This window comes from Nicotiana tabacum, chromosome 7 (assembly GCF_000715075.1).
Source record: "Nicotiana tabacum cultivar K326 chromosome 7, ASM71507v2, whole genome shotgun sequence".
Classification (NCBI taxonomy): domain Eukaryota; kingdom Viridiplantae; phylum Streptophyta; class Magnoliopsida; order Solanales; family Solanaceae; genus Nicotiana; species Nicotiana tabacum.
Window position 1 is genome coordinate 115,919,764 of NC_134086.1, and position 72,089 is coordinate 115,991,852.

A 72,089-nucleotide genomic window follows, 5' to 3' on the forward strand; every position below is an offset into this window, starting at 1 on the left:
ATAAACAAATAAGACATTGCTAGTTTAAATAAGATAGTACTATTAGTTTAAAAACAAAAAGACTGTTAGTTTAAATAAGATAGTACCTTTTGCATATCACTAATGATTGTCAATTCTGCTCCTTCATCATTAATCTCCAAATCAGACTTCAATATCCTTATACACCAACACCATGTGTCTTTACTTTCAGTCCCAACCACAACACATGCTATTGAAAATATTTGGTTGTTTCCATACTTGTAGTTGACCCTTAGATATTCCCTTCAAGAAACAAGCATCTAACCTAATACATTTTTCTACACTCTTTAATAAATCCCCTTTTCATTGTTGCAAAGCAAATATAGAAGGAGTGAAATAATTTTTTTCCATTTCAGAATCTGTCACTTTTACCACGCATGTGCTCCCTGGATTTGATTGAAGGAGCACATCTCTATAATCATAAATCTTTCCAAACTCCTTCACATGATTACCCATTACTTCTTTCAATACTTGTTTCCTAGCCTTCAAACAAATTTTTCCCCCAACATATAAACCCAAATCCTCCCTTGCCAAATCTTGCATCTCCCAAACCTTTGTGCACAACTGTAAAATTATCCCACTTCTATAGTACTTGGCAAGATACTTAGTATTGCACATTGAATTTACGTTGGACTTGTTGCAGTTATGCCTAGGATAATAAGTTCTAATAATGAAATCAACAAATTTAGGCTATCTGCTTGCAAACAATAACCAAGGACATGCACTAGTTTTGCATTTTACCTTAACTATGTTTTTATCATTTGTAATCTTCTCTATCTCACAACCTCTTTCTATTGTATACTTGGTGACAGCTTCCCTAAACTTATATACATTTTCAAAGACCATGTTAAGTTGCTAAACCACCTTTTCCCATTTTGGATCATACATTACCCCCCTTGTTATTCTTTCTTACTTTCATGTTACCACTTTTGTTTCTTGATTCACTACCACTCCCAATATCACTGTCACTCTCAAAACTACCAGGATCTGAACTATCACGAAAATGCTTATCATCAACTAACTTACGAGAAATATTTTTCTTCCCTTTATCCATGTCTTCAAAACCTGGATCTATCCCAACTGGTCTAAGAAAATGCTTAGCAACAACTTTCTTTCTTGGTGTTCGTTTTTTCTTCTTATAAGCCCTCAAATCTGTTTTGACTATGTTCAACTCTTCATGCACATCACTACCATAATCAGGCTCATGCTATTTATCATCAGAACTGCTTGATTAATCACTATCTATAGCATCACCTACAACTTCTGTATTATCTTCCTCTAAATCTTCATCTTCTATGTCAGAATCATCCTTATCAACTAAGGAGTATCTAGGAAGTTTTTCTACAACATCTTATTGTTCATGGGGTTCTATTTGACCACTAGAATCAATATTTTCAATTTGGGGACCTAAAGGTGTATTAAAACCTTCAACAACCCTGCTGAAAGATACTTCAATGGACCCACTAGTCACATGGCTATTCTGGACCACATTATCCCCCTCGTTACATATACAAATGTCTATTGTGTCCTTATTACTTAATGATTGGAGCCAACCCTACACCACTACGGATTGGCGAGAGTGATCGAAGCAACTTTTACCCGAGATGGTCAGGATCGAATCCATAGGGAGCTAGAAGTGGGAATTGGATTCCTATCTAAACTAGAGATGCGTATTGCTCTTAATTACTCTTCCAATCATCTTTTGGTTGGATTTTACTTCTAATATTTATGCTAATGATAAGCTAAATTAAACTAAAAATGATTGCTTGTAAGGTTTTCTAAATAGTTAAATAGGCACTAGGGAAGTGACTTTCTCCTAGGTGAATACTTGACGGGATCTAAAGCCTAAGGCAAAGACGTTATGTTGGGGATTGTGATATAGCCAATGCACGAAATTACTCATTCTATACCTCTCGGTAGCTTGAGTGATTTTGCTCTAATTGACTTTATCAAGACCAATTGGGTGTGAATATTGTGCTAGCAATATAGGCTCAAGTCGGGTATTACTATCTCTAGGTTTAACCCTTTAATTGGGGCTATCAATCTCTTGATTACACTCCAATTTCTTATTGGACTGATTTTCCTAGACTCAAGTTCTCTTTCTCAAGAAGAGCCCAAGTCAAATAGACACAAATAATGTTTTCAACCACTAATTCAACATAAAAAATACAAATCAGTCCAAATATCAACTACCCATAAACATCTAAGCCTTAAATCAAAAGACCCATCAAATACCCACACTAGGGTTGAGCCACAACTCTAGCTAATGGGTCTAGCTACTCATAATAATGGAAGAAAACAAAGAAATAGATGAAGAATAACCCATAAAATTCAATTACACGCTAATAATTGAAGATTCAATGATAAACCCACTATAAAATTACTCAAAATAGTCAAAAACCACCATTCACGTGCTCAGCTGAAACTTAGATTACAAAAGATGACCTAAAAATGGGAAAAGAAAGAATTTATATTAGGCCGAATATTTTGGACAAAAATACCCCTGCGGGGGTACCACGGACCGCAAGAAATTGAGTGCGGCTGTTGTGAGGCTTTTTGGCTTCAAGTCTCTGATCTCTGAACTTGGCCACCGCGAGCCGCACAAAATGCACCGCGGTCGCGGTGGCTTCAACTGCGGTCCACACAAAAAGGATCGCGGGCCACACTGGCGTTAATCTCCAAACTCCCAACTCTCTGAACCCCATCTTTGCGGATCACACAAACTCGATTGCGGTCGCGGTAAGGCCACTGCGGTTCGCATAAAATGCTTTGTGGCTGTAGTGCTTGAATTTCCAAAATTTGCACCTCTCTGAATCTCCTCACTGCGGACCGCACTAAATGGAATGCGGCCGCAGTGGATCTGTTGCATTGTGCTTGGACTTGTTCTTGGTACTTGTGCATGTTTCACTCCTTTTGAGCTGGTTTTGACTAATTGTCGCCTTTTTTACCAAACCCTGCAAACAAGTACAACATGTAAGCCTTTGGGACTATTTTGTATACATTTTAATCAAAACTCAAGTAAGAAGGAGTGTAAAATGAACTATAATCCCTATTTATCAACTCCCCAAACTTAAGCTTTTGCTTGTCCTCAAGCAAACAAAATAAGATCCACCTCCTTAAGAGTAAATCCAAGAAAATTTAGCTGACTTAAAGTGACCTCATCTAGCATCAATTGGGACTAACAATTGCCCTCAATTCAAATGAATCATTAACAACATTCGACCTTCTAAAAACCATGGATTTAGTGCAACACAAGAGCATCAAGAGTTGACCCAACCCATCAAAGAAACTCTTTCTACTACTTTGGTCATTGTGGAACCCGAGCTCATACTCTTCAACTCTCCCTTAGCAAACCTCAACTTTTAGATTGTAGCACTCAGAATGAGGATAGTGAAAACACACTCATCTCTCTCAAAGAAAGGTCACAAGTCCGACTCTAAGTACCATAAGCTTGCCTCTTATGTGAGTCACCACTAATGTAAGCTTCATTCAACTCAAGATCATATAGGGCTTTTTTGGAGATATAATGAAGGTTTTTGATTCAGGGTAGGAAATATTTGGTCTAGGTAGGTTCCATCTTCCCTTAAACACTTCATTTGCTTCCTTTTGGCATATATTCTCTTGACTTTTTTGAGTCAATAACTTCTTTCTGAGGGGTTAGAGAGACACATTATCACTCTTTCTTGTTCATTTTAAACCTCTTTCTCATTTATCAACTTTCCACACCTTTCATCTCTTTACTTTTATTGAATCCTTTCATTTTTTTTCTACATTGATCATTCTTTTTGTTTTTTTGATTTTCTTTCTTTTTCATTTCCTTTCCTTTTCTTCATTTTATACCTTTTACCTCTTTGTTGCATTCCTCGTTTCTCCCCCCAAACTTATGCTTTTGCCTTGTGGTAAGAAAATATCGGGTGCCAAGAGAGGGTATTTTTAGAACGGATAAAGGCTTGTATCGTGGTTTTTGAAAGAAAAAGGTCTATGGCTCAAAAGGGTTGACTAGGGATATTAATATTGGTAGGCTATGTAAGTTTTCAAGACATCATTCAGATCAAGGAGAGCCTATAATCACATCTCAAGTCAAACTACACTTAGAATTTCGCCTAGACAACATTCAGGGCAAGTTCTAGACTAATGGCTCGGGACTTAGACTTGCAATTCAAATTCTCACCACACAAGCTATAGGATTGCTAAAGAGACCGAGTCAGGGGCCCACAACAACTTTAGCTAAGATTTGAGCAACACAATAGTCCCGAAAAAACACTTGATGATTATCGGCCAACACAAGAGTTTCAAGGTCACAACTTTCACCATCTTATACACAACAATTTATTTTTTATCATAGGATCAAAGGCAAATGTGTTAGGCCCAAGTGAAACTTTGCTTGAGGCACCATTACTCACTAGCTACTATTTACACAAAAAGAACAAAAAGAAAACAGACTCAAACCCTTAAGAAGGTTATCATGCCATCCATCATCGGGAAGAGACACCCGGTTCACACAAATTCCACCTTTGGAAAGAACCGTGACATTAAGAAAACCAAAGTCCTATTGAACGCAAAACTCAACATAAGAAGCTATCAAAATGAAATAAGAAGTTATGAAAGAGAAAATGCGGAAAGTAGAATGAATATGTACAAGAGAGGATTCAGATGAATATACATAAGGGGGAATGAATATATACATTAGAAAGTAACTTTATATACAGACCAAAGTTGCAAAGTACGAAAAGTAAACTAGAATGGTAAAATTATGTACATACCAAAAGTAAAAAAGAAAGCATAATAAAAGAAAATAGTGTCATATATATAACCCAAATCATACAAATAGGGCTACCCCCTAAAATGAGAGCTAACATTGTCCTCAATGCTAACTAACCAAAAATAGCTCAAAGTAAAAGATAGAGAGTAAAAAGAAACTCTCTATTGGCCTTCCGTCTGTATAGGATTATGAGTCTGGGTCCCTAAGTCCTCGGACTACTTGGGAACCTGTGACTGGCTCCCTATAACCTATGTCTCCATTGTAACCTGGGTCAACACTGGGGCTTAAGGCTAGCTAGAGAAACCTCTCTGCAGCTCCTCCAACTCTATCACAGCATCATTAGCACGGAGAATCACCCTCTTCCTCTTGGCTGGCCTCTCTGTCTCCTACTCCGGCTCAGGATGGGCTGCTGGAGCCGGGTCATGCAATAAAATGTCCAAAGTCAAGTGATCAGCCTTCATTTTCTCCACCTCCACCCTCAGCTCTTTCACCGACTCCTTGGGTGCCCGAGTCTTTCTCAATTTCTTTATTTCTTTGGTCAACTCCTTCAATGCTTTTCCATGTGAACCCACATCGTCCAATATTAATTGCTGGTTCTCCAGGAGCTTCTTCTGATTCTTTAGAAGATCCTTGAGAGTGTCCTCTACCGACTATAGGACATGTGGCTGAGGATGTGCAGACTGGGCTGCCACCGAAGTAGAAAGTCAGATAGCTTAGAAGTGGCCGCCTGCATCTAGTTGTTGATACTGGAAAGGGTCTGGCTCAAGCAGTGGGCAGTTAAAGGATATGTTGTAGATGAGGGGATATCTGGAACTGTAGAAGTGGAGGGTCCTGGGGCCATGCATGGTGTGGTTGAAGGAGGCTGAGTAGGAGCCACTACTACTACTAGCTCTTCAGACTGGCCAGTGGAAGTAGTGGATTTGCATTTAGGGTCTTTGGGGTTGTCAACACCCTTGGTGATGTACCAGAAGAAAGGTTCCTTAGGTTTCAATTTCACATCAAATTTTCTCTTCTCCGCATCTTGATCCTCAAAATACATGGTCAGGAAATTTGGGAAGGGATAGGATCTATCACATTCGTTTACCACTTGTGTAATCACCCTGGACATCACATTCCTGATGTTGATCGGGTACCCCGCCATGATAGATGCCACCAATATAGCTCGGGAGATAGGAAGAGAGTTGTCGTGAGTGGTGGGGTCTAGCCTGCTACAAACAAATATCTCCACCCTTTTGCTTCGAAGTTCAGGGTTCTCCTCAGAATTTTTACTCCCGTTGTCAATCATGCTGGGGTGGTACCTGGGATTGCCAAGTACTCAGCTAACCAAGGATGCGTAGCCTTACTCAATGCCACTTTTTCTAAGTACAATGTCTCATCCACCTCCGGGAAGCCCAGGTAGTCATTAATCATTTTTCCATAAAACTTTACTTTCAAATTTCGCACATTGGTCACTGTAGTGCCCTTTTGGATGTGGGCAACATTCGTGTAAAACTCCTTCACCAAGTGTTCATTTGCATCCTCAACGTGGCCTATGAAATAGTCCCAACCTGCTCTCTCTCTCTCTCTCTCTGAACTGCCTCAGCACATTGGGGTTGTGAGGCAATAGGTCCTTTGTAATGAATTTCCGCTCAGGTATCAACTTCCTCTCGGGCCACCATTCTCTGAACTTGTAGTAGGCCACTTCACTCACGAATCTATCTTTCCATGCTTCCGGTTTCCTGGTTATCTCTACTCCTCCTACTTGAGGCTCACCCCCTCCTTATTCTTTTATGGGATCCTCACCGGATATTGAAGTTGTAGGTGAGGTAGAAGAGGCACTGTCACTACCCGCAGCTGAGCCCTTAGACGACTCAGATGAAATTTGCACTGACGCTTAGGCAGTAGGGGTACCCGGAGGTGTATCTCTCAATTTGTTCCTTTCCGGATAGTCAGGAACATATTCTGCCATGGAGTCTGAATGAGATGCCTCCCGGGAGGGCACATACTCATTTTCCGAATGGGAAAAAACTATATCAATAGCCCTTATTGTCTTCCTAGTGTCTTTGATAGTTTGCCGGACTTGGGGAGTCAATTTGATCATGCCTTTTCCTCTACCCCAGGAGGACTCTCCTTTTCCTTGTTGTTTTCTACCACCGCCTCATGATTGAACCATTGTCTGCAAGTGGAATTCAGTTGAAACTTGTTAGTAACACAGTATTAGACGAATCAGAAAAGAAAACAAATGCAAACACAGAAGAAAAAGTTGCAGATTGCAAAATACGGACCGCAAAAAATGTAGTGTGGCCACAAAGGGACCACTGCAGACCTCATAAAATAGCATTGTGATCCACATTGAGGTGGGGATCAGACTACCCACACTCTGATAAAGGCCACCGTTGACCGCATAAAATGATACCACGGTCTGTATTAAGGCACCGCGAACCGCACAAAATCCACCGCGGTCGCAGTCCTCAATTCTCCACTTTATGAAGTTTCACCATTGCGGTCCACACAAAATGGCATTGCGGACCGCGGAGAAGCAATGCAGACCGCAATAAATCCACTGCGAACCGCGGTGATTTATACCCAGTAACACCAACCTAGGGTTTTAATTTTCTTCACATTTTTAGTCTAATTTTCACCTATTATTGATCCCTTAGGTGTTCAATCAGTGTTTTTAACTACTTAGCCCTAATCTAAACAACTTATGAAACCCTAAGCTAAAAAATTAAAGAAAAGGGGAAGAAGAAACGTAGAACTACCAATTTAAAAGAAAATAAAACACATTTATGAGCTAAGCAAAGATTAAAAGTACCGGAAATGAGATGCAATGTTGATTAATGAGACTCAGCAGTTGAATTCAAGCAGGTAGGAGTGATGGACAGTGATTTTTTTTCTATTCAGTGTGCAAAAGAGTGAAAAGTTTAAAATGAAGGCCTCAGGCCCTATTTATAGAAAAGGGACCTGGGTCCCACTTCACCTACCTACCGAGGACCGCACAAAATCGCACCGTGGTCCACAGTACTCACAAATTAGAAGCTTTGGGGAGATGTCCACTGCGGACCGCAAGAAATGCTTCGCGGCCGCAGTGGTCTACCGCGGAACACATAAAATGCATTGCGATCGTGGTGGAAAACTTCAGAGACTCCTCCTTTTTGACCAATCCACTCTGTGGACCGTATTGAAATGTTTCCCCCACATTAAGGCCTTTGCGGCCGCAAGAAATGCACTGCGGTCGTAGTGCAAACTTCACAGATTGCACAATTTTCCCAACTTGGTCCTGCACTGCATCAAAATAATCCTACACACATCTCACAACCATTTAGTCCAAAAGCATATCCTATACTACAAATAAAATCAAAGAGAAACAAAAAGAAAGACATATGATTTGCCTCCTAAGAAGCGCTTGGTTTAACGTCGCGGCACGACGCAAGTTACCATCAAATCACTTTAGATGGAGAAATGCCACCACGTGGCTGTCATCAATTTTGCCCAGGTTGTGCTTGACCCTATACCCATTAATTCTGAAAACCTCCCCATTTTTGTTCTTCAAGTCAAGTGCACCAAATGGAGACACAAACACCACTTCAAAAGGTCCACTCCATTTCGACTTAAGCTTTTCCGGAAACAGACGTAACTGAGAATTGAACAAGAGAACCAAATTGCCCACTTTGAACTCCTTGCCACGAGCATATTTATCACGAATGTGCTTCATCTTGTCCTTGTACAAAGACGAACTGGAGTAGGCATGGAATCGGAATTCATCAAGTTCATTAAGTTGCTCCACACGAAGATTTGCTGCCACATCCCATTCAAGATTCAGCTTCCTCAAAGCCTACATGGCCTTGTACTCTAACTCAACCGGTAGATGGCAAGCCTTCCCAAACACCAACTGATACGGAGACATACCAATCGGAGTCTTGTAAGCAGTCTTATAAGCCCATAGAGCATTATCCAACTTCTTTGACCAATCGATCCTATTTGCATTGACCGTCTTTGACAATATACTTTTGATTTTCATGTTTGAGACTTCAACTTGGCCACTCGCCTGAGGATGATAAGGAGTGGAAACTTTGTGATTGATACCATACTTTGCAAGCAAAGTGTCAAAAGCTCTATTACAAAATGAGATCCCCCATCACTTATGATTGCACGAGGAGTGTTAAACCTTGTAAAAATGCTCTTCTTGAGAAACACAACAACATTCCAAGCCTCATTGTTGGGTAAAGACACGGCTTCAACCCACTTTGAAATATAGTCAACTGCCACAATAATGTATGTGTTCCCACACGAGCTAACAAACATGACCATAAAATCAATGCCCCATACATTAAAAATATCAACTTCAAGAATGGTATTGAGAGGAATCTCATCTTTCTTCGAAATTCCACCCGTTCTTTGACATTTGTCGCACCTCTTCACAAGTTCACTTGCATCTTTGTACAAAGTTGGCCAGAAAAACCTACAACAAAGAACTTTTGAAGCCTTCCTCACCCCACCATGATGGCCAACATAGGGAGAGGAATGACAAGCCTCTAAGATACTCAATTGCTCCTCCTCCGGGACACACCTTCGGATCACACCATCCATACAGATCTTGAACAAGTACGGCTCATCCCAATAGAAGTCCAAACTATCCCGTTTGAGCTTCTTCCTTTGGTTAGAAGAGAGCTCACATGGGATTATACTAGTCACAAAGAAATTAGCAACGTCCGCAAACCATAACATACCATTCACCGACATAGAAAGGAGTTGCTCATCGGGAAATGAATCATTAATCTCTAGGCCATCACGAGGCCTCCCCTCTTCCTCCAAGCGGGACAAGTGGTACACCACTTGGTTTTCATTGCCCTTCCGGTCCACAATCTCCAAATCAACCTCTTAAAATAACAAGACCCATCACATCAGTCTAGCTTTGGAATCCTTCTTCGTCATCAAGTACCGGAGTGCGGCATGATCAGTATAAACTATGACCTCGGCACCCATGAGATACAACCGAAATTTCTCCATCACAAACACAATAGCCAAAAGCTCTTTCTCAATCATTGTGTAGTTCACTTGAGCATCATTCATTGTTTTGCTCGCATAGTACACCAGATGAAACATTTTGTTCACTCTTTGACCCAAAACTTCCCCAACCGCAATATCGCTCGCATCACACATGAGCTCAAAAAGGCAAGCTCCAATTGGGTGCAGTAATAATAGGAGTGGTGGTCAACTTGTGCTTGAGAAGTTCAATGGCTTGCATACATCTCTCATCGAACACGAACTTGGCATATTTTTCCAATAACTTGCATAAGGGATTCAATACCTTCGAAAACTCTTTGATAAATCTCCGGTAGAACCTCGCATGCCCAAGAAAACTTCTAACTCCCTTGACCGAGGTAGGGGGAGGGAGTCTTGAAATCACATCAATTTTTTCTTTGTCCACCTCTGTACCATGCTTTGAAATTTTATGCCCAAGAACTATGCCCTCCTTAACCATGAAGTGTCATTTCTCCTAATTAAGAACAAGATTGGTTTCTTCACAACGAGCCAACACTCTATCAAAATTTTTCAAACATTCATCAAATGAGTCACCCACAACACTAAAGTCGTCCATGAACACCTCCAAAATATCTTCCACCATATCGGTGAAAATGACCACCATACACCGCTGAAATGTAGCCGGTGCATTACACAACCCAAAAGGCATCCTAGAAAAGGCAAAGGTGCCATATAGACAAGTGAATGTGGTCTTCTCCTGATCTTCTGGAGCAATCAAAATTTGGTTGTACCCAGAATACCCATCCAAGAAGCAGTAGAAGGCACACCCAGTAAGTCGATCTAACATCTGATCAAGAAAAGGCAATGGAAAGTGATCCTTGCAGGTCACTTTATTCAACTTACGGTAGTCCATGCATACCCTCCACCCTGTGACAGTTCTTATTGGAATTAACTCATTCTGCGAATTTGTAACCACAGTCATACCACCTTTCTTCGGCACATATTACACCCGCGAAGTCTAAGAGCTATTAGAGATGGGGTACACAACCCCGGTATCCAACCACTTGATCACCTCCTTTTTCATAACTTCTTGCATTGCCTCATTCAACCTCCTTTGATGTTTCAAGGAGGGCTTTGCAACATCTTCCAGAATAATCTTGTGCATACAAAATGCAGGGCTTATCCTCCGAATATCAGCTAAGTTCCATCCAATTGCCTTCTTTCGCTTTTGAAGCACCGCTAATGTGGCATCAACTTGCATGTTAGTAAGATAAGAGGAAAGAATAACTAGCAAAGTTGAACTAGGGCCTAAGAATTCATACCTGAGGTGTGGAGGCAACGACTTCAACTCCAACACCGGAGGTTCCTCGATTGAAGGTATTGTTGGTGGAGTCTTCCTATTCTCAAGATCTAAAGAGAGTTTCCTAGGCTCATAAGAGTAAGAGCCCATTCCATGTAAAGCATTCACACACTCCACTCGACCTTCATCCTCATTTACATCAAGAATCAACAATACTGCCTCTAGAGGGTCCTCCACATTGATTATTGCAGTAGTATCATCAACTGTCACTGCCGTGACAAGGTCCACAAAAGAGCACACTTTAGAGCTGTTGGGCTGCTTCATTGACTAGCACACATGAAAGACTATTTTATCATCACCCACCCGGAGGGTGAGTTCCCCTACTTCCACATCAACTAAGGCCTTACTAGTAATAAGGAAAGGTCTCCCCAATATGATTGGAACCTCATAATCTACCTCACAATCCAAGATCACAAAATCAGCTGGCAAGATAAATTTGTCCACCCAGACAAGGACATCATCAATAATACCCAATGGTCTCTTCATAGTTCTATCCGCCATTTGCAATCTCATGGAAGTCAGCCTTTGTTGCCTAATACCCAAAGTCTTGAAAACTGAGTAGGGCATCAAGTTGATACTTGCCACCAAATCACATAGAGCTTTTGCAAAGTCTGCACTCCCAATGGTGCAAGGAATGGTGAAAGCACAGGGATCTTCTAGCTTCGAGGCCATTGAGTGCACTATTGCACTAACTTGGTGGGTCATCTTGATAGTTTCATAATCCATGGATCTTTTCTTTGTCACCAAGTCCTTCATGAATTTAGCATAACCCGGCATTTGCTCTAGAGCCTCCACCAAAGACACATTAATGGATAAGCTCTTCATCATATCAATAAACTTCTTAAACTGATTCTCATTTTTCTGCTTCGCGAGCCTTTGAGGATAAGGTGGAGGTGGCCTTGGCAAAGGAGCCTTGGTTTTAGGCACAACCGTTTCCGGCATGTCTATTACATGTTCCCTAGATAGGTTCACGTCATTCTAAGTCTCCACATCGGCATCTTGAATATCAATCCTCACTTCCTCATTCACGTTCTCATCAATCACATTTTCAACCACCAAAGGAATCTCATCTTCTCGCAACTTAACTTCATCATTCAAAATCACATCACCGCCTCGTCCACTTTTTGTGGTTACCGCCATAACATGATTATTCCCACCCTTCAGGTTAACTACCGTATCACTTGGTAGAGTCTCCTTAGGGGGAGTATTCAAGGATTGTGAGATTTGGCCTAATTGAACCTCCAAGTTTCTGATTGAAGTATTGTGGGAAGCCAACTGAGCACCAGAATCCGCATTCTTTTTCATCATCTGTTCAAATATCATTTTAATTCTTCCCATTTCATTGTTAGAAGAACTCGGACTTTGGGATAAAAATGGGGGTGGATTGTTCGGTTGTTGATACATTGGGGGCCTTTGAAAGCCTTGCCCCCGATTTTATTGATTGCTATTGTTCCAACCACCATGATTGTTATTACCACCCCAGTTGTTGTTGTTGCCATTCCAATTACCCTGATTGTTTTAATTATTGTTCTGATTTTCCCAATTAGAATTTTGGTTGTTGTTCTCCCAATTACTATTCCCTTGTTGTTGTTGATTGCCCCAATTGCCTTGAGGTCTCCATTGTTGTTGGTTGGAAGAATTTCCCCTTTGGCCCTGATAATTGTTCATATATTGCACTTCTTCATTCTACCCATCATAACCATTATCTTGGAATCCACTCAATCATTGTCATATTGATCCGAATTCCCTTGGTTATGTTGACCTCTTTGTCTTCTTTTGTTCACTAGCATGTTGACACTCTCCATAGCATTTACTTGGCGTGGATTTTGAACCTGTTGTAACTGTGCCTTTGCTAGCTGGTTCATTGTTGTTGTCAGCTTTGCTATAGCCTGCCCATGATCATGTAGCTCTTTGTGCAAGTGAGTGACCGTGGGGTCACCCTGTGGCACATTAGCTCTACTTTGCCAAGCAGAGAACGTGTCAACCATCTCGTCAAGAATATCACAAGCCTCATCATAAGACAACTTCATGAAATTGCCCCTAGCAAGTTGGTTCACTATGAACTGATTTGTTGTGTTAATGCCCCGGTAAAATGTCTGTTGTATCATTGCCTCAGTCATATTATTGTTGGGACATTCCTTTACCATAGTTCTATATCGCTCCCATATCTCATGTAATAGTTCGGTGGGCTCCTGCTTGAAAGCTAAGATCTCATCTCTCAATGCTGCTATGTGCCCTGACGAGAAAAACTTTGCAATGAATTTATCCTCCAACTCATCCCAAGTAGTGATGGAATGGTTGGGAAGTCGTTCAAGCCAATCCAATGCCTTCCCTCTAAGTGAGAAAGGGAACAATCTCAACCGAAGTGCATCCTCTGACACATTAGTTTGCTTGCTCCCCCAACAGGTATCCACAAAACCCTTGAGATTCTTGTAAACATTCTGATTGGGAGCACCCGTGAAATACTTTCGCTGCTCCAACAATGTCAGCATCACATTAGTAATTTGAAAATTGCCCGCCCAGATCCGGGTGGGACAATTGCATTAGCATATCCTTGGTTGGGAAGCACTCGAGTAGCCACTCTTGGAGGTGGCGGGGGAGGGTCTGGAATATTATTATTGGTCTAGCGGCCTCTCCTTTGTCCTTGAGGCACAATAGGAACCTCATCATCAATATTGTCATCTACCTTCTCCCCCGACGGAAGATCTCCAGGAGGTGCATTGTTTGCTGCCATTTTATACCTGAAGTTGCGACACACGCAAATTAGTAACGCAGAAGGAAAGAAGAACAATATACAAAACTATTTAGATAGATATCCAAAACCGTTAGCTCCCCGATAATGGCTACAAAAAGTGATCGGAGCCAACCCTACACCACTACGGAGTGGCGAGAGCGGTCGAAGTAGCTTTTATCCGAGATGGTCGGGATCGAATCCATGGGGAGCTAGAAGTGGGAATTGGATTCCTATCTAAACTAGAGATGAATAGTGCTCTTAATTACTCCTCCAATCATCTTTTGGTTGGATTTTACTTCTAATATTTATGCTAATGATGAGCTAAATTAAAGTACGAATGATTGCTTGTAGGGTGTTCTAAATAGTTAAAGAGGCATTAGGGAAGTGACTTTCTCCTAGGTGAATACTTGACGGGATCTAAATCCTAAGGCAAAGACGTTATGTTGGGGATTGTGATATAACCAATGCACGGAATTAATTACTCTTTACCTCTCGGTAGCTTGAGTGACTTTGCTCTAATTGACTTTCTCAAGACCAATTGTGTGTGAAAATTAGGCTAGAAATATAGGCTCAAGTCGGGTATTACTATCTCTAGGTTTAATCCTTTAATTGGGGCTATCAATCTCTTGATTACACTCCAATTCCTTGTTGGACTGATTTTCCTAGACTCAAGTTCTCTTTCTCAAGAAGAACCCAAGTCAAATAGGCACAAATTAGTGTTTGCAACCACTAATTCAACATGAAAAACACAAATTAGTCCAAATATCAACTACCCAAAAACATCTAAGCCTTAAATCAAAAGACCCATAAAATACCCACACTAGGGTTGAGCCACAACCCTAGCTAATGGGTCAAGCTACTCATAATAATGAAAGAAAATAAAGAAATAGATGAAGAATAACCCATAAGATTCAATTACACGCTAATAATTGAAGATTCAATGATAAACCCACTATAAAATTACTCAAAATAGTCAAAAACTACCGTTCACGTGCTCAGCTGAAAGTTAGATTACAAAAGATGACCTAAAAATGGGAAAAGAAAGTATTTATACTAGGTCAAATTTTCTGGACAAAAATAGCCCTGCAGGGGGTACCGCGGACCGCAAGAAATGGAGTGCGGCCACGGTAAGGCCTTTTGGTTTCAAGTCTTTGCTATCTGAACTTGGCCACCGCAGGCCGCATAAAATGCACCGCGGCCGCGGTGGCTTCAACTGCGGTCCGCACAAAAAGGACCGCGGTCCGCATTGGCATTAATCTCCAAACTCCCAACTCTCTGAACCCCATCTTTGCGGACCGCACAAACTCGATTGCGGCCGTGGTGAGGCCACTACGGTCCGCACAAAATGCTTTGTGGCCGCAATGCTTGAGTTTCCAAAATATGCACCTCTCTGAATCTCCTTACTGCGGACCGCACTAAATGGAATGCGGCCGCAGTGGATCTGTTGCACTGTGCTTGGACTTGTTCTTGGTACTTGTGCATGTTTCACTCCTTTTTGAGCTAGTTTTGACTAATTGTCACCTTTTTGACCAAACACTGCAAACAAGTACAACATGTAAGCCTTTGAGACTATTTTGTATACATTTTAATCAAAACTCAAGTAAGAAGGAGTGTAAAATGAACTATAATCCCTGGTTATCACTTAACAAATCAGCAAGTACCAACAAATCCCTATCTTTTTCAATTTTACAAAACTGCCACCCTTAGAAGGTACAATATTTACATTTTTCCTACATTGGTAAACCCAAAATCCCTGGCATAATCAACAATTTCTAGAATAGATAGGCATATTCAATGTTTCCCCCAACATAAACTGGCCCTACCTCACTCACAAGCATATCACCAGTATGAAATCTCAAATTCAGATATTTGTGTGCCATTACCCTAAAATAACAATAAAAAAACAAAAAAAAGGCAAAATCTAAAACTAACAACAAGTAGCATGCACACAACTATGTATTCGACAAACCAACATCAACAATCAGAAAGATACAACAACACAAAACACAAACCCAAATTTTTCTACCCCGAACTAAATTGCAGCACCTACCTATCATAATTTTGCAACAAAAATAATAGCGAATAAAGAATGGGACCTGTATTGAAGCTATCTTCTTTAATAATCTTTAGAATCTTCGAACAATCTTCATAAATAAATGAATCTTCAGTACCTAAACTCTAATTTTTTGCACTGATTCACCAGTAAAACCAGAAATTTACTCCTAATTCGAAATAACATCAACACTAGGAAGAAAAAATCGATGGTAGAAATAATAAGATTAAAGTAATTAAGAAGAGAAATCGAAGGTGTCTCTCATCTCCGATGAGAGAATTTTTCGGATGAGAGCAAAGAGACCATTTTTACTGAGAAGAAATGACCGACTAGTAAGTTAAAATCCCTTTTTAATTTTTACCACATAATTAAATTGATGTATGCTAATTAAACCCGTTTTAAGATTAAGGTAATTAATTATTCACGTAGCATGCCACATATCATGTTTTAAAATTCATTTAGATCATGTATCATTGACACTAGTAAAATTGAGACGGAGGAGTTTTATTATGAAGGGGGATATAGTTTAGGGGCGTTTTAGGGACATTCAATAGTTTAGGTAGGGAACTGATAAAGATCTTATAATTTAGGTGGATTTGATGGTATTAACTCTAAAATAAAGCTATTTTTTTAAATATAAATACAAGGAATAACAGCTATAGGCCCTTCTAAAAAAAACTAATTTGAGGATATATATCAAAATTTGTATAGAAAACACCAGGGCGTTTGGATAAGCTTATAAGCTGGTCAAACTGGCTTATAAGCACCTTTTGGCTTTTATATACGTTTGGTAAATACCCAAAGTGCTTATAAGCTAAAATTAGCCATAATAAACACTTTTAGTTTGACAAGGCTTTTACTAGTCGTTCCTTAATGATATCACAAAATATTTTTCCCAAAATAAATTTTCTATCTTTCTTTTCATTCCATATTCTTGTTCATCTTTTTATTTACAAAGAAATATTTTAATTTATAATCTTTTGTAAAGCTTTTAAGGATATTTTATTCATAAAAGTACAACTTATGAGCTTATTATCCGTTTAAGTCCAAACATATAAATACTTATTTAAAAAATTAGTTTTCACGCTTAAAAATATGCTTTCACACTCCAAGCTTATCAACTAATCCAAACGGGTTCTGTATTCTCAGCTAAATCACGAACTCCTCCGACCGGCAAAGGGCGACGGCATCAGCGATTCGGATTCGACGACTCCTCTTCTCTTCTCTGTATGTCTCTCTCTTCTTTCGTCTCTTTTGTAGTATTATTTTTGTTTAATTTGTTTCATCCTCGTTTGTTTTGATTTAATATAGTGAATCATTCTTCTATAACTGGCGGCTATCAGCGAATTCGTTCAATTCCGGGGAAGGAGATGGTATAGAATGAAGAATGAAAGGTTGAATATGATGCGTAATTTTGGGATAGAAATTTGCAGTTACTGAGAAACCAACCAAATTATGCATTTGGGCGTAACGATTTGTTATTGGAAAATTCGAATACAATATTCTCAGAAATAATAATTTAAATTTCTTAATTCAAGTGACAAAGGTTGGTTGAGGGAGTTGTGACTTAGGTCACAAATTCAAGTTCCCAGGGCTTAGTTCAAGTGGCAAAGGTAACGAATGAGGAAGCAAGTGAAATAACAAGAAGCACCTAAATTTAGTATAAGTTATAACATTAATACTTCACGGGGGAAAGGAAACAGAGATTTGGTCTAATGCGACTGGAATCTGAAGCGGAGAATGAATATTAACCGTCCTCTTCAGAGAGCTGTAGTAATTTGTTATGCATATTTGTTTTCATAGTGCCGTAGTTGTTTGCATAGAGCGATTTAGCAACTTGAAGAGAAGGGTGATGAATGGTATTCTTTGACTTAACTTCCTTGCATCTGTGATGAAAGCTCAAATTTCCTTCACACAGAGATGTGTTTTATACTGACCATGATGGTAGCTCAGATTTCCTTCATTTAATGATGTGTTTTATAGTACTAAAATGTCTATAACAACTGAGAGCAAATATTTAGGATGTTCAAACTTGTCTTGACTCGGAAATGAGCATTATAGTGGTTGACAAGTTCAGTTGAGCCGATTATGAGTTGACCTCAAGTTGTTATCCTGTGTATTCAGTACATCTATTGGTTATTGAGTCAAGCTCTAACTGAGTATAATAAATTAAGAAAACACACCCATGGAAAAGAAAAACAAAAGGAAGAGTGCGTTCAAGCTTGACTACTTATTAACAGAAAAAATTGTCCAAGCTTAGTTTGATGGGTTAACCGGATTAACTATGTTGAAGTACCAGCTAATCAGCTAGTGAGGATTTGCAAATTGACTCATTCTCAATTTATACACTAAATTCAGTTTTGCTCAGTAGTCAGTATCTATCTTGTTGCGTCCTTTATCCTTAGTTTTTCCTATTTTACATATGTGCTGCTTATGTTGTTTTCAAAGTATAGTGTACAACTGGTTAGTCAAATCCTTCTTAGGCATAATGTTTAACTACAGCCTACACATTAAAGTAACAAAATCATGCCTACACCAAATGTGCTCCATGATCCATAAGCGTTTTCACGAAAACTTTGATTCCTAAAGTTATGTCAATGGCTAATTTATTTCACTGTTATACTTTATTTTACATAATAGTTATTATCTTGTTGACAACGATTGTAATATCACCTGGTGCTATTTTACATAATAGTTTATCATCATCATCATCTTGTTGACAGCGATTGTAACTGCTGCTATCTTTTAGATCCATATCACCCGGTGCTGTTGGAAAGCCATATTACTTTTAACATTATGGCTCCTGTAATAACTCTGTAATCTTCTATTTCTCCTCTGGGCAAAAGCTCATCCTTCTAGATATTATCACTGTACCTCTATTTGAAATAGCATAGCTTTATTCACGTTGGGTCCGGGCAAAGCCCGGGCTATCCCTACTAGTATTATATATATATGCCTGCTTGACTTTGTCACTTCATGATGGTTGACATGCTTGCTTCATTTTGTCACTTCATGTGTTGTTGACACGTTCATCTGAATTTGCCAGGTAGAAAGCACCGTTTCAAATTTTCTTACATTTCAATTCTATCTCCGCTGCATTTCTTTGCTCTGCTTAACGCTGACAACAGTAAAGTACCTGCCTGGATAATCTTACACCTTTCTTCTCTCATCCATCAGTGTTCTTCTTTTCCCTTTGTTAGACCTTCATCTCGATTGCACTCTAATTCTGACCTGCTTCCTCTCTCTGCTAAGTGCTGAATTTACAAATTTAACTTTCTAAAGTAGCTTTTTTTACTTTGATGCTTTTGATTATTCAAGGCGTAGGCTTGAATCCCAAGTCAAAGCTGCATCAGCTACTTGATTTTTGTAGCTAATACTGTAGCTTATTTGTTCAATACTCTATCACAAAATTTGGGATTTTCACCCAAATCAGTGTATGTTTGGAGTTGTTCCCCATTCCAGTTAGAGTTGAATTCAATTCCGATACAGAGCCTTTTAGCCCCTTTGAGCATATTTGATGATGTTATTGATTTAGGAGCTATGGGTGTAGTGATGGTTGATGATGTGATGATTTACCTTACAAACATGCCAGTTCTTGAAATATTTGGTGGGTTTAATGTGTTTTTTCTACGACATTTCTTACTCTTCCCCATTCTGCTTTGTTCATGTGTTGCTTCTAGGTTTAATAAGTGTAATGAATCACCAATTGTTTGCTAGATCTTAATTTCTTTTCTTTGGCAGCTTTGCTTTCAGTTAGTCTGCTATGTGTTTGTGAAATTGCTTTCTGAAAACGTTAGTACTCAAACAAAGAGGGTGAGATGAGAATCAAGGTATTGAGGGATGAAAAGACTGTTAGCTTCCGTGGTGATGAAACCAATTTGGTTCATAATCATTTACAAAAACTTTTTTACTAGACATCTTTTTTTACATAATGATATAATTTTAAAGTGTTTTAGTAATTGGATACTGGTGAGTGGGGATGGCAGTAATGAAGAAATGAAGGTTAGCAATTAGTTTCCTGATTGTTGTTAGTTGAGGTATGAACTATTGCTAAAAGTAACAGACATGCAGGAAGTGATAAATAGCAAATTAGGTTCTCAGATATTTGGATGCAGAAGCGGAAATCCTTGAAACGTTAGACTGGAAAGTGATTTGAGCTTCATCTTATTTTTCGTTTTTTGTTCTACTTTTTCCTGACCATTTAGCTTTGTTTCGTTGTTCGATTTGTCAACTTCTTCTTTAACTCTGTCTTTGCTATTTTCTGTGCAATTATTGGGGTCATTTCACAAGTTTCTGCAGTTTGTTTGTGTTAGAATTTCTTTCTCTTTCAGTTTATTTATTTCTAAACGAGCTTTCATATCTGTGGTGCCACTTTGATTTATATTTCGAATTTTGACAACAAAGGGTAGTACTTCAAAACTTTGGACTATATTCTCTGGTTTCATGAAAAATTTGGGCTCCATAGTCTAATATATAGGTGATGGAATTGCTATAGTCTTCCAAATTTTTGGATAATAGAGATGCATAGGATTAGAAGGATAAATAGCTAATTGAGTCAGCAGTTATGTACAAACAGTAGTGCTCTGATGAGGATGAGAAGTAGTGCGTGCTGGGGTTTACCATATCAAAATATAAGAAGGAAACAAAAAATTTAAATCAGTTATTGTATAAGCTTGTGATCAATTGTTCATATGATACAACAACAGAGGACGAGGTTTAGAATATCGGACTGTTGATCTTAGTATTTCCATGATTACTCTCATGTAAAGTGGATATTGGATTACCAGTAGTTGACGAGCTTCAATGGTTGATTAAACTTTTACCGCTGTGTCTGTCTTTATTTTGAATTTTAAAGCGAAGCGTTCTGAAACTTCTAATGTGGCTTTCGCAATGGAGATTTCTGGAGTTATTCTCTTTACCATTAGGTGGAAATTGGTTCAGTTGAGTCAATAACTTCGCTGAAAGTTGAGTACACAGTCTATATTTTCTTTAGCAAGAACAACAACAACAACAACAACCCAGTATAATCCCACTTAGTGGGGTCCGGGGAGGGTAGTGTGTACGCAGACCTTACCCCTACCCTAGGGTAGAGAGACTGTTTCCAAATAGACCCCCGGCATCCTTCCCTCCAAGAAGTACTATTGTTTAGCAAGAACAATACCAGAAATGTTAGATGTAGTTGTTGCTTTTGCTATTCATTTTGATAATTTCGACGGAGATAAGAATGTTTGTGGATTTGCTAACGTGAAGCTTCATCTAGCCGTTGGGCCCGGGCTCAGCCCGGGCATAACCTCACTAGTATTATATAGAGAGGGGATTGGAAATAATGTCTAGGGCAAAATAAATATTGTGTAGGATTAGGGGAGGAAAATATTATTGTTTAAAGTTGAATAATGAGTTTGATTTTCGGGATGTGAATAATTTTCACCCTACCAATAATAATTGTCATTATGATAAGGCCTTTTTTGGGGGTTTAACAAATTTACCTTCCCGCCTTTTGGATAGAAGGGTTGCCCCCAAAATCTGCAGCGAGTAGTAGAAACTAGAAGAAATGGAGTTCACACTCAGTGGGAATGCACTGAAGACATTCGCCCGATCCATCACATGCCTCGCACGCATTGGCAATGAGCTCGTCATTCAAGCCTCTCCTTCCCAGGTGAACACTACTTTGGTTTATTTATTTATTTCTTTTCAGAGTCTTAGAATCAATTAATTGATCATAACTTTATAATTTCCTTGATAGTCCCTTAGTGTTTGGTGCTCTGTAATAAGTTAGCTGAAGAACTAGAAGTATATGAATGTAATTTTGGGATTGCTTTTGCTCCATAACTTCGTGCTCTTACAGTAATTAGGGTTTTGTTATTAACGAGGTTGTATAAAGAAGCTTCAAATTATGTTGGGGGCATATGAGGCGTAAACTAAAATAAACAAAAGTTGGACCTTGATTGATGCAATATCCAAGCATGAACGCCGTTGTCCCATGAAAAAAACTTATTCGTGCCCCTTTTTTTGCACCGAGCAAATGGATGTAAGATCTTGTATATAAACTTGTACAACTTATCTCATATGTATTCACACTTTAATTTGTGACTTTTATGATAAAATTGCTTGGTTTCGCATAAATCAGTTAAGTATATTCCCATCTCCAAGCTTGGTCGCAAAGACCTAGCGCAGAGAGTAGTTGTTGTTGTTCGTAGTAATACAATAATAGAGTTGCAAACTTCTATAGGGGAGCAAATTTTGTCCCGATGTGTACCAAGGATATTTAGGGCTGGGTTCCATATTTAGGATCAGACTCTTGATAATTGAGCTAACCCCCTTCGGAATTAAGATATTTGTCAGTTTAGAGTAAATTGCATCATTCTCTGATATAATAAGGTGATGATGATATGAGTTAAGCTAAATGAAAGAAATGAGAATTCATATCGCCCACCCCAACTTATTTGGGACTGAGTAGTAGTAGTAGTTGTTGTATCTGATATAACAAGGTCCCTAACCCTGTGAAATTTTAATAAGAGGAGATGATTCAACAACATTTGACAAGGGACAAATGTTGTCAAAGGCGCGCTTTAAGTGCGCTTAAGCCCTGAAGCGAGGCGCAAAGCATGTTGACACTTCAATGTCATCATCAAGGCTCTAAGGCATATTTTCCTTGCCAATGAGCGTAGAAGAGGCGATACTAAACAATTGATATTTCAATTGTTATTTTTTAAAATTTCTTTGTCCTCATATTTGTTTTTCATGCTTATAAATAATTATTACGCTTTGACTGCACATATATTATATATCTATATATATATATATATATTTTTTTTTCTCTATTCGCGCCTTTCTTCATTAAAGCCCACACTTTATTTGCGCTTTGCACTTATTAGAGTTTTATGCGCTTTTCGCCTTTGATAACACGGGGCAAATTGGTCTCATCTTGTTAAACCGGAAACCATCAAAATGGATGTGGAATTAAAGTTCCCAGTTCATTGTCTTTTTTTTTGGCAGCTCACATGTCACACTCTCAACTCCTCAAGATCTGCCTATCAATCAATGACATTTGAACCTGATTTTTTTGATGTCTACACCGTCTTGGGTCCACAGGTGCAATGTAGTGTGCTCTTGAAGGTATATGCTTTTAGCAATGCAATGCTGCATAGTCTAAAATGTGCTGGTTATCCGGCTGTCGAATTTTCACTTACCTTGAGTTTTACAGGCTATTTGTTCTGTTTTGAGAACACCACTTGCCAGTATTGATCATTTGAGTGTGTCATTACCTAATCCTGATGCATCAAAGGTGCAGTGGACATTGAACTGCCATAATGGTAAGACTTTCTCTAAAGTATTTCTTGTCATTTTTTTCCAACTTTTTCAGGATTTAACCAAATAGAAGGAAAATACATTCTCTGGTTAGGAGCCTATAGATTAGGACGGAGCATCTTTAATTTGATGGATGAACATGTCTCTCGCAACTATAGTGTCAAAGGTCTGGTAAATGTTACTATGATTCTCTTGAATCAATGGTCACATTTTTGTCTTCCATGCTTTTTCTTCACATTTTGGTCATAGTGTGATATAGTACCAAAAGGGAGAAGATAGAAAGGTAAAGAAAACGTCAGAATGGAGAGAAACTAAGAAAGAAAGCTAAGAGGGAGAGTATAACGGCTCAGACCAAACTGCTAAGGTATTGTCCGCTCCTTGGGGCCTCACATTTTTTTCCCCTTGGGCTTTGGTCCAAAAGGCACTTCAACAATTGAAATCCTTTGCTCGCCTTTTATGGCCTCTAACTTTCCCTTCCTATTGAGATATGGGATTTGCCTAAGGAAAGTAGGGTTGTGCATAATATAGTAAATATCGAATTATCGTATCGAAACTGAAAACGAAAATTTTGGTGTATGGTATTCGGTATTTTGGTATTTGGTTTAAGTTTTAAAATAATTTGGTATTAGGTATGGTATTCAGAATTTAAAAAAATGATATCGAAATACCAATACCGTACTGAAATATATACTAAATTACAAGGTAGGATGCAAGTTCTGATTCTTACTCTCTAGGTTGCTTAGCAGTTTAACGTAATGTTTCAACGGTTTTAGGGTGCTTATTTCTCCGTTACTCTTGTATTGTTGTTGCATATGTTGGATCAGTCCTTGTTGTATTCTCTAATTTCAACAATTAACTCTAAGCAAGTAATCTGATAATTTCAATGATTAAATTTGTTTTTTTATGTACCTTTTTTCTCGTAGTTGATACTTAATGCTTTTGGACAGATTTTGTCAATAGTCAGGTGAGCTTAGAAAGTTTTTATTGAGTACTTTAATTAAAAATATTATAGTCTATGGCTCTATGCACTAGTTAATATTCAAGCAGAATAAACTGAAATTACCGGACTGAATTAACCGAAACCGAAAGGAGAAAAGTCGAATCATACCTAATTACATTCGGTATGATATTGGTATAGCATTTTAAGAAACCAAATACCAAAAGTACTGAACCGGTGCACTAAGCTCCCGCTATGCGCGGGGTCCGGAGAAGGGCCGGACCACAAGGGTTTATTGTACACAGCCTTACCCTGCATTTCTGCAAGAGGTTGTTTCCTCGGCTCGAAACCGTGACCTCCTGGTCACATGACAACAACTTTACCAGTTACCGAACCGAAATGACTAAATACCGTACCGTATCGACCGATGAACACCTCTAAAGGAAAGTATCATAGTGAACCTCCTTTCGAATTCAATGATTAGCGGTTTGTAGGCTGTTACAAGGTATGGTCTCTGATACCACTTGTAACGGCCCATGCCTAATTGCCAAGGTATTGTTAGCTCTGGTCTAACCTTTGGGTTTGTCCATTTGGTTATAATCTTGTGAGAAGTATAGCACAGAAAAATTCTATTAATTATGTGTAAAGTGTTGTACAATGCCCTATTTATATACAATGATTACATGATAATAAGTATCGACTTCCCGATGTGGGACACTGTACATTACTAACTATTTAACACTCCCCCTCAAGCCGGTGCATATAAATCATATGTACCGAGCTTGTTACATATGTAACTACGAGAACCAGTAAGAGACTTGGTGAGAATATTTGCAAGTTGATCATTCAACTCTACAAACTTTGTAACAATATCTCCTGAGAGTATCTTTTCTCTGATAAAGTGACAGTCGATCTCAATGTGTTTAGTCCTTTCACGGAACACCGGATTTGACGCAATATGAAGAGCAACTTAATTATCACACCAGTTCCATCTGGTTGATTTCTCCGAACTTCAACTCCTTGAACAACTGCTTGATCCAAACTAGCTCACACGTTGCCATAGTCATGGCCCGATATTCTTTCTTCTACGCTAGATCGAGCAACTACATTCTGTTTCTTGCTTTTTCAAGAGACCAAATTACCTCCTACTAGAACACAATAGACAGACATAGAACGTCTATCAGAAGGTGATCCTGCCCAATCAGCATCTATGTACCCAATAATCTGATCATGGCCTCGATCCTCGAATAGTAATCCTTTGCCTGGAGCTGACTTTATATACCAAAGAATGCGAACAACGGCATCCCAGTGAGTATCACAGGGAGAATCCATAAACTGACTTACAACACTCACAAGAAAATAAATGTCAGGTGTAGTCATAGTCACTGTGAGGTAATTCAAATTGCCAACCAACCTCCTATAGGATCGATAAGAGGCTCCCCCTGTCCTAGCAGAATCTTAGCATTCGGATCCATAGGAGTGGCAACAGTTTTGCAGCCCATCATTCCAGTCTCCTCAAGAATGTTTAACGCATACTTCCGCTGTGAAATAATAATATCTGAGCACTGAGCGATCTCAATACCTAGAAAATAGTTCAACCTACCCAGATCCTTAGTTTGGAAGTGCTGAAAGAGATGCTGCTTCAGATTAGTAATACTATCCTGATCATTGCTAGTAATAACAATATCATTAACATAAGCCACCAGATAAACACACAGATTAGGAGCAGAATGCCGATAAAACATAAAGTGATCAACTTCACTACGAGTCATACCGAACTCCTGAATAACTGTGTTGCACTTACCAAACCAAGCTCGAGGGGACTGTTTCAAACCATATAGTGACCTGCGCAATCAGCATACAAGACTACTAGACTCTGCCTGAGCAACAAAAGTTGCTCCATATAAACTTCTTCGTCAAGATCACCGTGGAGAAAAATATTCTTAATGTCTAACTGATAAAGAGGCCAATGGCGTACAACCACCATGGACAAAAAGAGGCGAACATATGCTACTTTAGCCACGGGAGAGAAAGTGTCACTATAATCAAGCCCAAATATCTGAGTGTATCCTTCTGCAACAAGACAAACTCCTATAATATAGCAGATCAACCTGGCCATCTGGGTCAGCTTTGACTGCATAAACCCTACGATAACCTATAGTATACTTACCTGAAGGAAGAGGAACAAACTCCTAAGTGTCACTCGCATGTAAAACAGACATCTCGTCAACCATAGCCTGTCGCCATCCTCACCTGTAGACTTAAGGATGAAAACAGTGGACAAAGATGATATAAAAGCATAATGAGGTGATGATAGACGATGATAACTTAAACCAACATAATGTGGATTAGGATTAATTGTGGATCGTACACCTTTTCGGAGTTTAATTGGAGGTGCAATTGGATGGACTAGGAGGACACAAGTCCGCAGTAGGTGCGGAATCTGATGCTGGACGTGGGCGACAATGATAAGTCAAGAGTGGTGGCCTTGCGGCTGGGAATGTAGGAGGAGCAACTGTAGACTCCTCAAAAGTATGTATAGGTAGTTGTGGTTGTGGTGTTGTTGTTGATGTGGATTCCTCACAAGTAGGTACAGGTAAGATCTCAGATATATTAAGATGATTAAAAGAAGTAAAGTAAGGTTAATAACAACAACAAAAAACCCAGTGTAATTCCAAAGTTGGGGTCCGGGGAGGGTAGTGTATACGTAAACCTTACCCCTATTCTATAAAGGTAGAGAGGTTTTTTATAGACCCTCGACTCAAGGAACAATAAAAGTAAAGCAACTTGGCCATGCTTAGTACATGGTCCAATAATACACACTTAACATTTCTCAGAAAAGAACAAAGTAGTCCAGTGTTGTTGAAAGTGTAAAAGCTATATTAGACAGCCTCTGAAGCTGGTGTAGAATACAATTGCATCAAAAAGTGTCTAATTTGCCTAATCCTTTACACTAGGTATATACAGATACTACGTGAATCTATGTGAATAATCCAACTTTAAAGACTTAATTTGCCAAATCAATTTATAAGATAATAATGTAGTCTTGACTTACTCTTACTTCATAAAATAACCGTTATCCACTTTTCATCTAAAAAAATACAAAAAATGAAAAGAAGAGTTATAGTTCTTTTGACTACCTAATCCAGTCCTTTGCATTTTTTTTAATGATGGTGGTGTCCAGGCCAACTTGCGCACACCTCGAGTATTCCATCGAGCATCTGCTACCTCCGACCAGCACAATATCGAGTAACTCTGCCACCAGTCCTTTGATTATTTTCCATAAACTTTCCGTAATCCTTCAAACATGTGAATTTCCGACACTTCAACCATCTCCTTTTTTCTTTTCGTGATTCCCCTAACTTTCAGTTATGCACTCTTCATTCGGAAAACAAAAAAAATCATGGAAAAATTGTACAGTCAAACCTCTCTATAACCGCCTCGTTTGTTACGATATTTTTTTGGCTTGTATAATAAATGGCTGTTATATACCTACAAAGGTAAGGTGAGTAGCAGCGATACCCCTTTTGAACTCGAGAATAACCAAGAATGACACACTTAAGAGAACGAGGAGCTAATTTATTTTTTCCAGGAGCTAAGTTGTGAACAAAACATGTACTCCCAAAAACACGAAGAGAAAGAGAGTATAAGGGTGACTGAAGGAACAATACTGAATGTGGAATATGATTCTGGATAGCAGATGAAGGCATTCGATTAATCAAGTTACAAGTTGTAAGAACTACATCGCCCCAAAAATGCAGCGGAACATTTCACTGAATGAGAAGTGTGCGAGCAGTTTCAATGAGGTGCCTATTCTTTCTCTCTGCTACCCCATTCTGCTGGGGAGTATACAAACAAGATGTTTGATGGATAATTCCTTGAGAGGTCATAAATTGCTGAAACCGAGAGGATACGTACTCTAAAGCATTATCATTATGAAAAGTACGAAAAGAAGACCAAATTGATTTTTAATTTCAGCACAAAAATTTTGGAAGATAGAAAACAACTCAGAACGATCTTTCATTAGGAAAATCCAAGTACATCTTGAGTAATCATTAATAAAACAAACAAAATAACGAAATCTTAAGGTTGAACTAACTCTACTAGGACCCCATATATCAGAATGAACTAAATTTTTTGACTCTAAACGACTCTCAGCACTACGCGAAAGGTGGCTCGGCTATGTTTCCCAAGTTGACACGACTCACAATCTAATGTAGATAAACCATACAAACTAGGCACCATCTTCTGAAGTTTGGATAAACTCGGATGTCTTAAACTCCTGTGAATTAGGTCGGGAGGATCTCTAACTGGACATTCTCTGGAGGAATTGAGTGAGTTAAGGTAGTAAAGACCTTGTGATTCAAGCCCTGTACCAATCGTCTGCCCCGTACTGCGGTCTTGCATAATAAAAGAATCAACAATAAAATATATACAACAATGGAAGTCACGAGTCAAATGACTAACAGATGCAAGACTAAAAGGACAGACAAGGACTTGAAGAACGAAATCTAGAGTGACAGAAGATGAGGGATTAGCTTGTCCAACACCTTTTGCTTTAGTTTTGAACCCATTAGCTAAAGTAACATTAGGAAGAGAATGTGAATACACAATATTCGACAGAAGTGATTTATTACCAAAGATATGATCAGAAGCTCCCGAGTCCATGACCTACGGTCCAAGAGTACTAGACTGAGAAACACAAGCAAAAGAATTACCAGCAACATGAGTACCAATCTGAGCAACAGAGGTTACTTGTGGAGATGCCTGCTTACTTTCTTGATAATGATGTAACTCATTATATTCCCCGTCAGATAAAGAAATTCCTTGGTTACCTGTAATCTCGGTCTGAGCAATATGAGCGTTTCTGGATGGTCGACCATGTAAAGAATAGCACACTTCACGAGTGTGTCCAAGTTTATTACAATAAGAACACTTGGGTCGAGATCTCCCAAAACGACCTTCTCCTCGTCGATTCTCCATAGCCTGAGATATCCGATTTTCCATTGTCTGATATGCGAGAATAGAGGAGTCAACAGTTGGTGGTGAGACCACTGTATGACTGAGTGGCGCAGCAAGACGAAGCAATCTAGAGCATAATTTAGCAACTGTAGGAACCGAAGGACTAGCCAAAATTTGGTATCTCACTGAGTCAAGGTCATTAGGCGGTCCAGTAAGTGTAAGAAATAGAAACATATTCTGTCGTTGCTCTTGTTGTTTTTCAACACTAGCCATGACTGGCATCAACTTCTCAAATTCCTCCATAATTGCCTGCACTTGTCCCAAGTAGGTACAACAACAACGGCCCAGTGTAATCCCACTAGTGGGGTCTGGGGAGGGTAATGTGTACGCAGACCTTACCCTTACCCCGAGGGCAAAGAGGTTGTTTCCAGGAGACCCTCGGCTCAAGAAGACGACAAGAGACGATATATTAGTACCATCAATAGAGTCATAATAAAATAACAGCAATATAAGAAATACGAAATAGATGGAAAATACAACAATAACCAGTAGATAAAGCCATGCATCAGTAGATAACCACTAGCATCCTAAAACTAAATCCTAACTGTCTAGTCCTACTCGGGTGCATCGTAGAAATATTCGCAACTTCCTCCTAACCTACAACCTTAATGCTCGACCTTAGGTAAACATATCCAAATTCATGTTTCTTTAAGTTTGTCATCTGAGATATCATATCATAAAAACGAGATATATCATCAGTTTAGAAAGTACGAACCTTCTTCCAAACTAAATAACATATCTGGAATGGACGAAACAATGGCATTAACTAGGAATCAATCGATCGCCACAACAAACAACATAATTGAGCATTAATTTTCTTTTAGAGTGCTTTGGCCTTTTCATCCCCATCACTAGTCTTCTTGGCTAGGTGATCTTGAACACATTGACCCTTGCACCACAACTCAACAAAAGAAGCCCAAGCTAAGTAGTTTGAACTTCCCATTAAGGATTCCGAAGTAATCATCAAACTTGAATTTCCAGAACCCGTATTTTTAGAACCAAAAATATCGAGTCCCTAAGACATTGTTGGACCAAATAGCATAGACAATTAAGAACAATAAAAAACTCACATGAATAGTGAAGAAAAAACACTGTATCTCACCGGAAACTGAATAATCGCCGAAAAATAAAAAGGTCGTCGGAATTTGATGGAACTTGGATGGATACGCTCGAAATAGCTTCATGAGCAAGCTGTCCAAAAGAAATTTTGTCAGAAACTGGCCGGAGGGCAGCTCACGCGCCGACGCATGAGGAGATCTCGTCGGAATTTTCCTCCTTATGGTCAGCGCGTGCGGTGGTATTTTTCAGCGGGTTTTGTTGGGGTTTGGTCGCAGGAGGGTGTAGGACCATGTGGTGGTGTTGGTTTTAGCACAACACTGAGGGAAACGTAGGTGATGCAATAACAACCCTAAAAGTCGCCGGAAATTGACACACAACGATTGTCTGGCGGAGTTTTCTTTCCTGGATGTTTCTCACCAACGCTCTAATACCATGTGAGAAGTATATCACGAAAAAGTTTTATTAATTATGTCTAAAGTGTTGTATAATGCCCTATTTATATACGTTGATTACATAATAATAGGTACCTACTTCCCGATGTGGACACTATACAATACTAACTATTTAACAAATCTAAAAGACCCCTCAAAAATTGAATTCCCAGCTCGTCCTTTTAGGCCCCTAACATTCCCCTCCCATTCCAATGTGGTATTTGTCTAAAATAAGCTCACGTCGAACCCTTCGAGTTCAAAAACCAACCAATGGTTCTTAGACTAATATATTCATTAGCACAATATATACTATGTTCCTATTTGTAAACTTTACCTCACAAAAAAAATGATGTTCCTATTTATAAATTAAGGAACATGAACAAAGTAGAACTCTTAAGAGAACTGAGACTCAATATTGAACAAAAGGACAACGGTAAAATCAAACTAAATTTTGTAATAATACTGCGGAATAAAGTCTTGGTGTAACTGATAAAGTTGCTGCCGTGTGACCAGGAGGTCAAGGGTTCGAGTCGCGTAAACAACCTCTTGTATAAATGCAAGGTAAGGTTGCGTACAATAGACCCTTGTGGTCCGCCCTTCCCCAGACCCCGTATATAGAGGTAGCTTAGTGCACCGGGCTGCCTATTGCGGGATAAAATAAATTTATCTAATCATAATTTGGTTAAAGAATAAAAACGAAATAAATGTAAACTAATCTGAAAAAATCTAGAGTCTGATATAAAATATCTCATTTTTAGAAGCTGCATCATGCTGTCTTGGTGGGCGAAAACTTTATCCTCTGTAATCAATGATTAGGATAAATCGAACAGAATGATAGTATTATCTTGACTGTTGATCCTTTCACCGAGTGATAGTTTTTATGGGTTCTTTCTGAGAAGGGTTTCCTTTTGGAAGGTTTTCATGGTTATGTATGGGGAAAAAATTAGTGAATCACCTTACATTAACTCAGTATTGAGCGGAAAGACAAGTTCCTCGAGGTGGTCAAGTAGTCGAGCATTCCCTACACTGAAGCGTAGCTTAAGCGAGGAGAAACACCGTCCTTGAGCTCTTCTGGTCTTCGGGGTTTAGGCACGCCTTAAATGAGCCTTTGACAAAAGCAGGTTTCATTTGAATGCTGAGGATAGGGTTATTTGGTAGAGGAGAGTTTGATGATTATGTTCACAGATATGGATATTAAGAGTGCCACGCGATGAATTAGAATTTATGCTCCTATATTAAGATCGATGCAGTACCAAAAAGAGAGAAAGGAGAAAGGTAAGGAAAAGATACGGAGGGGAATTTATAGGAGAGGTGAGGGAGAGATAATAAAAAGATCCGTAGTTTTCAGATCCTATCTAATTAAATGATAAAGATAATTTCAAACTAAAGCAAGTTATAATAACAATGAATAGGATGTAATAAACGATAAGTTCAAGTATAATCTAATAGATAAATTTGACATCATAAGAATCTAAACAGATAATTGCAAAATAATTGTAAAATTAATGTGGAATTTAGCAAGATAATCTCAAAAGTAAACAATAGTTTGGCTTTTCTAGTATAAAATCTCTTATATCTTTAGGGATGCATCTTAAGAAACCTGGGTTTTCCAAGTATGAAATTTGAAACAACTTAAAAATAATATGTGTTACATACTTTTTTTTGCCAGATTCTTAAAGGAGTATCATTGGAATATTGCGACTATGTAGTTTGTCATAGTTTAATCTCCTGGAAGTGTTCTGCTTACATTTGTTATATTTTAATTTCCTGGAAGTAATGCTTAATAGTTTTCAACATTTTCTGTTTTAAACTTTCCTGAGCACTTATTACAAGTCTTTGAGTTGAGCTTTCACAATTTGTATCATGAAGGAATTATTTGCACCATTGAATAAATCAAGAGAAGTTAGAGATTTCCCATACATCTCTCAACGCCTCATGACCTGCTTAATCTTTCAGATTACTTGATATGTACAACTTAGATGATCCAGTTGATGTATAGCACCATCTCCTTAGCATGCTAATTTTACAGGTATGAGGAAAGCTTATTGGATTACTTGCAATGTTGAACCTGACATACAACACCTATCCCTTGATAGGAGAAAGCTTCCAAGCAACTTTGTGGTGAGGCCTCGTGATCTGAACAGGTTATTGTCCAACTTCCAAACAACCCTTCAGGAGATCACAATCATTGCTACCAATCCAACTTCCTTGCCTCCTGATGCTGCAACTGAAATTGGAGGGAAAGCTGTTGAGCTCAGAAGTTATATAGACCCAACAAAAGGTAAACTGGGTCAGTCTCTTCTTTTTTTCCATTTTCTTTTTGTTTTCTCTTTCTTGTTTGTAGGCAGTTTTAAACTTTAGATCTTTCTTTGTAGACAATGATTCATCACTACACACTCAGTTGTGGATAGATCCTACTGAAGAGTTTGTGCAGTACAATCATATCGGAAACCCTGTGGATGTGACCTTTGGAGTGAAGGAATCGAAGGTATCCTCATTTCTCGTCTCTGATAGGAACTTTTCTAATCCAACTAAGCCTTTTCCAAGCCTGAAAACTTTTTTCTTGATTTATTTAACTGATGACATGTAATCACAATTTTGTTGCTGTAAAATAGTGCTTGTGTTTTATGGAGGTCTTTGTAATGTTTGCTGAACCTTCTTTTTTGTTTCTTTTGCAAATTTTCTATTCAGGCCTTCCTTTCTTTCTGTGAGGGATGTGAAGTTGACATACACTTCTATTTTGATAAAGCTGGCGAGTAAGATAATCTTACACACTCTGCTTCTCCATTGACATCATCAGTTCGTTGTTGTTTTTTTTACCCTGACCTTGTCTTAGTAAGAGGAACTCTTTGCGTTTAGGATATTTGCACAGAAAGCTATTGTGAAGTCAGGACATTCTCCATACTTTTGCCTCCATATTAGCACTTGTTGGCTTGGATGGTTGATCAGTAATTCAAAGGAGTATAATACTAATCTGCTCTCATCACAATGATAATTTAGATTGTATGGTTTTTGTAAAACGGCTTAATGAGGATATTCACTTACTATTACTAAGAAAGTGAAAGAAAAGGTGAACGCGATAACGTCCAAAGACATGTCTGCTACTTAATCAATTTGGCTAGTATGTTCAAATTAATTGCAGTTGATTATTGTGGGAGATAAGGTTGGCATCTCTCCTGACAAGACAGGTCACAACTTTTGGCTTTACCTGTTACTGGACCCAGTACATACTACTTCGGAGTCTCGTGGATCTAGTGTATGGACCATGTTAAACTACTAATGAATGTGCATTTGTGTGCATATGTGCGTCTCTTCAATTATTATGACTTTTTTAATGTCGTTCAATTTCAATTCTTTAGCAGATTTCTTTGCTGTTTTAGGCACAAGTTTTTTGTTTTCATATAAGATTTTCTTCTAATCGAACTGAAATCATGGACAGGCCAATTCTAATGGCGCCAAAATTTGGTTTAGATGATGGCTCCATCTCAACTTTTGATGCCACCTTGGTACTTGCAACCATGCTTATGTCCCAGCTCAATACTGCTGGCTCCTCTGAAAATCCACAAGTTGCTGGCACTTCCCATGGTGAGGCTAATGATGGAAGACAGGCCCCACCCCAGGAGAGATCAAAAGGGAATTCTGGGCTTCCATCTGATCAGACCAGGATTTGGTCCGATCTTTCAGGTTATTATTCTCTGAACTCTTGTTTATAGATGGTACAAGATATTTGATGGCAATATTTACTTAATTGTCATAAATTTCAACTATAAAACAGGAAGCAGAACAAAAGGTGGTAACGGTGCTGAACCTGGAGGGGGTAGAAATGAAAACAATATTGAGCTAAGGGAAATTCACCGAATTGGTGCAATACACATATCTGAAGCTGGAGCTGCTGGAAGAGATATGTCTGATATACATAATGAGTATCCTAAACTTATTTTGCTGTCAAAGTTATTAGCAATTTTAATGCTCCATTTTTAAACCTATTATTAACTGCAAAATATAAGCTAAAGTGGTTAAAGCTAGCCAACATGTCAAGTAAATTTGGTTTGCCAAAGTTTCAATTATAGGTACATAGTTTACAACCTATCGAGGGGTAAGAGGTATGAGGTTTTGGTCCCAAACTATTGGGGTAGCCTTGATAAGCCTCGATATGTATGAAATGTCTCGGGGAATATGACTCTCAGGTCTGGTTTGGATTGATACAGTACATTTTTCAGGAGAAACCTTTGTCCATCTGAAGCTAATATAATGGGAAGGTATTTATACGACAGGGCACCTATATCAACCGTTCCAAATTTCTTGCATATTTTCTTATGCATTTTCCACGGGGTTGTTCCAGGTTGTAGTGGATAACATGTTATGCTGAGTCAGCTCTCTTTACGTTGAGCGGTCATTTGGCTGACCTCATAAGAAAAGTAATCCAATGAAACTCCTTATCTAATACACTGTTTCATTTGAAATATTAAAGCTCTGCATCACTGATGTAATATCTACTTAAATAGTTTTCAAGTATAAAACTCTACATAACTTATGCAGCGTTGGTTTCCGATATTAAACTCTATTTACGTGCATGCATAATTTATACGTGAATCTATATATTATTTTATGCGAGATAGAATCTGAAATGATAATGTATATTAGCAATTCAAGGATAAAGTATCGGAAAGACAAAATTACCCTTAAAGTGGGCAGTCCCTGCATATCAATCCCTAGATTGTTATTCATTGCATAGCAATTCATGTTATAAACCCTTGTTTAGGTAGTCCCTTAACCAGACAACCCCTAGCTGTATCTAGGATGTACATGGTAACTAGACGAAACTGCACACACACACACACACACACACACATGCTCCAATCATCCAGATGATCTATGTGAGCGAGATAATGGATTTTGATGGTGAATTTGAAAATAGGTGTGAAATTCGAAGTACTTTATAAGTGGACTTCCCAGACGAAAGTGGCTTTTCTTGACAATATCCATTAGCTTCCCTTCTGAGGACAGAAATCATTTGGAAGAACCTCAAGGTTAGCCAGATTCCAACTCTGGTCATTTTAATTTTTCTAGTCTAATCAGCTTAAGATGCTCCAATTGTGTTCTTCAGGCGTGACAGATTTGAAAGGTCATGCTTCTCAACACCATCCTAGTAACTGGGTAGATGCAGATGACGATGATGATGAAGAAGATGAGTCGGAGTTGTGTGTTCAATCAACGCCTCCATATCATTAGGAATACAGCAACTCCAGTTGCTCTGTAATCCTTACAATCAATTGTTTATTGATGATGTCTGTTGTAAGTATGTACAGTTGTCCTCCCAATGCTCCACTAATCTGACTTTGCACTTGGTTCCCTCTTACCTAAGCAGTCCTTTATGGTTAAATCATGTTTACCATGAATTATATTTGGCCTGCAAGCATATATGATGATACAGCTCATTAGTTTATCTTTTGAAAATTTCGTTTTCTCATTCTGGTAAAAGAAAATAACACATGGAGAGGCTAGTAACTCAGTACCATACAAATAACAGATCCTTTTGGAATCTTTAATTAATCGAGGATCTTTTGAGTTACCAAAAATTTAGTCTAAAATCAACTTCCCCAAGTGGTTTGACGTATTGCATAATCTGGAAAGCAGCTTCTTAGTGAAATGATGCTGGCCTCTCCATGTAAAAATTGGCTAATCACTCCTCCATGTTGCAAGTATAAGCGATTTCCGGGATAAGTAGAGAAAAGATTCGCAACAAGTCTCCTTGGTGTCACGACTCAAATTCCAACACGTCGTGATGAGATCTAACCCAACCAGCTAGGCAAACCAAACAACATACAAGACAACCCAAACTGAATATCAAATAAATAATAAAATAAGAACACGAAATTTAATACAAACTACTCCAAGAATTGGTATCACAAGTCATGAGCAACTAAAAATAAGAATATTCGCAAATATGATAAAGTACATCATCTGTTTGAATATACATAAACAGAAATATAAGATCCTAGGCTACCATGAACAAAAAACAACTGATAACTGAGATGCTGATGTCTTCAATGCTCGCTCTCGAACTTTGCAACAGCTCAACTCCAGAATCTGCACGCAAAGTGCAGAAGTATAGTATGAGTACAACTGACCCCATGTACTCATTAAGTGTCAAGACTAATCTAAATGAAACAGTAGTGGTATTTAGTCAAAAGATACTCATTTTATATAACCTGCGCAGTTCATAAACATATACAAAAATAGTGAAACAATCAAAAAGCAACAAATATGAATAATAAGTTGCACAATCGAAGTAGAAGATGGGAAGCATGTTTTCTTAGATGTCAATGATCAAAAGCATATATCATGCATCGAATCCGCATATAAAGGAGACATGTGTCAAGCAACATTTATTCGAATGCTTTTACATAGTCTAGAATGTCTATGCATGATAATCTCATGCATATGTAAAATGCATCGAGTAGCATATGAGAATAATATGCATGAAAGATACATATAAGAATGCATGAAACGTGTTCGGTTTCTCACAACCTGCACACACACAGCCCAAGGTAACATAGATAATCACATGACTCCGAAGGGATAAATCCAATCCATGCGCCATATCCGAGAGCTCCATAATCAGTCATCAATCTGCATAGAATATCCATCGTGCCAATATCACTCTCATCATTACCATACATATATATCAGTCGGCACAGAAACACCCCTCGTGTCAATATCCTTCTTGCTACCCATCCCCATATATATATATATATATATATATATATATATATATATATATATATATATATATATATATATATATATATATATATATATATCGCACGAAAACACCTATCGTGCCAATATCACTCTCATCGACACCATGCATGTACATGAAAGACTGACATGCCTGATATAATGCATATGTACAAGAGAGATAATTATGCATGATGTAAGAAATACTCGATATGTATGGTTTATGCATATGTAATCCAACATACATTTAGCCCATCATGCCCAAATAAAATGCCAAAAACCTAAACATAATATCTAGCATGTGAATAATGCTCAAGTAGTCATACAAACAAGTAGAATATGTACCAAAACAAGGCATAGAGAAGCCAATCTACCCAAGCATGGTAATACCTTGATATCTGCATATACGCTCTTCACCTCGCATATACCTCACTCCTAAACACGTAGCATTTAGCATATAAGTCTTATTTTAGAAAAAAATTGCCTCAAGTTGAGGTTAAGCAAGATACGTACCTTATCCTGGGTTAGCTCTATCCTTCAAAATCCGCCTTTTTAGCTCCAAATCCATCAAACGAGCCTGATCTAGCCCAAAGAGTACTCAAAGAATTCAAATAAAGCTATTGAACTCAATTCTAATTGATAAAGCTTTGATCATTAATAAAATCTCAAAAATCAACAAAAAGTCAAATGGGCCTACGTGGTTAAAACTCTGATAATTTCCAACTTCTAGTGCAAATCGGTATTCAAAACCTCAATATACACTTTTTTAACTTTCAAGTTAAAAATCCCTTTTTTCCTTTTGAATCCTTGATTCTAAGGAAAAAGCGATAGATATATTCATATTATAATCATAAATTTGAGTGAGAATCACTTGCCCATCGTCTTAGGTAAAACTCTCTTAAAAAATTGCCTTATTCCAAGCCCTCTAGCACCCAAAATGATTAAATAAAGTCCAAGTACTAAATGAGGTTATATAGACAAGTTGCAGAAATTTTTAGTGCTGGTTTTCCAAAATGATAGCATTACCCTTACTTTATTAAAACAATCATAACTTTTTGTAGAGATGTCGGAATGACGAACAATTTGAATATTTGGAAACTAGATTCAAAGGGATACACTTTTTGTTTTTGGATCATTTCCAAAATTTTTATAGAACGCGACCAGTTATCTCGTAAAGTCAGGTCAAGTTCAGAAAATCACGTTTCGACACATCAAATCTTTCAAAAACTTCCTCCAAATGCGAAAAAACTCACCGTGTCCCCTCCAAACCATCCCGACAAGTCCAAATACCTTATATGAACTTGTCCAAAGGCTCAAAACACAAATAAAAATGTTGCAACATAAAGTCAACTCTCAAGTCAAGGTTATGGACCTTAAACTTTCAATTTTCATGCAATAGTGCCGATTTGCACCCGAGCCCCTCTGGTCGTAATCCGTATACATGTACAAGTCTAGAATCATCATACGAACCTATAAGAACTTTCAAATCAAGATACCGAGTACATTTAAAATGTTGACTTTGGTCAACTCTCTTAACTTTAAGGCTCTAGTTAGGAATTAAGTATTCCAGATCACTCCCGAACCTCCCCGGGACCCGAACTAACAATACATGAAAGTTATAAAACATCTATTAATAGGGGAATAAAAGTAATCCTGTCTAGGTCAAGTGAATTCTTAACAACCGGTTGGATTGTTGCTTTAGGTCTTTTTGAAATATTTTTTGGGACTTCTCTCATTTCATAATCTAAAGCAACCCGTCCATCACCAAAATCTGTTCTAAAGGTTAATATCTTGGCATGTACTAGTTTGGATAATCCCCTGCACGCGTAATACAAAATAATTATCTTTTCTCTTATGTAGAGCATACACTTGGCTTTCAAGTACTATTCATACCCTAAATACTAGATAATAGTTGCTAAGATTGAGAATGCTGAAATATTCAGGTTTCTTACTTTTAGTTGTTAATAATTTCTTGCTCTTAGACTCTTACTTGATGCCTTTTCTATCTGCTATATTATAGCTAGCATGAGTTGTTAAGAATTCATTGGACCTAGCCGTTCCCTTATCAGGAGACTAGTGAAGCAGTATAGGGATGGAAGAAGGACTTGCACATGGTGTTTATTGACCTAAAAAAAGCTTAAGACAAGGTTCCGAGAGAGGTTCTTTGGAGGTGTTTGGTGTGCCCGTAGCTTATACTAGGGTGATCCAAGGTATGCATAATGGTGCTAAGACCGGGTTAGGACGGTGGGAGGAGGCTCGGAACACTTTCATGTCGGGATGGGCTTGCATCAGGGATCCGCACTTAGCCCATTTTTATTTTCCTTGGTGATGGATGTTCTGCCGTGACACATTCAAGAGGAGGTTCTATGGTGCATGTTATTTGCGGATAATATAATACTAATTGACGAGACGTGATGTAGTGTTAACGCGAGGCTGGAGGTTTGGAGACAAACCATGGAGTCAAGGTTTCAAAATGAGCAGGACTAAAATAGAGTATTTGGAATGCAAGTTCTGCGACGTGACCGATGATGTGGGCATGAGAGTGAAGCTGGATTCACAAGTCATCCCTAAGAAGGGGAGTTTCAAGTACCTCAGATATATTATCCAAAGGTAATGGTGAGATTGACGAATGTCACACATCGTATTAGAGCGGGATGGATGAAATGGAGGCTCGCTTCCGGAGTTTTGTGTGATAAGAAGGTGTTACCTAAACTTAAGGGTAAGTTTTACGGAGTGGTGGTTAGACCTACTATGCTATATGGGGCACAGTGTAGGCCTGTTAAGAAAACCCATGTCCAGAAGATGAAAGTAGCAGAAATGAGGATGTCAAGATGGATGTGTGGGAATACTAGGTTAGATAAGATAAGGAATGTTGATATTCGGAAAAAAGTGGGAGTGGCACCCGTAAAGGACAAGATGAAGGAAGCTAGATTGAGATGGTACGGGCATGTGAAGTAGAGGTGTATAGATGCCCCAGTGAGGAGGTGTGAGAGGTTGGTTATGGGGAGGGAGGGAAGTGCTGAGGAGAGACAGATGTAGGCCTAAGAAGTATTGAGGAGTGGTGATTATGCATGACATGGCGCTACTTGAGTTTACTGAGGACATGACCCTTGATAAGAAAGTATTGAAGTTGAGAATTAGGATAGAAGGGCAGTGGTTAAGCGGGCATGTCTTGATTATATCCCGGTCTCATTAACGTTAGTCTCGTACTTTCATTTCTTAGTATTTGCATATTTCTTTTACTATGTCGTTTCTTTCGCTTAAGTGATTATATCACCTTTGCTTGTTATGGTTACTACTTGTTGTTTCTGCTTCGTTTTTAGTTTTTTTTTTCTTTGGGGGAGGGGGGAGGGGGGTTCTATCGGAAATAACCTATCTATCTTCATAAGGTAGGGGTAAGGTCTGCGTACACTCTACCCTTTCTAGAACCCACTTTGTAGGATATCACTGGGTTATTGTTGTTGTTGTTGTTATTAATAGATGACTTCACTTTCCTTAGAATTTCGGGCAAGACTTTGTCCTTTGTGTTTGACTGGATTTACCGTCACCGTAGGTAGCTTCAAATACTATGCAACATGTAATCACTCTGAAGGAAATTTTCTGAGTCCTTTGGGATGTAAATATAAGCCTAGTAGTAATACGTTGTGTGAATCTCAAAAGAGTCTACCCATTGAATTCTAGGGGTGCATAGTCTTTCAGTCTTTTTTTTTTCAGAGAGTTTAATTAATTAATTATGTTGAACTGAGAGTTTAATTTTTTCAGAGAATTTCAGCTAATACATGGAATCGTCAATTATTAACCTTTGCTTGCAGCTGCTTGGTTACTTCTTCTTTAATCTTCACACTCATATCTGTCTTGAACTTCCTCAATTTCTGCTTGACGGGAGGGCATGCCGGGTCAGTGGGCAATTTATGAACCACTAAATCAGTGTTTAATCCCGGCATGTCATCGTACGACCATGCAAAAATGTCTTTGAATTCAATGAGTACTTTGACTAGTTCTTCCCTGATATTTAGTTCAATGTGGATGCTTATTTTAGTTTCCCTGATATTGTCTGCATCCCCTAAATTGATGGCTTCTGTGTCATTTAAGTTGGGCTTGGATTTCTCTTCAAACTGGCTTAGCTCTCTGTTTATCTCTTCGAAGGCTTCATCCTCATCGTATTCCGATTCATTATCATAATCGACCCCGTGTATAATTAGTTCGGAATCAGATTGATTTTTAGACTGGGCTGAAGATCCGTTGTGCATGCCATGTCATTAGAACCAATATAAAGAGAATTGTTCAGAAAGAGAAAAGAAGAAAAAAAAGTTAAAACAAAATAAGAAGAAAAAACTTTCACTTTATTAAAATACGGGATAACAGAGTTTCACACTTTGCCGAATACAAAACAAAACTGGATTACAACCCTGGAATAATCCAAAAACAAGAAAGAAAAATCAGAGCCCACTGCCAAGACTCCCTCCGAGTAGGAAGAGGAGTAGCTGTCCAATTGTTGACATTGGCTCTAGGCCCCACAAACTGTATGTCTGCCTTACTGGAACCTTCTCCAGCTTCTATCATGTTGACTTCGGCGAACAGCCTTTCAAAGCCCTCATTCAAATCTCCATCCGGCCCGATTAGTGGTCCGAGAACTTTTAGGACCGACAGCTTTCTGATATCCGCTCTGACAAATGATCTGGATAGGCGCGGGATTGGCTTGGGAAGGACCCAGACTCTTTTCTTCAACTTGCGGGCTCGCTTTACATCTGTTGCCGTAGGCTTGAATCCCAGCCCAAAGGTGTCCAGATTTTTGGGCTAAGAAACTGGCTGGACGACACCCTGCAGATCAACCCCCAAACCCTTTCCTGGTACAAACCCGCTGTTTAACATTTCCGAGGCTATCATGAAGGTTGTAGCTGCTATTCTGGGAAGTGGAAGGCCCCCGCTATTTTGTTCCCCACACTTGAGGCTATCATGAAGGTTGTAACATTTCCGAGGCTATCAACCCGCAGCTCGTCCTTTCCACCTGCCCCTCTCATCTTACTACAGAAACCTCATAGATGTGCCATGAGATCACCATGTCCCTCATATAGATCAAACTTTGGCATCTTAAAACCTGCCGGCAATTGAACATCGGGGAAGGGACACAGATCTTTGTAGGCCACGCTAATTTGGCTGCCCAATCCATGCATATTCCTGAAGGATTGCTCCAGGATTTTCACTTTACGAAGCACTTCGTCCTGCTCCGGATTCTTAGCCGGCCTCTCAGTTTCTGCCAGGAGCTGAAGGTGAGGGGTGTAAGTGTATGGCTCGGGTGATTTGAAGGTGAGTTCGGGAGGATAATATTGGTTGTCGTGAACCTGAAACATTGGTTCATCGGATGATTTTTTCAATGTGGCGGGTGGAGGTGCCACGAAAACAGGAACAGTTGGTGGAGGAGGGTTTTGTTTAGGTGGTGGAGCTTGGGGATTATAGGAAGTTTCCCCCTGATAGTATTGGGCAATGGGGAAGCTCATTGATGGACCAGTGGAAGGGTGTTCCGGAGTCCGAGCCGATGAGAGGGTAAGAGTAGGGGGAGGTATTGGTGATGTTTGTCCCCTAGCCCAGGCTAGGTGCATCCCTGCTATCTCTTGTCTAAACCTGTCTACTTCCTCCTTCATCATTTGCATCTCCGTCTTTTCCTCCTCAACACTTTTGTCTGAACCAGACATACTTTCCGGAATGGGCCCTTTAGATCTTGTGTGGTAATGGTAATCTGCCAGAACGTTCTAACGAGCTAACTGTTTCGAAATCTCTGGATCAACAAAGTTGAAATGTGTAAATAACCACGGGTGCATTGATGTGACATGGTTCGAGATGTATTTTCACGATGTTGCAATTCTCGATAAAAAATAATAATAATATTAAATAGCTACAACCTTCATGATAGCCTCAGAAATGTTAAACAGCGGGTTTGTACCAGGAAAGGGTTTGGGGGTTGATCTGCAGGGTATCGTCCAGCCAATTTCTTAGCCCAAAAATCTGGACCGATCGCGTACACATGTATTGGCTGTTAAGTATTGACACATAGTAGCTGGTGGTATCAAGTATTAAATTCTACTAATAATTGACGATTCCACGGATTCTCTCTTCTCTGTGTAGTCAATGTTTATTGCTAGTCCTGGAACAACGGAAAATTAGTCAATGATCAACTTCATGGATGTGATACAAAGGATGGATAATATTTAAATGGTTTATTTTGAAATAAATTAAAGAACATTTATCTTTGAGAGTTACCCCTTTTACAAAGCTATTTGCATCTCACAACAATACGAATCATAGAGGTGGGATTAGTCGAGGTGCGTGTAAGTTTGTCCGAATACCATGATTATCAAAAAAAATTATGGATCATAGAATGCTTATGAAAAGAATTTTAATTTGCAATTAATTTTGATGTAGTAGTTGTCTTGTTAGCTTTTGAATCTTTTAACCTCTTTTCATGACTCTCTTTTGCTCCGTTGGGAATATGTTTCTAATTTTAAAGGGGCTTTGAAGTAGTGGATCAGGCACCTGAGAAGATTTTTATATGATTTTATCTTATATATCCGTAGTTGACTATCTCATTTAGCTGAAAGATTAGTCAAAAATATGGAAATAGGGTAGTTACTTTCTGAAAACCTGAAAGATTGACTGGAATCCTATGAAGCATAGCTTGTCAATCTTCAATTGAACTATTTTCTTGTGTTGTACAATTTGCATTAGCGTGATCCTAGAACAATGCTTACATGCAAGATGTCCCTCAGGTCATCTTTTTTTTTTGAAGTGACTATTCTACTCTTAGACAACCTGAATTTTCTTTCTAAAGGTTTGGTATTGGGAATTTTGAATGTGACGGTGTAAGCTTGTAAATTAATAATATCTTAGTGAAATTATGGAATTTTTGGAAGAAAACTTAAAAATGATATTTTCGAATTTTGACCATGAAATTGGACATGGAATTAAGAAAAATATATATATTTGAGTTCGTGGTATTATGAGTAACATTTATCTTCAAAATAATTTGGAATCCGGGCGCGTGGGCCCGAAAGTTGACTTTGTTGACTTTTCGAGCGGAGTTAGGAATTGTTATGAATTGTTAAATTATGAGTATCCGAGTATATTATTATTGGTTTGCATGTTGTTTAACTAGTTTCGGATCGAGGTAAGTCTCCTGTCTAACCTTGTGAGGGGGAATTTTCCCAGTAGGTGTTATACTTATTACATGCTACATGTTATGGGAGCTACGCACGTATGAGGTGACGAGTGTCCATGTGTATGCTAGAGTTCCTGATTATGTCCGGATAGACTTAGATTTACGTCATGCTTTAATTATACTAATTGAATTATTCTTGCCTGTTTAGTTACTTTAACTCGCATTATGTCCTAAGACTAAACTCGGTATTTTAGATATTTGATGAGCTACTTGATTAGCCATAAGAATTGTACTTCTCTTTTGGATTTCTCCAGCGTTGTGCGTATTTATCGGAAAGTTTCTCTTGAATTTCATTACTCATGCGTATATTCATGAGTGGGTCATACACCCGTAAACGCTTCACACTCTTATGGGATCGGGTTGTTCGCCTCGGTAGGATATCGTAACACACTCTTATGGGATCGGGTCGTTCGCCTTGGCAGTATCACATATCACACTCTTATGGGATCGGGTCGTTCCCCTCGACAGAATTATGTATCACTCTTATGGGATCAGACCGCTAGCCTCGGCAGAATCGTGTGAAATACTTATAAGGAGTCCGCTTACTCATGAGTTTCCTGACTTAAGATGTGACCATTTATTTGATATTGACCATTACGTATTCCATTTGAGGAGGTATCTGATAATTGAGGACTTTTGTGTTTATTGTTCAGGTGTAGACCGTATTATTTGCATATATCTATACTCATTGTTTACTTACCATGTTTCATACTTGTCTACTTTGTTATATTTGATTTACTGGACCACTAGTAAGTGTCAATGTCGACCCCTTATCATTACCTCTTTGGGATTAGTCTTACGTACTCATGCCGCACTTCTGCACTAAATGTGCAGGATCTGACAGGTTCATTTGATGGTCATTAGGGCGTGTAGGCGCAGTTGCTGAGGGGACTTTATGGTGAGCTGCATTCCATGCAACGATCCGCAATATATGGACTCTCCATCATAATTATTTACATTATCATGTCTAACTTGTATTTCAGATAGATGTTGTATTGTTATTGTACTTCCTAGTAGATGCTCATTCACTTGTGACACCAAATTTTGGGGTGTTCTAGAATTTGTTTATGGTTTTCTTTACATTGTCACACCATTACTTTATATTGTAATTAAATTGTACGTATCTACGATTTTTCAATGTATTGTTCTCTCTATCTAATAATATTCATGATTTCAAAAATAAAAAAATGAATAATTAAGTTGGTAGTTGACCGTTGGCTTGCCTAATAGCGACGTTGGGCGCCATCACGACCTATATTGAGATTTTGGTTGTGACAACTTAGTATCAGAGCACTAGGTTCACTTAGGTCTCATGAGTCATGGGCAAGTCTAATAGAGTTTTGTGGATCGGTACATATATGTCTATACTTATCTTCGAGAGGCTACAAGGCTACTAGGAGAACTTTCCTTCCTTGATTCCTCATTGTGCGATTTGGTTTTGTTGAAGCTTATGCCTTCGGTTCCTTCCTACTCATTCGTATACGACGTCGGTCATTTATTATCAGTTAAGCGCCGACGAGTTGTGAAGATGCTACAGATGTGGTGCAGGATGCTTTTCCCTGCAAATGCGGGCGGACCATTATTGTTGCCTTGTAGAGGAGTGTTCTGTCATTTTAGCCAAGTGTTGGAGTTTCCTACAGTCGAGATTTGATATTTTCGAATTTGGTGGAATTTTTGTTAATATTGTGGTGTCGTCGTCCTTGGTTGAATACATTGAGGCTCATCGGCATGTTGACCTTCATTTGTTTGCCTCTAGACATGGTGTATTGAGATGGAACCTACAAGGAAGTTATTAGAGATGGCTATGTGTTGTGACTTCAGGATCGAATCAGCGTTCCCAGTATTGATGGTTTAGGGAGATGATCCATGAGGTGGTCTCTATGCTTAGAAATTTTGAATGTGATGAGAAGGGCATGATTGGAATGTTGGAAAATGTGCGTATTCGATTATTGTTTGGATGCAATATGGTTTCGAGTTTCAAACACGTTGTTGGACCTTCGGGTGATGTTCATGAATGAATGGATTCTAACGGTTGGCAGATCAGTGTGGACCCAGGGAGATTAATTGATTTCATGATGGAGGTAACTATAGCAATGATGTTGGATGAGGTCAATATGAGGTTACGCAGGTGGGCTATCTCCTGCGAGTAGGTTAGCGGTTGCATGGTTTTGAGGAGGTTCCTTCGAAGAGTTCTACTTTCTACCCAACATGGGATGCATGTATTGCGATGCGAGCTTGGGTCGCTTGAAGAAGACGGTGTGACCCCTAGGAGGTTAAGCGTGCGATTGTGGCTGATAATTCGGAATGTTTTATGATTGGTGCAATAAGAGCTTGCGAGAAGTTGGCCGAGTAATGGTGCAGGATCATGGTAATTGGGAATAAGAAGTAGTTGTGGAGTCTGGACCTATGTGATTGTAGCGTAAAGCTGAGTGGGGGAGCCCACCATCTACGATTGGGTCACCTGGTTGTGTGCCTATGTATTTTCTGGTCATCAGTGCATTGGTGGATTAGTTATAACCAAGAGAAGAAAAAAATATCAAGGGTATTTTGGGCAAGGAATTTGACATATATGTGCTACATTTCACCTTATCGATTCATGTGCAAATGTTGGGGATGACTCAAAATTTATGCTTCTGGTGGATGTGATATGCAAGGAAAAGAATTTATCCGGTTACTTCTTTGGAAGTGTTCATGTGCTAGCAGAGCACTAGAGTTTGGTTATATACTTTGGACCAGGTCAGAGTGGGTGACTCTCAACAATGGTTCTAGTGAGTTCAAGAATTAAACGTCGGTGTTTACGGATTTTAGATTCGTTATGTGGCTAAGGACTGGGTTTTACAGCAGAGTGTGAAGAATACTTGGGGAATTTTTATGTTGTCATCGGGTCTACGGTGCAGTATTAGAGAAATGGGAGAAACAACTTCGGATTCGTAAGAGGGCTTCCAGATAGGTGTATTAGCTGGAGATACTATTAAGTGCATGAGGATGGTATGAGATGGCTGATGGGTATTGAGATGATATGGTCTTGTGATTTGGGTCACTCGGGATGAGTGTAGTTTGGCGTTCGTTGTGTGATTGAATACAACTATTAGTTCGAAGGCAAGTCAAGAGTAAACTGAGAGAAGTAGAGTTAGTCAGTAATCATTTGAATCAGCAGGTCTGTGGAAATGATTAACCTTTTCGGTATGGTAAGGCTATACCAGTGGCTCGTGGTTATACGTGCGGTCTTGACAACAACCATGGTTCGATTGGTTTGGAGGTATTTGATTCTGATGGCTTGGTTATGTGTGAATGGATCTCGGAAGAGTAATGGCAGTTTAGACAGCGACTTGAGGTTTGAATTTTCTGCGGTTATGGGAAGTTGGTTATGGGTGGCGATTCTTTTTCTGAGATAAGTTAAGTGAAAGGTTTCGAGCCGATGAAATGTTAACTCTACTGATCGTTCAGGAGATTATGATGAAATTCTTGTACGTTTGAGTAACAGCGTGATATGTGAAGCGAGCAATATGGCGATTGGAATTTGAGGATCACGGTTATGGTTTAGTTTTGATAAGAATGTCACGAGCTCGAAAGAGCCGGGGGTGGGGGAGGGAGATATCAGATGTTCGGAGTATGCTGGCGCTATCTTAGTGTCGCCTAAGAACGATGTTCTGTGTAAGAGGCATGGTGTATTGATTACCGGATTCTTGATTTTCATTACAAAATTTGTACGATTAGTGGTATGGATGTGCAAACCTTGCTACCTGGTGCGGGAAGTCGTAGAGTACTCCCGCGGGATGATTGTATAAGGGTGACGTGTTAGCCATTTATGTGGTAGAGATTGAAATCAAGTATGAAGATTCTAGTACTATCGCTGATGGGAGTGTTTATGCTTGAGAGGCGCTCTATTTCTCTCTTGTTGCGGACTGTGGAAGTTTATTCCTAATTTGACGGTTGATTGTATGTGTCGTGGGTATGGTTATTATGGATCTTTGGGAGGTTATAGACCCATTTGGAGATGATCGGAATCGGCTTGAGGTTCGTTGGTAGGCCTAATGTGAATGTATATTTTACCAGATCAGATATGCTTACCACGTGGGTTGTGAGATGACTCTATTTTTCACACGTATGTTATGTCCTGTGTAGCTTGTCGTTTATTGCACCTTAGTCGAGCTTGATTTTTGTAGCGCATGGCACTATCCGTCACCCCAAGGTTATATTTATGCACTTGGCATGCTCGTGGTCAATATTCGGGCATTTCGTAAGTTTGAGCATTATGACTTGATGGGTATTTCCCTACTGATGGTTATGTGTGGATCGGATGGTACGTCGCCACGGGTATCATGTATGTATCGGGTTGCACTCCACAACAGTGAGATTTTGAGTACAGTTCCTTATACCTATTTTGTGTGCCTCATTTCTCATTTTTGAGATAGGCTCACAACATCTATTTGGCCGTTTAATTTTTCATGCGGACTGGGTAGTTCTTTTCCAGTGTTCATTCTTCCTTATAAGTCATATTCGAGTTGTAGTTTATTGGTGCATTGTTGTCGTTATAGGGGATTGTGGGTGGTTTTTGATGTGGCTTGTCGGTTGAATAGCTTGTACTAGGTGAGACGAGGTAGTTGGACTTGGAGTTAGTGCAATCAAATTTATATAAGGTATATTAGAGGGAAAATGCCACTATTCTGTTCAGAAGGAGGCAAGGGCTCTTGTTGAGCGAAGAAATTCCATGGATTTTTGATTTGACGGGTGGTTATGAGATTCTACATGTCTCTTTCATCGTTGCCGTATTGTGAGAACTGGAACAAGGCTTATATGTGTTTTGAGGTATACTACGGGCATCATGTTAGTGGGTTTGCAGCTTCTACGGTTGGAGGATGTTATTATGGGCTTACGAATTATGCGGTGCATTATGTGGTTTCAATATGGGTGCATGATCATATTTGGTACAGTGGGTTGAAACTGATACGGTGTTCGTATGCTAGAATCAGGTCTCGTAGAGAATTTTGTGTGTTGGAATTTGGTTCTAAGGCTAATGGGCTAAGGTAGCTAGAAAGATCTTTAGTCTGATTCGAGCTAATGTGCCCACAACGGTTGTGGTGGCAAGGGTAGGTGCACGATGTGTTAAACACTGCTTTTGGGGGAGAATGTACGTTTAAGTGGGGGAGAATGTAACAACCCGACCGGTCGTTTTGAGCTCTAGCACATTGTTCGGCGGTTCGAGGCCTTGAGTAGCTTCACTTCATTTATTATGACGTACGTATGGTCAGTTTTGATTTTCGGGAAGTTCGGAGTTGATTTGAAAAGACAATTTTCAATCCGGAAGCTTTAAGTTGAAAGAATTGACCAAGGTTTGACCATTGAGTAAACGACCTAGGAATCGGGATTTGAAGGTTCCAATAGGTTAGTATGATTATTTTGGACTTTGGCGTATGTTCGGGTTAAGTATCGGATGGTCCGGGAGCTTTTCGGCGCTTATTATGGAAAGCTGGCATTTTGAAGGTTTTAGAATTTCCTAAGTTCGAGTTGATGTGGACTTTGGTGTTATTGATGTCCGTTTGGGATTCCGAGCCTTAGAATAGGTTCGTATTGTGATTTGTGTCTTGTACGCAAAAGGTGGCATTATTTCGAAATATTTAAGTGTGATTCGGACGCGTTCGGCAAAGGATGAAGGTTTGAAAGTTAAAAGAGTTTAAGAAATTGAGTTTGCTCTTTAATTCTTGGTTTCGATGTTGTAATTTATGTTCCGAGCCTTTGAACAAGTTTAAACAGGATATATAAACTTGTTAGAATGATTGAACGGGGTTCCTTGGACCTTGGGTGAGTTTTGGGTGGTTTCAGACCACTTTTAGACTATTTTGAACTGCTATTATCTGATGTCAGGGGTGCTCTTCGCGATTGCGGAGGTATAGGTCGCGATCGCGAAGAGCAAAGTGCATTCCAAGCCTTTGTGAATCGCGATCGCGGAGGGAAGGTCGCGATTATGTAGAAGGATTTTCTACTGTCAGTAGTCTGACTTCGGGAGCTTATATCTTACAATCTATAAGGAATTTGGGGATGATCCAAAAATGAAAATTGTAGCCCTTTAAATCTAGTTTTTAGAAAATCAAACGGTTTGTCATTTGAAATTTTTTACAAAAAGTTATGGCCACTATATTGAAGAGTTTTTGTGAAGAAGAAAATATGATTTGTACATTGCGAACCCGGATTTTTTGCCGCGATCGCGATGAAGGAAACGATGCTGGAACATTTGTTAACCGCGATCGCATGGCTAATGACTGCAATCACAAAGAAGGAGGCCTGGCAGGTGTATTAAACATCTAATTTTGGGATTTTGAGCTCATTTCTTCACTTTTAAGTTCTTGGAGCACATGTGGGGCAATTCGAGGGTGCTCTCATTGGAGCCGGCCTTGGGGGCGATTTTGGAGTACCATTCTTATCATCCTTCATGAGGTAAGTGATTTCTACCGTTGTGAGTTAAATACATGATTTACATGTGGATTTAAACATGAAAAATTGTAGTAATTGTGGGATTTTTGAAGAAACCTGAAAATTGGTAATTTTAGATTTTGACCACGATTTTGAAAATAGAATTAGGAATAAATTATATATTTGAGTTTGTGGTGTTATGGGTAATGTTTATCTTCGAAAAGTTTAGGAATCCGGGCGCGTGAGCCCGAGCGTTGACTTTGTTGACTTTTCGAGCGGAGTTGAGAATCATTATAAATTGTTACATTGGGAGTATATTATTATTGGTTTGCATGTTATTTGACTAGTTTCGGATCGATGGGCATTGGTTTGGGGTATTAGAGAGGCGTTGGAGCTGGTTAGGGAACTTCGGAGCGAGGTAAATCTCCTGTCTAACTTTGTGAGGGGGAATTTACCCAGTAGGTGTTCTACTTATTACATGCTACATGTTATGGGAGCTACACACGTATAAGGTGATGGGTGTTCGCGTGTATGCTAGAGTTCCTGATTATGTCCGGGTAGACTTAGATTCACGCCATGCTTTCATTGTACTAATTGAGTTATTCTTGCCTGTTTAATTACTTTAATTCACATTATGACCTGAGACTAGAGTTGATATTTTAGATATTTGACGAGCTACTTGATTAGCCGTAAGAATTGTACTTCTCTTTTGAATTTCTCCCGCGTTGTGCGTATTTATCAGAAAGTTTCTCTTGAATTCCATAACTCACACATATATTTGTGAGTGGGGTCATAGACCTGTGTAAGCCTCACACTCTTATGGGATCAGGATGTTCACCTCGGCAGGATATTGTAACACACTTTTATGGGATCGGGTTGTTCACCTCGGCTGTATCACGTATCATACATTTATGGGATCGGTCCATTCGCCTCGGCAGTTCTATGAAACACTCTTATGGGATCGTGCCGCTCGTCTCGGTAGATTTGTGTGAAATACTTAATAAGGAGTCCGCGTACTCATGAGTTTCCTGACTTGAGATGTGACTGTTGATTTGATATTGACCATTACGTATTCCATTTGAGGAGGTATCTAATAATCAAGGATTTATGTGTTCATTGTTCAGTTGTAGACCATATTATTTGCCTACATCTGTCCTCATTGTTTACTTAACATATTTCATACTTGTCTACTTATATTTGATTTACTGGACCACTAGTAAGTGTCAACGTCGACCCCTCGTCACTACCTCTTTAGGGTTAGTCTAGATATTTCTGGGTACACATTGATTTACGTACTCATGTTGTACTTCTATACAAAATGTGCAGGATCTGACAAGTCCATTTGGTGGTCATTTGGGCATGTAGGTGCAACTACTTGATGGGACTTTATGGTGAGCTATATTCCATGCTACGATTCATAGCACACAGAGTTTTCATCGTAATTATTTAATTTATCCTGTCTATCTCGTATTCCAGACATATGTTGTATTGTTATTGTACTTCCTAGTAGATGCTCATGCACTTGTGACACCGGGTTTTGGGGAGTTCTAGAATTTGTTTATGGTTTGGTTTACATTGACAAACTATATTACTTTATATTCTAATTAAATTATACGTATCTGCGATTTTTTATGCATTAATCTCTCTATCTAATAAGATTCATGATTTCAAAAATAATAAAATAAATAATTAAGTTTGTAGTTCACCGTTGGTTTGCCTAACGATGACTTTGGGTTCCATCACAGCCTATATTGAGATTTGAGTTGTGACAACTTGGTATTAAAGCACTAGGTTCACTTAGGTCTCACGAGTCATGAGCAAGTCTAGTATAGTCTTGCGGATCGGTACGGAGATGTCTATACTTATCTTCGAGAGACTACAAGTCTATTAGGAGAACTTCCCTTCCTAGATTCATCATCGTGCGATTTGATTTCATTGAAGCTTATGCCTTCGGTTCCTTCCTACTCATTCGTATGCGACGTCGAGCATTTGTTATTAGTTGAGTGACGATGAGTTGTGAAGATGCCACAGACGCGGTGCAGGATACTTTTCCCTACAAATGCAGATGGACTATTATCGTCTCCTTGTAAAGGAGTGTTCTGTCATTTCAGCCAAGTGTTGGAGTTTCCTATGATCGAGATTTGATATTTCCAAATTTGGTGGAATTCTTATTAATATTATGGTGTCACCATCCTTGATTGAATTCATTGAGGCTCATCGGCATTTGTGTGTGAGGGGAACAATGTTGTGAGATGAAACTACGAGAAAGTTATTAGAGATAGCTGTGTGTTGTGACTTTAGGATCGAATCAGCGTTTCTAGTGTCGATAGTTCGAGGGAGATGATCCCTGAGGTGGTCTCTATGCTTAGGAATTTTGAATGTGACGAGAAGGGCATGATTGGAATGTAGGAAAATGTGAGTATTCAATATATTGGTTTGGATGCAATACAACTTCGAGTTTCAATCACGTTGTTGGACCTTCGAGTGATGTTAGTGAATGAAGGGATTCTTATAGCTAGCACATCAGTGTGGACCCATGGAGATTAATTGATTTCATGATGGAGGCAACTATAGCAATGATGTTGAGGAAGTCGATATAAGGTTACACAGGTGGGCTATCTCCTGCGAGCAAGTTAGCTCCTGCGTGGTTTTGAGGATGTTCCTACGAAGAGTTCTATTTTTTGCCCAACATGGGATGCATATATTGCGATCCGAGATTGGGTCGCTTGAAGAAGACGGTATTACCACTAGGAGGTTGAGCGTGCGATGGTGGCTGATAATTTGGGATGTGTTATAATTGGTGCAACAAGATCTTGTAAGAAGTTGGCCGAGTAATGGTGCGGGATCATGGAAATTGGGAAGAAGAAGTCGTTGTGGGGTATGGATCTATGTGATTATAGCATAAAGCTATGTGGGGAAGCCCACAATCTACGATTGGGTCACGTGATTGTCTGCATGTGCACTTTCTAGTCATCGGTGCATTGGTGGGTTAGTTATGACTAAGAGATGAAAAAAACATCAAGGGTATTTTGGGCAAGGAATTTGACGTATATGTTCTACATTTCACCTTATCGATTTATGTGCAAATTTTTGGGGATGACTTAGAATTTATGCTTCTTGTGGATGTAATGTTTAAGGAAAAGAATTTATCTGGTTGCTTCTTTAGAAGTGTTCATGTGCTAGCAGAGCACTAGAGATTGGTTATATATTTGGGACCAGGTCAGAGTGAGTGATTTTCAATAATGGTACTAGTGGGTTCAAGAATTAAAATGCGGTGTTTAAGGATTTTAGGTTTGTTATATGGCTGAGGACTGGGTTTGTAGCAGAGTGTGAAGAATACTTGGAGAATTTCTATGTTATCATCGGGTTTACGATGAAGTATTAGAGAAATGAGAGAAACAACTTCGGATTTGGAGGAGGGCTTGTACACGGATGTATCAGTGGAAGATACTATTGAGTGCATGGGGATGGTATGAGATGGATGATGGGTATTGAGACAATGTGGTCTTGTGATTTCGGCCACTCGAGATGAGTGTTGTTTGGGGTTCATTATGTGACTGAATATAACTATTAGTTTAAAGGCAAGTCAAGAGTAAATTGGGAGAAGTAGAGTTAGTTAGTAATGGTTTGAATTAGCAGGGTTGTGGAAATGATCAGTCTTTTCAGTGTGGTAAGGCTATGCTAATGGTTCGTGGTTGTATGTGCTGACTTGGCAGTCGCCATGGTTCGATTGGTTTGGAGGTATTTGATTCTGATGGCTTAGTTATGTGTGAATGGATCCCAGAAGAGTTATGACTGTTTAGACCGCGACTTGAGGTTCGCATTTTCTGCGTTTATGGGAAGTTGGTTATGGGTGGTGATATTCTTCTTCTGAGATGAGTAAAGTGAAAGGTTTCGATCTGATGAAGTGTTAACTCTACTGATGGTTCAGGAGATTATGATGAAATTCTTGTACTATCGAGTAGCAGCATAATATGTGCAGTGAGCGATATGGAGATTGGAAGTTGAGGATCAGGATTGCGGTTCAGTTTTGATAAGAATGTCACGAGCTCGAAAGAGCGGGGGTGAAGATTCGGGTCTGGTAATGGATTTTGGATGTTGGAAATTGGGTTCTAAGGTTTACATACTAAGGTTGAAGTAATGATCTTCAGTTATGTTGTGTTGTCAGGCTTACATGGATTAGGGTGACGTGGGATCACCCCCGGGTATGTGCAAGGTGAGTTATAGGTATTTTGATGGCTTTGGAATAACTCTTGGCACGTTCGAGGACAAATGTATGTTTAAATGGGGGAGAATGTAATGACTCGACCGGTCATTTTGAGCATTTGCACTTCTCTCGGTGGTTTGAGGGCGTGAGTAACTCCGTAAGATGTATTACGACTTGTGTGTATCGTCGATTTTGGTTTTCGGGTGATTCAGAATTAGTTTGGAAGAATGAATTTTATTGTTGAAGCTTAAAGTTGGAAGAGTTGACCAAGTTTGACTTTTGTGTATTTGACCCCGGAACGGAGTTTTGATGATTCTGTTAGGTCCATATGGAGATTTTAGACTTGGACGTATGCCCAAAATTGCATTTGGGTGTTTCTAGAAGGTTTCAACACTATTTGGCAAAAGTTGGAAATTTGAAGGTTTGCGATGTTCATAAGTTTGACCGAGAGTTGACTTTGATGATATCGGGATCAAATTGTTGTTCCGGGAGTTGGAATAGGTTCATTATGTCATTTGAAACTTGTATGCAAAATTTAGATTTATTTCGAATTGGTTAGGCTTGAATCAGGCGCTTGGTTCAAAGTTAGAAGTTTATGAACTTAACAGATTATACTTGATCGACGATTCGTGATTTTGATGTTAATATGTGTAATTTGAGGCCTCGAGTAGGTTCGTAATGTATTTTGAGACTTGTTGGTATGTTCAGATGGGGTCCCGAGGGGCTCGGGTGAGTTTTGGGGTGGTTTCTGACCATTTTTAGTTGCTGGTTTTTGGCTATAGGTTAGCGAAGAGAAAAATGGGGGAAAAAGGCATGTGAATCGCGTTCGCAGAGAGAGCTTCGCGCTTGCAAAGAAGAAATTTTGTTTTCACTGATCCAACTTTGGAAGCTTATATCTTCCAATCTATGAGGAATTTGGAGTTGATCCAAAAATAAAATTGTAGCCATTGGTGTCGAGTTTTCAGAAAATCAAACCGTTTTTCATTTGTGGGTTTTTACAAAAAGTTATGGCTATTATACTAGAGGTGGTATGGAAGAGTTGGGAAAGCTTGTTGAAGTTTGTTCATTGCAATCCAGGGGGAATGTTCGCGATCGCGAAGGGTAAAGATTGGGCTGTATTTGTTTTTGGAATCGCATTAGCGATGTTGGGGACCGCGATCGCGAAAAGGGACCCCTGGCAGTGCATTAAAACAACAAATTTCGGAATTTTGAGCTCATTTTAACATATTTTGAGTTGAGGCAATTTTTGAGGTAATTTTCACCACATGGATTGGGGTAATTTTATACTCGATTTTGATTATATTTTGTGATTCCATCTTTGTTTTTGGAATTTAATTGATGATTTCAAAATAGAAATTGAGGATTTTTGTCTAAACTTTCCTAAAATGAATTATTGAGTTTTGAACATCGATTAGGAATCAGATTTGAGTGAAATTAGTATGGTTGGATTCGTAATTGAATGAGTTGTCAGATTTTATGAGTTTTATCGGGTTTCAAGGTGTGGGCCCTAGTTTAACCTTTAGTTGACTTTGGGCCTTTGATTAAAGATTCAACCTTTATAGATTTGGGTTTGTTTCCTTTGGCATTATTTGATATTTTTGAGTTACTTTTGGCTAGATTTAAGCCGTTCAGAGGTTGATACGCGGGAGATGGAATTTCTAGAGTATTGTTTGGCTTGCTCGATATTGGATTCGGCTTGTTCGAGGTAAGTAACTTATCTAAACTTGGATTTGAGGGTATTTAGCCCTGGGAACTATGTTATGAGAGATGTATTGAGGTGACGTACATGCTAGGTGACGAGCGTGTGCACCGAGGAAATCATGATTTTATTGGCTATTAGATTGTGCCCGGACTTGTTTTGCTATTACCTCTTGTTACCTCCATGTTCTCCTTAATTGTTGACTATATGAGTTGTGAATCATGTTACAAATCATGTTTAGGCTATATGCTTACTTTGTTGAGATCCACCGAGGTCATTTATGTTGTTGAGTTATTTGCTTACTTTGCAATTACACACCCAGTCATATTCATTCATTTGCATATCATATCTCAGTCTCTATTATCAATTGTTGTCACATTATGTTATCATTGTTTGGGCTGAGTGGCATGAGACTTGTGAGCCCGAGAGACTAGAGAGATTGATGATTGAGTGAAGCCAAGGGCCTGATTGTGTGTGATGATTATAAGATCGAGTTGCACGCCACAACCGGTTATATTGGCTTTATATGTATTATATTATATGGATTGGACTGCATGCCGCAGCAGGCCTTATAGGCTTTATTATTATGGGATCAGATTGCGTGCTATAGCATGCTAGATTGGCTTTATATTAGCGCTTGAGAAGGATCCGCTCCTCTAGAATATGATATACCAGCAGTGAGCGCATGTACCGTTGAGTGCTGAGTGCGATTGATGAGTGATTGAGAGTGTTGAGTCATTGGGAGATGCTGAGTGATTGAGCATGCTGAGTGAGGTTGAATACTCCGAGAGCATGAACACATGAGTTTATCACGTGGTGAATTACATTTCACATGTATACTTGGTATTTCCTTTGGTAGCATCAATATTTAAGAGTAAAACATTTTCTCCTCCGGTAAGGCAAAGATCCATGGCATGATTTTGGACTCGCCACGCCATTTGGTGATGAAGGGTGGCTTGGATGGAATCTTTGGCTTGAGGGGCTCCTTGGATTTGGACTTGGATTTTTAGTGCTTCGGTTAAGTATGGATCATAAATGGACATGTTAAAATTTGGAAATATAGTTATAAAGACAGTCCCAACATTCAGGGTAACTTCTACAGTACCCAAATTTGCATGTTGGTACTCCAAGTATCTTGTATGTAGAAGAGAAAGTTGAGCTACAATAGGTTGACCTTTTCTTCCGTGATATGTTAAAGCGATTCGGATAGCACCAAAATGGATATGGGTAAAACCATGATCTCTCCATTGTTTGGGAAAATCATCTGGGATTTGAAGGGTGATAAATTGTTCCTCTCGTGTGGCAAGAATAGGATACTGGTCAAGTTTTGAGGCAACAACATATTCTTTGACTCCTTTTGGTCTGTGTTGGACTAAGGAACGAATTTGGGTCCAGGGTGCAAACGATTTTTTGGCAAAAGCTGAGTAAGGCTTTATGAGGGGCAGTTCAATGGAGGATACTTTTTGTTCATCGGGTAGGATATCTACTTCATAGAGGTAATCATATTTTTTGGACAAGGTTTTATATAGAGTAGGAGACATATTCATTTTTGCAAAGGACGAGGATGATGGAAATGACTTAGACATATTTAGTAAACTATTCCTCCCTCCGAAAGGATGGGCTGGCTCTGATACCACGGTATAAGGAATAAAGCAAGAGACTCTAAGAAAGCAAACTAAACCATAGATACGAAAGGTTTGGGAAAGAAAAGATGCCCTTGCAGCCCAGAAACAAACCAAGAAAAGGCGAGACCAAGGAGAAAGTTCAAAAGGATCAAACCCCAAAAATCTGATGATTTTTGACCAGAAGGCTCCAGACTTCTATGTCTCCCAGTCAAGAAACATATCAGAAGAAGATACCCCATGGCTGAAATCTCTAAATTCATCAGATGATGAAACAATAGAAGATAGATCCCAATCAAGCAATGAATCTGCAACAAACTCTTCTGAAGACGACAATCCCACAATATTTGTAAACCAGCCAAGATACCCAGAAATATCTAAAGTAGATAAGGAACAAGAAGGCATGACAGATGAACCAATCCCAGAAAGAAGATATGAGCCCATGGCGTCAAAACCAGTTGGAACTGGTTTCCACACTTTCACCTTAGACGATGTCAAGGTTTCAAAATGGCCTCAAAGGATCCAAGACTTCTATAGTTGGATGGTGACCAAAAATTTGGTGGAACGAGAAAAGTATATAATCCTTTCAGAACTCACTTCACGGTTCTCAGGAATCCTTAAAGATTGGTGGAACTCACTTGGAATTCAAGACAAAAATACTTTTCTTACTTCCCAAGATTTTTCCTTCAACATCAGGATCCTACATGAAGTTTTCTTTGGAGATACTGGCCAAAGACAGGGGAAAATATGAAGACAACTATTCGAGATGAAGTATGTGCCATTCGATAGAAATTACATTGACAGGCATTTTCAGAAAATGGCAAAGATATACTTTGAAATCGGCGGAGACATCAACCTGAAGCAAGCTTTTGTCTCTTCCCTTCCAAAGCTGTTGGCGAGCTGAACTATGACCATCATTGAAGAAAAGTTTCAGTCGATAACAATCCCACAAATTGGTTACATCAGGCAAGCTATTTTTGTCGTATTAGATGACATTTGTACAAAGCGCTCTGCCCTAAAATAAATTATCCAACAAAGTCCAATGCTTGACAAAGCATGCCACAAATATGATCTAATCACTAGATCAGGATGTTCTTGCCACACATCTAGGCGATAGAGAGGATTTAGGAGGTTCAAATGGCCAAGAATTCCAGACAGGAATTCAAGGTCCAAGAGACACACAAAATATTTCAGACGTAGAAGGCCAGGAAATTTTCACAAGAAAAATAGATGTTTTATTTGCCACAAGATTGGGCATTTTGCTAAAAACTGTCCCCAATCAAGAAGATCTGTCAAACTCCTTGAAGAGATTGAAGATTACACTGGCATACATCTCGGAAAAGAGGAGGACCTTGAATCCATATTCTCAGTAGATGATGAACCTAGTGAAGAAACTTTATTTTCTCTTGATATCTATGAAGATCAAGGCAATGATCAGTACCAAATTTCAAAACTAGTGATCGAAGCCCGAGAGGAGATTAACGCTCTCGTAGTCGTTCCTCACGTAGAACTCAAGGTCTATTCATCCAAATGGGATAAACCAACTCGAGTTATTGCTTTCATCGACACCAGAGTTGTTTCCTCACTCATAAATCCTGTTGTTCTACCTGAAGATCAATTGGTGCTGCATTTTAAGGATTTTAACATTGCATCAAATGGATCCTGACTACCACCGTCATCACAAAACATCCGGTCAAAATTGAGTTCTTTCCAGGATTGAAGTACATAACCAAGCTGATAGGGTCTGATGTACCAGGAAAAGATCTTATTATTGGATTCAACATTTATAGACAACTTAGGGATCAACTCCAGATCAAGGCTAACGGGATAGCTTTTAAACAACAGTTCAAATCTTATTATGAGATTCCAAGGCTATTCCAAATCACCAATGATGAACAAATCAAAGAAATTGAGCAAAATTTCATTGAACATTCATGTGTTGAATCCCATAAGGATTTCATGAAGAAAGGGAAAAGCCCATTATGGAAAAAAGAGTTTTTTATCAAGCTCCCTTTCAAGAAAAATGAAAACATCAATCCAACAAAATCCAGCCATTCAGGCATGAATCTAGATCATCTTCAGCTTGCAAAGAAAGAATGCGAAGAACTTTTGGAATTTGATCTAACAGAGCCGTCAGATTCACAATGGGCATGTGAAGCATTTTATGTCAACAAAAGAGCTGAGCAGACAAGAGGAAAACTCAGTTTAGTTATTAACTACCAGCCACTTAACCACTTCCTCCAAAATGATAAATTTCCTATCCTAAATAAACTTACTCTTTTCTCCCACTTAGCCAAGGCCAAATATTTTTCCAAGTTTGATTTAAAATCTGGACTTTGGCAATTGCGAATCCACCCTGAAGAAAGACCCAAAATAGGATTCTGCATCCCCTATCATCACTTCCAATGGAAAGTCATGCCCTTCGGGTTAAAAACTGCACCCTCCTTGTTCAAAAAAGTCATGATAAAAATATTCCAATCCATCCTCCATACCTCTTTAGTTTACATTAATGACATCCTGTTATTTAGTGATACATTAGAGGATCATATCAACTTGTTTCATCAATTTGAGGCATTGGTAACACAGTACAGAATCATGGTCTTAGCAAAAAAGATGGCCCTTGCTAAAAAAGAAATAGATTTTCTCGGTATGCATTTTGTCCAAGGCGCATATAGTCCAGGACCACATATATGTCAGGAATTACTCAAATTTCTGGATACCAACCTCACAACAAAGCAGATACAAGAGTTCTTGGGTGTCGTAAATTATGTAAGAGATTTCATCCCAAATATCTCTACATACATTTCTCCACTCACAGAGATGCTCAAGAAAAATGTTCCATCATGGGGAAAGAAACAAGATGAAGCAGTCAGGGAAATAAAGGAGATATCTAAAAATGTCAAGTCCCTCTACATCCCTTAAGATGGAAAGAAGATAATGCAAACTGATGCCAGCAATGAATATTGAAGTGTTGTTTTATTTGAAGAAAAAGATGGCCCGAAGAAAATATATGGATATGCCAGTGGAAAGTTCAAAGATGCTGAGCAACATTATCACTCCACTTTCAAGGAAATTCTTGCAGTAAAGAATGGAATCAAGAAATTCAATTTCTTCCTTATTCATATAGAATTTCTAATAGAGATAGATATGAAGGCCTTCCCAAAGATGATCCAGATAAATGCAAAAATTATTCCAATCCTCAGCTTCTCAAATGGGCTCAATGGTTCTCTCCAAAAAAGTTTCAAGTGAAGCACCTGAAAGGAAAGGATAATATTCTCGCGGATTTTCTGTCTCGACCGGAAGAATTCTCAAAAAGATTTTCCCCAGCAAAACTGAAGTCAAAGCAAAAGCTAATTAGCCACATCTTCATGCTTTCCAATATACCAAGAACAAGTTCATTAAAGCCAATAGATCATCCACCAGAGTTGTTCAACCTCATGGATCCCTTTGATCCGTCAATTATTATGGAATAAAGAACTTATTATGAGCTCCAAGTTTTCTGGAAACATGGAGGATCCATTCTCAAGACATATGGGGTTAATTTAGAATATCCGTTTTTCCATATATTCATAGCTCAAGCCAAGGATTTTCCACAAGAACTACTATGATTTTTCTGGTACCTATGCCATCAGTATTATATTTTCATGGAATTCAAATGCAACATCTTCAAGGATTTTGATAACATTGAACCAACTCTTAAAGTATTTTTGCTATGGTTCAAACCTAGAAGATATTGGATAAAATGTTTCAATGATTCCTACACAGCAAAGGTATTCATGTTCCATAGGCCATTGAATATTATTAGAAAAGTCCAGGCGCAAGAAGAGGCATCATTCTGGTGGAAATTTCCCGTTTCCATTTTATCCATGGAAGAAGAATATAACGAGGCACAAAGAATCCTTTTCCAGCAAAACAAGTGCATCCCAAGGGAGATATGGCCAAAAGATAGGGCAAGCTGGAATTATACCAGCAATCATCCTCATTGGGAAAGAGTTTGGGAAGCAGCAAGAGAATATCAAACCCCATATAAAGTCATCCGAGAAAAGATTACTCATGATATTTCCAGATTAAGGTTGCGGATTATATCTCTCAATCCAAAAGAGAAAGAGCACAACAAAGAAGGACCGTCAAATTTCAGGCGTTACTACACAAGGTCTTTGAAAAGATGCCTAGAAGACAACCCTTAAATCAATGAAGGATAATTATCTAAATCCCTGCTAATCCCACCATAATCCTACATTACCTACCAAAACCCCCTCAAAAATCATCTACCCATGCCAAGACAAATTTCCACATCTTTCCATACTATCTGGGGCCCACTTCCACTTGCTTCCACATGCTTCCACACGCTTCGTCACATGAAACACCCTACTTTCACATGCCATCACATGCCCCCGCATACTTTCACATGCTATACCATGTATATTTCAACCCTTTCACATGTTTTCAGCAATTTTTTAGTTGTTTTGCCTAAAGTCCTTCACATGCCAAGAGGGACCCACTTGTAGATAAGTTTGCCATATAAGATAGGTTTATTTAATAATGTGAGTTTGTCTTATAGTAACCTCCTAGTCCTATATAAAGGAGGCCTTGTAGTAGTTGTAAAATCATCTTGAAACCTTTCTAAATCTTTTGTGATATATTACATATGAGTGCTTTCTAAATTCCCTCTTGTTCTTTCGTCGAATGGATGGAAAGGCTGGTCCATGTATGAAAATAGAGTAAGAATACTCTATAAAAGTTAGCTTATTGTAGTACGAAAGTTTTCTAAGTTATAAACAGCTAACGTTGGTTATAGTACAAAAGTTTTCTGAGTTGTATAGCTTGGCAAGTCGTCCCTTATGGGTTGTTGAAGCCAGCCCCTTTGTAGGAAAACTTTTGCGACTATAAGCAAATTAACTGTTTGTGTAGCTTGGCAAGCCGTCCCTTATGGGTTGTTGAAGCCAGCCCCTTTGTAGGAAAACTTTCGCATCTATAGTTTAGTTTGCTTTCTTGGAGTCTCTTGCTCTGTTCCTTATACCGTGGTATCAGAGCCAGCCCATCCTTTCGGAGGGAGAAACAGTTTACTAAATATGTCTAAGTCATTTCCATCATCATCGTCCCTTGCAAAAATGAATATGTCTCCTACTCTATATAAAACCTTGTCCAAAAAATATTATTACCTCTATGAAGTAGATATCCTACCCGATGAACAGAAAGTATCCTCCATTGAACTGCCCCTCATAAACCCTTACTCAACTTTTGCCAAAAATATCGTTTGCACCCTGGACCCAAATTCGTTTCTTAGTCCAACACAGACCAAAAGGAGTCAAAGAATATGTTGCTACCTCAAAACTTAACCAGCATCCTATTCTTGCCACTCGAGAGGAACTATTTATCACCCTTCAAATTCCAGATGATTTTCCCAGACAATGGAGAGATCATGGTTTTACCCATATCCATTTTGGTTTTATCCGAATCGCTTTAACATATCACGGAAGAAAAGGTCAACCTGTTGTAGCTCGACTTTCTTTTAGATACAAGATACTTGGAGTACCAACATGCAAATTTGGGTACTACAGAAGTTACCCTGAATGCTGGGACTATCTTCATAACTATCTTTCCAAATTTCAACATGTCCCTTTATGATCCATACTTAACCGAAGCACTAAAAATCCAAGTCCAAATCCAAGGAGCCCCTCAAGACCAAGATTCTATCCAAGTCACTCTTCATCACCAAATGGCATGCCGAGTCCAAAATTATTCTATGGATCTTTGCCTTCCTGGAGGAGAAAATGCTTTACTCTTAAATATTGATGCTACCAAAGGAAACACCATATGCACCCAAATACCCAGACAAATTTCCAGAGATGAGCTTGTTAAAATTCTTCCTGATTCTTGAATCACAAATTATGAAAAGTTAAGAGAACTAGAGGAATCTCTACAATCTGGTGAACCAACTTTTACCAAAAGAAGTTACAAAACCGTTTGCATAAGCTTTGACCATTCCCATCTCAAAAAACCCAATAAAACCATCTTCTCTTGCCAAATGATCAACCCAAAGATACAATAGATACATACCTCGAATCTGACGGAGAGTTCTCCTGGAATATACAAAGCATCATGGAAGAACATGACTGGTGTCAACATTTTGACAAAGAAGGAAAAAGAGTTTGGTGGTTAAAATGCCCCTTTACCGGACAATACCCATGGGATCTTGGTTGCCATTGCCAAAACCGTTCAGAATACCCAATTGCAGAATATGATGAACACCATCTGCGTCACTGGGAAAGATTTTGCCTAAACAAGACCAAACCAAAATCCAAGAAAAAAGGGAAGACCACTGAAAAGCAATTTCGAGCCAAATATGAAAGTAAAGACCCTTCAATTGGCTTATTAAGCCGTCAAGGTAAATATGAATTTCTTGTCAGTTACAAACCCCAGGAATGGCCAAAATAACCGGAAAAATTCACTCCAAGCTAGGAGGATAGTGAAACCACACCCAAACCCAAATCACATTCAGCACATACTCTAGAATCCAAAAAGCCACTTGAACCTAAAACTTTAACAACTCAAAAAACCACAAATCCCACACAACCACATATATTCATGCTAAGTCCTTCAAGCTCCATTCATACCCAAGACTTTCCTTCACTTCAACCTTTTGAAAAGGAGGGTATAAGCCATGCTCCAAACATTTTCAAGAAAAACATAGTACTACCTACTAGAGAAAACCCCCCAACAAGTGACATCGAAGCAACAATGAACTGGCAATCAGAAAACTCCATCTACCAAAACAAAGTACTGAACAACATCTACAATACCATAAAGAACGTGGCCCATACACAAAACAAAATGATGAGCAAAGTGGAAACAATTGAAAAAAAGATGGAGCATACATCGTCTCACCATGCAGGACTAATCAAAGCCTTGGAACTAAGATTGGCCAATTTACAATATGAGATTTGTCCGCCAGGAACTTCACTTTTCCAGTTCTTCCAACAACAACAAAAGGAGACGATTTCCATCAAAGAACAGATTCAACTTTTGAGAAATGACCACTTTGAGACATAAAAGACCCCAGTTTTCCCCCTCAAAACCTACCTTCTTCCCTATGTTTCCACAAGCATATTCCCCACCTAAATTGGACTACATCTTTTCTATGTTTCTATCTACCTCACAAAATCCAATCTCTTTCAGCCAACCCTTAAAAGAAGAACATGATTTTGATATCGCAAATAATTTGGGAAAGGAAAGATGCCATTGCAGCCCAGAAACAAACCAACAAAAGGCGAGACCAAGGAGAAAGTTCAAAAGGATCGAACCCCGAAAATCTGATGATTTCTGACCAGAAGGCTCTAGACCTCTATGTCTCCCAGCCAAGAAACATATTAGAAGAAGATACCCCATGGTCGTAATCTCTAAATTCATCAGACGATGAAACAATGGAAGATAGTTCCCAATCAAGCAATGAATTCGCAACAAACTCTTCCGAAGACGACGATCCCCCAATATTTGTTAACCAGCCAAGAGACCCAGAAATATCTGAAGTATATGAGGAACAAGAAGGCATAACAGATGAACCAATCCTAGAAAGAAGATATGAGCCCATGGCGTCAAAAAAAGTTGGAACTGGTTTCTACTCTTTCACCTTAGACAACGTCAAGGTTTCAAAATGGCCTTAAAGGATCCAAGACTTCTATACTTGGATGGTGACCAAAAATTTGGTGGAACAAGAAAAGTATATCATCCTTTCAGAACTTACTTCACGGTTCTCAGGAATCCTAAGATATTGGTGGAACTCACTTGGAATTCAAGACAAAAATACTTTTCTTACTTACCAAGATTTTGCCTTCAACATCAGGATCCTACATGAAGTTTCCTGCAGAGATACTGGCCAAAGACAGGATAAAATGCGAAGATAACTCTTCGAGATGTAGTGTGTACCATTCGACATAAATGACATTGACAGGCATTTTCAAAAAATGGCAAAGATATACTTTGAAATCGGCGGAGACATCAACCTGAAGCAAGTCTTTGTCTCTTCCCTTCCAAAACTGTTGGCGAGCCGAACCATGACCATCATTGAAGAAAAGCTTCAGTCCATAACAATACCACAAATTGGTTACATCAGGCAAGCTATTTTTGTCGCATTGAATGACATTTGTACAAAGCGCTCTGCCCTAAAACAAATTATCCAACACAATCCAGTGCTTGACAAAGCATACCGCAAATCTGATCTGATCACCGGATCAGGATGTTCTTGCCACACATCTAGGCGACATTCAGATGCCCAAGAATTCCAGACGGGAAATCAAGGTCCAAGATACACACAAAATATTTCAGACGTGGAATGCCAGGAAATTTTCATAAGAAAAATAGATGTTTTATTTGCCACAATATTGGACATTTTGCTAAAAATTGTCCCCAATCAAGAAGATCTATCAAACTCCTTGAAGAGATTGAAGATTACACTGGCATACATCTCGAAATACCACAGTATAAGGAACAGAGCAAGAGACTCCAAGAAAGCAAAATAAACCATAGATTTGAAAGTTTCCCTACAAAAGGGGCTGGCTTCAACAACCCATAAGGGACGGCTTGCCAAGCTACGCCACTCAGAAACTTTTGTACTATAACCAATGTTAGTTGTTTATAACTCAGAAAACTTTCATACTACAATAAGTTAACTTTTATAGAGTATTCTTACTCTATTTTCATACATGGACTAGCCTTTCCATCCATTCAAAAGTAAGAACAAGAGGGAAATTTAGAAAGCACTCATATGTAATATATCACAAAAGATATACAAAGGTTTCAAGATAATCTTACAATTACTACAAGGCCTCCTTTATATAGGACTAGGAGGTTACCACAAGACAAACTCACATTATTAAATAAATATATCTTACATGGAAAACTTATCTACAAGTGGGTCCCTCTTGGCATGTGAAGGACTTTAGGCAAAATAACTAAAAAGCTCCTGAAAACATGTGAAATGGGTGAAATATACATGGTACAGCATGTGAAATTATGCAGGGGCATGTGAAAGTAGGGTGTTGCATGTGACGAAGTGTGTGGAAGCATGTGGAACCATGTGAAAGCAAGTGGAAGTGGGGCCCAAATAGTATGGAAAGATGTGGAAATTTGTCTTGGCATGGGTAGATGATTTTTTAGTGGGTTTTGGTAGGTAATGTAGGATTATGGTGGGATTAGCAGGGATTTAGATAATTATCCTTCATTGATTCTAGGGTTGTCTTCTAGGCATCTTTTCAAAGACCTTGTGTAGTAACGCCTGGAACTTGACGGTCCTTCTTCGCTGTGCTCTTTCTCTTTTGGATTGAGAGATGTAATCCGCAACTTTAATCTGAAAATATCATGAGTAATCTTTTCTCGGATGACTTCATATGGGGTTTGATATTCTTTTGCTGCTTCTCGGACTCTTTCCCAATGAGGATAATTGCTTGTATAATTCCAGCTTGCCCAATTTTTTGGCCATATCTCCCTTGAGATGCACTTGTTTTGTTGGAAAATGATTCTTTGTGCCTCGCTATATTCTTCTTCCATGGATAAAATGGATACGGGAAATTTCCACCAGAATGATGCCTCTGCTTGCGCCTGGACTTTTCCATTAATAATCTTCACTGGCCTATGAAACATGAATACCTTTGCTGTATAGGAATCATTGAAACATTTTATCCAATATCTTCTAGGTTTGAACTATAGCAAAAATACTTTAAGATCTGGTGCAATGTTATCATAATCCTTGAAGACGTTGCATTTGAATTCCATGAAAATATAATACTGATGGCATAGGTACCAGAAAAACCATAACAGTTTTTGTGGAAAATCCTTGGCTTGAGATATGAATATATGGCAAAACGGATATTCTGGATTGACCCCATATGGCTTGAGAATGGATCCTCCATGTTGCCGGAAAACTTGGAGCTCATTATAAGTTCTTCTTTCCATAATAATTGACATATCAAAGGGATCCATGAGGTTGAACAACTCCGGTGGATGATCTATTGGCTTTAATGAACTTGTTCCTAGTATAGTTGAAAGCATGAAGATGTTGCTAATTAGCTTTTTCTTTAACTTCAGTTTTGCTGGGGAAAATCTTTTTGAGAATTCTTCCGGTCGAGACAAAAAATCCGCAAGAATATTATCCTTTCCTTTCAGGTGCTTGACATGAAACTTGTATGGAAAGAACCATTAAGCCCATCTGAGAAGCTGAGGATTGAGAATAATTTTTGCATTTATCTGGATCATCTTTGGGAAGGCCTTCATATCTATCTCTATTAGAAATTCTGTATGAATAAAGAAAAAATTAAATTTCTTGATTCCATTCTTTACTGCAAGAATTTCCTTGAAAGTGGAGTGATAATGTTGCTTGGCATCTTTGAACTTTTTACTGGAATATCCGCATATTTTCTTCTGACCATCTTTTTCTTCAAATAGAACAGCACTCCAATATTCATTGCTGACATCAGTTTGCAGTATCTTCTTTCCATCTGAAGGTATGCAGAGGGACTTGACATTTTTAGATATCTCCTTTATTTCCCTGACTGCTTCATCTTGTTTCTTTCCCCATGATGGACCATTTTTCTTGAGCATCTCTGTGAGTGGAGAAATGTATGTAGAGATATTTGGGATGAAATATCTTACATAATTTATGATACACAAGAACTGTTGTATCTACTTTATTGTGAGGTTGGTATCCGGAAATTTGAGTAATTCCTGACATATATGTGGTCCTGGACTATTCACCTTGGACAAAATTCATACCGAGAAAATCAATTTCTTTTTGAGCAAGTATCATCTTTTTTGCTAAGAGCATGATTCCGTACTATGTTATCAATGCCTCAAATTGATGAAGCAAGTTGACATATTCCTCCAATGTATCACTAAATAACAGGATGTCATCAATGTAAACTAAAGAGGTATGGAGGTTGGGTTAGAATTTTTTTATCATGGCTTTTTGGAACAAGGAGGGTGCAGTTTTTAACCCGAAGGGCATGACTTTCCATTGGAAGTGATGATTGGGGATGCAGAATCCTGTTTTGGGTCTTTCTTCAGTGTGGATTCTCAATTGCCAAAATCCAGATTTTAAATCAAACTTGGAAAAATATTTGGTCTTGGCTAAGTAGGAGAAAAGAGTGAATTTATTTGGGATAGGAAATTTATCATCTTGGAGGAAGTGGTTAAGTGGCTGGTAGTTAATAACTAACCTGAGTTTTCCTCTTGTCTGCTCAGCTCTTTTATTGAAATAAAATGCTTCGCATGCCCATTGTGAATCTGACGACTCTATTAGATCAAATTCCAAAAGTTCTTTGCATTCTTTCTTTGCAAGCTAAAAATGATCTGGATTCATGCCTGAATGACTGGCTTCTGTTGGATTGATATTTTCATTTTTCTTGAAAGGGAGCTTGATAAAAAACTCTTTGTTTTTCAATAATGGGCTTTTCCCTTTTTTCATGAAATCCTTATGGGATTCAGGACATGAATGTTCAATGAGATTTTACTCAATTTCTTTGATTTGTTCGTCATTGGTGATTTGGAAAAGCCTTGGAATCTTGGAATAAGGTTTGAACTGCTGTTTAAAAGCTATCCCATTAGCCTTGATCTGGAGTTGTTTACTAAGTTGTCTATAAATGTCAAATCCAACAACAAGATCTTTTCTTGGTACATCAGACCCTATCAGCTGGTTCTGTACTTCAATCCTGGAAAGAACTCAATTGTGACCGGATTCTTTGTGATGACGGTGGTAGTCAGGATTCCATTTGATGTAGTGTTAAAATCTTTAAAGTGCGACACCCATTAATCTTCAAGGAGAACAGCAAGATTTATGAGTGAGGAAGCAGCTCCAGTGTCGATGAAAGCAATAACTCGAGTTGGTTTATCCCATTTGGATGAATAGACATTGAGTTCTAATTGAGGAACAACTACGAGAGCATAGATCTCCTCTCGGGCTTCGACCACTGGTTCTAAAATTTGGCAGTGATCATTTCCTTGATCTTCATAGATATCAAGAGAGAATAAAGTTTCTTCACTAGGTTCATCATCCACAGAGAATATGGATTCAAGGTCCTCCTCTTTTACGAGATGTATGCTAGTGTAATCTTCAATCTCTTCAAGGAGTTTGACAGATCTTCTTGATTGGGGATAGTTTTTAGCGAAATGTCCAATCTTGTGGTAAATAAAACATCTATTTTTCTTGTGAAAATTTCATGTCCTTCTACCTCTGAAATATTTTGTGTGTCTCTTGGACCTTGATTTCCCATCTGGAACTCTTGGCAATCTGAACCTCCTGAATCCTCTCTATCATCTAGATGTGTGGCAAGAACATCCTGATTTGATGATTAGATCAAATTTGCGGCATGCTTTGTCAAGTGCTGGATTGTGTCAGATAATTTGTTTCAGGACAGAGCGCTTCATACAGATATCATCCAATGAGATGAAAATAGCTTTTCTGATGTAACCAATTTGTGGGGTTGTTATGGACTGAAACTTTCTTCTATGATGATCATAGTTCGGCTCGCCAACAGCTTTGGAAGGGAAGAGACAAAGGCTTGCTTCAGGTTGATGTCTCTGCTGATTTCAAAGTATATATTTGCCATTTTTTGAAAATGCTTGTCAATGTCATTTCGGTCGAATGACACACACTTCATCTCGAAGAGTTGTGTTCGTATTTTCTCCTGTCTTTGGCCAGTATCTCCACAGAAAACTTCATGTAGGATCCTGATGTTGAAGGCAAAATCTTGGGAACTAAGAAAATATTTTTGTCTTGAATTCCAAGTGAGTTCCACCAATATCTAAGGATTCCTAAGAACCGTGAAGTGAGTTCTGAAAGGATGATATACTTTTCTCATTCCACAAAATTTTTGGTCACCATCCCAAGTATAGAAGTCTTGGATCCTTTGGGGCCATTTGAAAACCTTGACGTCATCTAAAGTGAAAGTGTGGAAACCAGTTCCAACTGGTTTTGATTCCATGGGCTCATATCTTCTTTTTGGGATTGGTTCATCTATCATGCATTCTTGTTTCTCATCTACTTCAGATATTTCTGGGTCTCTTGGCAGGTTTACAAATATTAGGGGATCGTCGTCTTCGGAAGAGTTTGTTGCGGATTCATTACTTGATTGGGAGCTATCTTCCATTGTTTCATCATCTAATGGATTTAGAGATTCTGACCATGGGGTATCTTATTCTGATATGTTTCTTGGCTGGGAGACATAGAGGTCTGGAGCTTTCTGGTCAGAAATCATTAAATTTTCGGGGTTCGATCTTTTTGAACTCTCTCTTTGGTCTCGCCTTTTCTTGGTTTGTTTCTGGGATGCAAGGGCATCTTTCCTTTCCCAAACCATTTTTGCAATATCAAATAATGTTCTTCTTTTAAGGGTTGGGTGAAAGAGATTGGATTTTTTGAGGTAGATGGAAAAGTAGAAAATGTATAGTCCAATTTATGTGGTGAATATGTTTGTGGAAACATAGGGAAGAAGGTAGGTTTTGAGGGGAAAACTGGGGTCTTTTGTGTCTCAAAGTGGTCATTTCTTAAAAGTTGAATC

The 72,089-nt window shown here is 38.8% G+C and overlaps 1 protein-coding gene across 6 annotated transcripts; it reads left to right on the forward strand.

Annotated features, from left to right (window-relative positions):
- The first annotated feature begins 16,974 nt into the window (after positions 1-16,974).
- LOC107798041 (uncharacterized) lies at positions 16,975-36,106 on the forward strand. Of its 6 annotated transcripts, none has more exons than XR_012693489.1 (12): positions 16,976-17,119; positions 21,398-21,548; positions 22,889-23,008; positions 23,097-23,205; positions 32,679-32,930; positions 33,025-33,137; positions 33,341-33,405; positions 34,089-34,333; positions 34,425-34,908; positions 34,992-35,067; positions 35,568-35,679; positions 35,757-36,106. XR_012693489.1 is itself a non-coding variant. In XM_016620978.2 (12 exons), the coding sequence occupies exons 3-12, from the start codon at positions 21,444-21,446 to the stop codon at positions 35,879-35,881; spliced, it is 1,323 nt and encodes a 440-aa protein (XP_016476464.1). In that variant the 5' UTR covers positions 16,976-17,119; positions 17,204-17,286; positions 21,398-21,443; the 3' UTR covers positions 35,882-36,106. The 6 variants fall into 6 exon arrangements, 4 of the variants coding, with proteins under 4 accessions (XP_016476470.1, XP_016476464.1, XP_075073623.1 ...); XM_016620978.2 differs by lacking the exon at positions 34,992-35,067 and adding an exon at positions 17,204-17,286 and having other exon boundaries at positions 34,425-34,572; positions 35,639-35,679; XM_075217522.1 differs by lacking the exon at positions 34,992-35,067 and adding an exon at positions 17,204-17,286 and having other exon boundaries at positions 21,401-21,548; positions 34,425-34,572; positions 35,639-35,679.
- The last annotated feature ends 35,983 nt before the right edge of the window (positions 36,107-72,089 follow it).

What these genes read in the sequence shown, in the direction of transcription:
- LOC107798041 (XM_016620984.2), top strand. Translation starts at nt 21,444, where the DNA reads ATGGAGTTCACACTCAGTGGGAATGCACTGAAGACATTCGCCCGATCC. An exon ending in AATGTAGTGTGCTCTTGAAG is followed by an intron (nt 23,009 to 23,096) that starts GTATATGCTTTT and finishes TGAGTTTTACAG; the next exon opens with GCTATTTGTTCTGTTTTGAG. An exon ending in TATTTTGATAAAGCTGGCGA is followed by an intron (nt 33,406 to 34,088) that starts GTAAGATAATCT and finishes AATCATGGACAG; the next exon opens with GCCAATTCTAATGGCGCCAA.